The sequence below is a fragment of the Myotis yumanensis genome, unplaced genomic scaffold (genome assembly GCF_028538775.1).
Source record: "Myotis yumanensis isolate MYYU_CA2020_CCGP unplaced genomic scaffold, mMyoYum1.0.hap1 SCAF_5, whole genome shotgun sequence".
NCBI classification, from domain to species: Eukaryota; Metazoa; Chordata; class Mammalia; order Chiroptera; family Vespertilionidae; genus Myotis; species Myotis yumanensis.
The window spans coordinates 18,391,417-18,463,505 of NW_027223756.1; the positions used below are offsets into that span (position 1 = coordinate 18,391,417).

Below are 72,089 nucleotides of genomic sequence, written 5' to 3' on the forward strand. Positions count from 1 at the left end.
AATATTGAATCATAATTCTTTGTAGGTTTTCCTTTACCACCTGAAAAGGACTTCTCTGTTTCTGTTTCATTGGCTATTCCTCTTAAATAATTGGCTCAATAAAAATTTTAAAAAATATTAAAAACAAGAAAACATTGACTTTTAGCAGAATTTATATGGATCCACACAAGTTCAGGTTGATAACATGCTCTGAGCAGATAGACCAGGGATAGCAGAACTGAACACATTTATTTTTTAAAAAATATATTTTTACTGATATCAGAGAGGAAGGGAAAGCGGGAGAGAGATAGAAACATCAATGATGAGAGAGAATCAATGATCGGCTGCCTCCGCACACCCCTAACTGGGGATCAAGCCCATAACCCAGGCATGTGCCCTGACTGGGAATCGAACCGTGACCTCCTGGTTCATAGGTCAATGCTCAACCACTGAGCCACACCAGTTGGGCAGAACTGAACACATTTAAAACAGAGTTTGGCCAAGCTGTTAGAGGAAAGATATTCCAAAGCACAAATGTTGGACAGATGGATGATACAAGATGCTTCCCCAAATGTTACCAAGTCTCAAAAGGAGACAGAAAAATATAATATGTGGCATGACTTCTTAATTCATAAGGGGCCTCTTTTTTTCCTAAAGGAAACATTCATTTTCAAATTCTTGCTCCTGCTTTAGTGGATTAGTATGTGATCCATCAGCTAGTAAGCTATTCAATTAGAGTGATCTTAATATTGACTTATTTCTTTCTCTGTGCCAGGTGTTTTAGCCCTCACAATCACCTGATGAGTAGAGCTTTCACAAATAGGTAAACTGATGTTCAAAGAAGTTAAGTAACCTGCCCAAGGGCAGTTGGTGAGTAGGTGGTGGAGACCCCCCCCCCCCCCCCCTCCCGCTTAGAGCCTCCTGCCTGTGCATCTCAGCATTCCAGATAGGAGAGGGCCTTGGGTATCATCTTATTCTGAAGGAGAGGAAACTGAAGTCCATGGGGGAAGATGCTTGCTCAAGGCCTGCATACAGGTAGTGACCGAGGCAGGTCTGGAACTCAGGCATCTGTTTCCAGCGCATGTTCATCCACTCTAACACACTTCTTTAGGCCTCGGGTATATAGTGTGCTTCAGACAATGTTGAGCTGAATTAAACTGGTCTCTTACATGGACAATTCTGTAACAGGCCTCCGATAATGAGGTTCCTTTCTGAAACCAGCACTTCCCAAACCTGAATATCCACTTCTGGGTGTTTGCACTATCCTTGGGCCCCTGAGCACCACCTGTCAATTCCATAATTTGTGGGTGGAGGATTACTATGGTACCAGTTACTTTACCTTTGTCTCTAGACCAGGGGTCCTCAAACTTTTTAAACAGGGGGCCAGTTCACTGTCCCTCAGACTGTTGGAGGGCCGGACTATAGTTTAAAAAAAAACTATGAACAAATTCCTATGCACACTGCACATATCTTATTTTGAAGTAAAAAAACAAAACGGGAACAAATACAATATTTGTATTTGCATGTGGCCCGCGGGCCATAGTTTGAGGACCCCTGCTCTAGACCAACAATATCTATGAAATCACCAGATTTAGGGCTTATTCCATTTTCTTCTAACACATATTTTGAAGTGTAATGCTGCTTGCTCCCTTTGTTAAAAACATTTAATTTGTCTGCAGAATGAAGACTCGGATTCCTAGCCTGGGCCTGCGGGAGGAGGGGCCTGCAATCTGGCCCCAATGGCTCTGTAGCATCGTAGGAGCCGTGCTGTCTGCTCAAATGCACCCTGGCTCTCACAGTCACTTGCACATACTTTTCCATCTGCCTGGAACATTCTTGCCCTGAGCAACGCCTTTGCAGGAATCAGCTTAAAGGCCATTTCTGTGGGGAGGCCTCTCCTGAGGCCTAGGGTAGGCCTTTGAGGTTCTGGCCACACTTTACTTACTTGATCACTGTAGTCTTCCCCAGCACATCATGGGCTCCAAGAGGGCAGGGACCGCATTCTTCTTGTTTGTCACAATGGGTATTGTCCTCAGTAGCCAGCCTGCAGGTGCCAGGTGCCCTACTTGTTGACTAAATAAATGAGAGAAGAGAGAAGAACCTATGCAATACACATAAGAGCAAACATAACGGTTCTACACATCTGTGATTTCAGAGTTTATCACTATCTTATACCCAAATATAATAAGCCTATAACAATGTCCTCGAGTTATTGACAAAAGGCTCTGTTCAGTGTGCTGCCAGAGGAAGAGGCACTGAAATTCATTTGAAATCTATTTCCATTACAATGGTCAAACTTAAAAAATCTTCTTACAATGGGAGCATTAAATATATATATATATCTACACACACACACACACACACACACTTAGCAAAATATCTATCGATGCCAGATAAACAAAGTGTTATTCTACTTTGAATTAATGTAAGCTGGATTTATGAAATTTTACGTTACAAATGGGTACATTTCATCCCCCCCCCCCCCCCCCCCCCCCCCGCCTTACTCAGTCCCCAGGAGGTTCACGGGTAATAAAACAAATTATTTTCTTTCTCCATTAGCCTGTCATTGCCACTTTCAAATGGCTCCTTGCCCGTACACTCCAATATTTTTCTCACAATAAGTGGTAAAGCCTTTGGCCTTCCCATTTATCTTAACTGCCTTCTTTGTGTTCCAAAAGAGACAAGTAGTGTATTACCTGCCATCTACATCAGGGAAGGTGGTAAATTGAGGCAAAGATGCTAAATGGTTTCTTTAACTTCATATACTTAATCAGCATTCACCCATCCATCTATATCAACGATGCAACAAATATTTAGTGATTGCCAACTTGGTGCCAAACTTTGTTTTTGTGGCTGGGAGTATAATAGGAAATAAGATAGATAAGGTTCCTGTTTTCATGCGGCTGATGTTCTAGATAGGGGAAATAGATAACAAACCAGTAAATAAATAAATAAAAAATAATATCAAATAGTGTTACAGACCAAATGTTTGTGTCCCCCAAAATTCATGTGGAAACATAATCTCCAATGTGATGGTGCTAGGAGTGGGCCTTTGGGAGGTAGATAGGTCATGAGGGTGGATCCCTCATGAATAAGTTGAGAACCCTTATTAAAGAGCTTTCTGACCCTTTCCTACCATGTAAGGATACAGCGAGAAAGCAGCCAACTGGGAACAAGGAAGCAGGTTCTCATCAGACAGCTTGATCTTGGACTTCCCAGCCTCCAGAACCATGAGAAACAAATTTATATTGTTTAATCTACTCAATCTATGGTATTCAGTTATGGCAGCCCAAATGGACTAAGACAAATAGTGACAAACACTATGATAAAAATAAAAGAGAGTTATTATTAGAGAGTTATTATTTAACCCTGACTCTAGCCCCAACCCGGGGAGCACCTACTGGTGTGTGGTTAGGGAGGCCTCTCTAAAATGATGGCAAGTGAGTGGAGACCCGGATGCCAAGAAGCTAGTGAAGGGAACATTTGGAGGAAGGTTATTCTAGGCAAAGGGAAGAACAAAGCCAAAGGTTTTGAGGTGTGTTTGAGGAAAAGCAAGTCCAGGGTGGCTGGATGGCATGAATGAGGTGAAGAGAGGTGGGTGACGAGCTCAGACACACAGGAAGAAGCCGGCTCATGCCGGGTCTTGTAGGCCGTGAGGAGTATAGATTTTCTCTAGAATTGTCTTCTAGTGACAGGAAGTCCTGTAGAATATAAGTAGAGGATGACATAATGTGATTTATTCTTTTGAAAGTTCATTCCAGTTGCAGTGTGGAGAATGGATGACCTGGGGACAAGAGGAGAAGCAAAAAGCTCAGGGGGGCTATTAAATAGAACAGGTAAGAGATGATGCTGTCTTGGACTAAGACAGTGCCAATGGAAGTAGAGAGTAGAGATGAGTTATTTTTTGAAATGAGAAACCAGGACTGGCTGACCTTTTGCATATGGAAAGTGAGGCAAATAAATCAAGGATGATGCAGGTTTTTGGCTTGAGCAAATGAGAAATGGTAGTACCAGTTATTAAGAAGGGATTGATGGGGTAGACACTGATGTATCCTTTTGACATCAGGGCAAAGAATCAAAACTTGTTTTGGACATATTAATTATGAGATGCTTTTTAGAGATGCCTGGCCAAGCGGAGATGCCATGCAGGGAGGTGTTGGATCCACAAGTTGGAAAGAGGGCATTTAAGAGCTGTGGATATCCATTTGGGAGTCACCAGTGTGAAGATCATATTTAAAACTTTGAAAGTGGGTGAAGTCACCAAGGAAAAAAGTGCTGGTGGAGAAGAGGCAGCCAACCTTCATCCCTACGCCCACCACTGACCAGTGGTCATGGTCATATGCCATCACACAACAATTTCAGCCCTCCCATTCCACTAAACTAAACAAACATTCATGGTCTCTTTGATATGAAAAGTGTTACCCTAAAGAATAAGGGACTACAAAGATAGGAGACTAATATATAATGTCATCTCTCAAGTTGCTCACAAACTGATAAGGAAAGAGTAACAACAATGTAAAAGATAGAATATGTGAATGTATTTCCAAAGATGTGGAGGGGATCTTCAAAGGATACACTTGGGAGCACTTCATGAAGGGCCAAGAAAGTGGGTATTTTTTCCTGCTTAGATAACAGGACACCATTGAAGATTTGAGTTCCATGATCAGATTAACACCTTTTGCTGCCATCCTCCTGTGTCTAGCTGAAACCTCACCTCATCTACAAAGTGTTGTCCACCATCTGCTACCACTCACTTTCCATCTTTAAGTTTGTGTTTATCCTCTAGTGCTGATCCATTTAGCACATGATGACACACTGTCTCTTTCAATAGCTTACTGCAGGAACACCTTACTTTAACTGCTCTATAAATTCCTTCTAAGCAGGTCTTATAGACTTAAACCCATCGTCTCTGGCTCACGGATAGGAACGTAAGAGCCCCCAAGCAATGCCTGTTGCTTCAAAAGCCACTTCTTCATGGAATTCTTCTCTGACCTCTGATTAGATCAGGCTCCTTTGTTCCAGGCTCTCATATAATCATTTTTGAGCACACTTCTCTATTTTTAACTATGCACTCGACCTGTGACTATTTGAATAGGCTATGTATTCCCACGGGCTGTAAGTTCCCAGAGAGCAGGGACCACCCCTGATTTTGCTCATAGTTGTATCCCTAGTTTGTGTGCAAGAAACATTTGTTGAAAAATTGAATAGGTGTTCAAGGTTAAAAGACTTAAGCAAAGTAGCCTCTGGCATGGTCCAACCGTTAGCCTGAAGTTTCTGAAAGAGCAATGAGATTCACGCAGCGAAACTATCTCACAAAGGGAGTTGCTCCTGATGAACTCTTCGGCTTAGGAAGTTTCTCAGAGAGGCTCTTCGATGGGAAAGAGGCCCCTTGAAGCTAATTTATCATCACTTAGGGCCCTCGAGTCCTCCCTTTCACACAGCTGAGCAGGAGGCAAAGCAGAGTGTTTCCAACTGTCAGGAGGAATAAGCACGTTGGCAGCAGCTACCGATCTTCTAGGCAGATGGAGGGACATATGTATATTTACATATATATTTCCTAACCAATAGGTTCCAGAGAAAACATGAAAACTCAAGAACACGACTGGAAATCAAGGGGCTCTGAAGGAGTTTAATTCCTTAAAGGAAATTAGCACAACTGTTTTTTCTTTTTCTTTCTGTAGATGACTTCAGGAGAAAACAAATAGTATTATTTGAATGACCAAACTTTCTTCCCCAAATATGTAAATCTCCTCTTCCAAATTAGGTACTTCTAGGATTTCTCCTAAGAAATGCTTTTCTGGGGCCAGACAAAAAGAGCTTTGAAATGTATATTTTTGAAATGTATTTATTTCAGAGAAGGGAGAGGGAGAGAGAAATAGAAACATCAGTGATGGCAGAGAATCATCGATTGGCTGCCTCCTTCACTCTCCATTCTGGGAATTAAGCCCACAACCCGGGTCTGTGAACCCCTGGTTTATAGGTCCACACTCAACCACTGAGCCACACCAGCCAGGCTCTTTTTTATTTTAAATTTATCTTTATTATTGAAAGTATTACAAGTGTCCTCCCTTTTCCCCATAGACACCAGCCACATAGGCCTATTTCTTCTCTTTCTCCAACAAGCCAACCTTGTTCTCCTCTAAGAACTTTGTCATTGTGTTCTTGGCAGGTGACAGTAAATGTTAATGAATAAAAAGGCTAAGGTAAGCCAATGATGCCCAAGCAGAACCCCATAACTTGTGTCTGCTGTTTGAGCCACATGTATTGGAGACAATATAATGACAGCTTGAAGATTTATTGCTTCTGATTCTCACTTTGTTCATGCAAGTATCTTCAAGGACAATGGTTTGCAATTTTATCCACTACACACACTCATCTCTCCAGGCTTTCTTACAGCTGCAGCAGGTAACCATGCAACCCAGTTGTGGCAGCTGAGCAGCAGGAGTCTGGTGAGGCTTCAGGAAAGCTATTGCCTTCTTGATAAAAAGGTACAGACTCAGCAGTTATATATCTTTTGTCCTTTGACCTTCTACCCTTCTCCCTGCCTGGAACACAGACATGACGCTGGAGGTGAAGTGATCCTGTGTAGCAGGTGCTGCAGGTGCTCTGCCCATAACCTGTTGATACTCACCGTTCCTGTATTCACCACGGGGTTCCTAACAAAAGCTCCTGTGGCTCTGTACCTGAGGGGTTTTGGAGGCTACAGGATCATGCTTAGCTGGCATGTAGCAGGTTGGAAGTGCCAGAGTCAGTGACCCTGGGAGCAGCCCTCAATGAAAATGGGAATCCTATCTAATAATAGACAAACATGGTAATTAACCATACCTCTGCTATGCTTCCCATTGGCTAATCAGGGTGATATGCAAATTAACTGCCAACCAAGATGGCGGCCGGCAGCCACGCAGCTGAAGCGAACATGAGGCTTGGTTGCCCCGGCGATGGAGGAAGCCAAGGTTCCCCGCCTGCCAGCCCAGCTCTGAGCTCCGGATGCAACAATGTTGCAATTATAGAAGCTAAACAAACCCCAGATACCTGCTTTCAGCCAGCCGGCCTCTGAGCTGGAGCCGCAACAAAGTTTCAATTACAGAAGGTAAATAAATCCCAGAATGAAAAAAAAAAGAAAAAAAAAGGAGACTGGGAGCTTCAGTTGCAGGCTTGGTCTGCCTGAAAACAGCCCTCAGCCCCACATCCAGACTGGCCAGGCACCCCAGTGGGGACGCCCACCCTAAAGGGGGTGTGGCCAGCCTGAAAACAGCCCTCAGCCCCTCATCCAGGCTGGCCAGGCACCCCAGTGAGAACCCCCACCCTGAAGGGGGTGCGGGCAGCCTAAAAACAGCCATCAGCCCCTCATCTAGACTGGCCAGGCACCCCAGTGGAGACACCCACCCTAAAGGGGGTGTGGCCAGCCTGAAAACAGCCCTCAGCCCCTCATCCAGGCTGACCAGGCACCCCAGTGGGGGCCCCCACCCTAAAGGGGGTGTGAGCAGCCTGAAAAGAGCCCTCAGCCCTTCATCCAGGCTGGCCAGGCACCCCAGTGGGGACCCCCACCCTGAAGGGGGTGCAGGCAGCCTGAAAACAGCCATCAGTCCCTCATCCAGGCTGGCCAGGCACCCCAGTAGGGACCCCCACCCTGAAGGGGGTGCGGGCAGCCTGAAAACAGCCATCAGCCCCTCATGCAGGCTGGCTAGGCACCCCAGTGGGGACCCCCACCCTGAAGGGGGTGCGGGCAGCCTGAAAACAGCCCTCAGGCCCTCATCCAGGCTGGTCAGGCACCCCAATGGGGACTCCCACCCTGAAGGGGGTGCAGGCAGCCTGAAAACAGCCCTCAGCCCCTCATCCAGGCTGGCCAGGCACCCAAGCGGGACCCCCACCCTGATCCGGGACACCATTCAGGGCAAACCAGCCGTCCCCCACCCATGCACCAGGCCTCTATTGTATATAGTAAAAGGGTAATATGCAAACTGACCCTAACAGCAGAAAGACTGGGAATGACTGATCACTATGACACACACTGACCACCAGGAGGCAGACGCTCAATGCAGGAGCTGCCCTCTGGTGGTCAGTGAGCTCCCACATGGAGGAGCTCTGCTCAGCCACAACCCCAGCTGATGGCTGCCAGTACAGCGGTGGTGGTGGGAGCCTCTCCTGCCTCCTCAGCAGCGCTAAGGATGTCCGACTGCAGCTTAGGTCTGCTCCCCGCTGGCAAGTGGACATCCCCCGAGGGCTGCCGGCCTGCCAGAGGAATGTCTGATTGCCAGCTTAGGCCCAATCCCCCGGGGAGCAGGCCTAAGCCAGCAGGTGGTCATCCCCTGAGCGGTCCCAGACTGTGAGAGGGCACAGGCCAGGCTGAGGGCCCCCCCCCCCCACCCCCCGAGTGCATAAATTTTTGTGCACCGGGCCTCTAGTTGGTATATAAACATCCTAGCTTCTTGGCCTCCAGGTGGGACAGTTTTGAGGCATGAGCTACATTCACTGGCGGCAGAGCTCCCAGAGGTCCTGGGTAGGAATGAACATCAGCTACCCACAGCAGTAACTCACTCCTTAAGGCATCCCGTATTGACTCCTTCTTTTCTGCTTCACTTCCCCACTCCCCTATCTGCCTGGGCTCACTTTCCAGATAAACTACTTGCACATTAATCCTTCTCTCAGTTACACTTGGAAGAACCCAATTTAAGACATCTTGTGACCATGCAGATGAAAGTCAGTTACTAAGGCTGGAGAGGCATCTAGAAGGAGCCTGAGTCCTGAGACTTGGGCCCCTATACTGGCCTTGTTCTACATTCCTCTGGACTTTCTATTGGGAGAAAAACAAACCTCTTATTTGAGTAAGCTACTACAATTGGGTTTCTACAGCATGCAGTCAAATGCACTTGTAACTGAGAGAGCTCTGGAGGAATTTGGGGTTGAGGACATATGCAACCAGTCTTCAGCTGGACATGGCTGCTAGCAAAGCTGACACTGATGACTGGTCTTACACTGTGTGGCATGGTACAGCTAGCACCCTGTTTTGTTGCTATATTTAATCTTCATATTAATTTGTGAGGTAGGTGCTATCAACCCCATTTTACTAAAGTCCAGAGGCCAAGTCCTGTATTGGCTAGTGAAATCAAAACTCCAAAGCAGTGAACTTTTACCGCAGGGAGATATGGGCTGGGTTTTCATTCTAAGGAGTCTGTGGCATTTAAGTAATGAGTCACACCTCTATTTCCTTTGCTTGTCTTCTGAGATCCTGTGCTTTTCAATCCTCATCCTACACTCCTAATTGGGCTGCAGTTGCTTGCTTCTAACAGAGCTACCCCTTTCAACTGCCAAATCTCATCACAAACTTTATGAATCAGACCTATGTAGGTCTGTGCTCAAGCTCTGGCCTTTGCCAGGAATGCCTTACTTCAGAATGGGAAACTGCTGCATTTGGGCCCAGTGAGGATGGTCTGCTAACTGTCCTCATGGTAACTGTAGGTAGGACACCCATTAAGTATGAATCAAAGTACTGAAAACATAAATGCTTAGCAAATATTTGTAAAATTACAATGGGTAGCCACGGTGGCATCCAACTTGAATCCAAACTTACTCCTGCTTAAATGAAAATAATTAGCATCAAATTCCAAGACACATAAAAATGAATATATAAGCTACAGAAGATTTTAGACAAATAAAATATAATACATTAAATATTTAATATTTTACATTCACAGATGACTTTTTCTTAAAAAAGGACAAAATTATAATGTATTCACTGAAATGGTGACCATTTAAACATCATCTGAACCATCTATATATAAAAGCCTAAGCGACCATTACAACTGTATGACTGACCGGTTGCTATTATGCGCACTGACCACCAGGAGTCAGATGCTCAACACAGAAGCTGCCCCCTGGTGGTTAGTGCGCTTCCACAGCCAACCTTCTGTGGCCAGCCAACCTCCCATGGTCCCTCCCCTCAGCCAGCTGGCCAACCTCCTGCAGTCCCTCCCCTGGGCCGGCTGGCCCCAAGATTGGCCCCGATCGGGGTGGGAGGATGACCAGTCAGGCCGAGGGACCCCACCCATGCATAAATTTGTGCACCAGGCCTCTAGTACCAAATAATACTCATTTACTTTTATGGACTGTGTTGAGAATCGACAAATTTATGCATAAGGCTGAGCATTTTCAACCTTATTGGCCTAGATGAGAAGAGATTGTGTTCTCTTACTGGTGATTTGGGAAATATAATACACTTGTGTTGTAACTGCTGGTGTGTGGAGACAAGGCTGGCTGGACTCTGGAAAATGGGCATGCCGTGCTCCCATGCCACGCTGGGACACAGGAGACAAAGTCTGATCTAGGGTGAGACTATATGCAGGGCGTGGAGAGTACTGTACCAAGGGCTTCACGGAGGCTGGAGGACTGAAGGGAAAGCAGTGTACTTTGACTTTAAAATACATGATAAGTGAAGCCAAGAAGCCAGGGGCCTTCTCACAACCATTCCAGGTCAGCAACTCTCAAGATGTTTATATCAAGGTAGTTGGTAGGAAATACAGTTGCTCCCTGGGCCTGACTTAAGAATTAACCTATCATGACAGACACAGCTTATCAGCTCAAAAGATGCCTGTCTGGTTTCAGCTGGTAAAAAAAATCTATAAAAATGCTTACATGTCCATTTTTAGAGAATTTATTTCACAAAGCCACTATTTAATAAAGACAATAAAGTTCATTATATATAAGACAAAATTTATAAATGAGATAAATATTTCAAATACATTTTATTGAGTATAGGCATTTTCACCAACTATAAAATCCAATGAGGCAAAAGGATAATTACACCAGTTATTATCAAAAGACTTTTAGAGTATAGTTTAAGTTCAAAAGGTTAAAGATTTTACAAGATAACATGAGACTATTAATTATATATGGAGTCTTTTCATTAGATACAGAAAATATTAGTGTGATTTCCTTCTTCTTGAAAACTAGCTTTAAAAATATCAACTGATTAAATTTTGACCTAATTTAATTTCTTATCAATGACACCTGGAATATTCAAAGTAAACTAGTTACTTTGGCCACCAACTTAAGTCATCATTATGCTTTTAAAATAATTTATCCAGGATACACTGGAATAGCTGGACTTAATTATTTTATAGTATTGTCTAAACTTATAGTTTTTTTCAATATTTTCTGTATTTTTATGAAGTCCTGTTTTCCATGGCGTCGATCATTAAATATCTACCTTAGGGCTCCAAATACCATGTCCATTATGGGAACATCAGGGGTAAATTCATTCTCTTTAATGTGACAAGCTACATTCTAAGAAATGCCCCCAGAGATGCTACTTTGGGACAGAATTGGGGTACTATCTGAAGATGTGAGAAATGTTCAGGGGACAGATCTCAAACAAGGGATTTTGAAAAGTTTTAATTTTTCAAGAGAAACATTCTGGGAAGGGAAAAGTGCTCTACAATCTAGGGTATGTTCCAGAGCCCCTATTCTCATAGCCAAATATATGGAAGCAGTCTCCTTAAAGAAATACAGGTTGATGAGCCAAGGCAAGCTTTGGCTAAGTGACTGGTAGCTTTTGTTTGGCTTTGAAGGTTTCCATGGAAACAGTCAGAGAGACAGAAGAGGATGTATTATCATATTCATCCCTAAAGCCATCTGATACAACTGCGCATGGATTCATTCGTGCCCTCCAGAGCAGAGGTATTATTTCTGATAAGCCCGGACAAAGGGAGGCATGAATTCTATCTGGTCACACTTGGGATTTCCTACCTTTCTCCATTTGATACCTTAAATTAAAATCCAGATAAAACCTCCTCTGAACATTTCCCTCAGGACCCACTAGTTCAATAACGCTTCAATAATCAGAAGCCAAATGAAGAAATGTGAAGTACCAAATGGAGCTCCACTGCCAAGTTCTTAAAATTATGTGACACCAAGCTTCCTATAGCAAGTAAATTATTCTAAAGAATATTTACAACCCATTATATCAGATCTCAGCCAGACAAGAAATAGTGTCTTAAGTGTTTATTACACACAGTTGAATCAGGTGGCATCACCCATAATTTTTATCCTTCTTTATGTTTTGATTACTTGTATGTATGTGTATATACATCTGCCTATATATGCATATGTATTTAATATATTTAATATAGTAACATACATCACACACCATTATCTAATCTCATTTCAGGTTAGTACATCCCAGAGAGGCCACAAAAGCAGCCCTAGCTCAATTCTTTATCTGAAGTATACAAAAATAAAAAACTCAACAACAATAAAATATAAACAAAACAAACAAGATAAGGAGGCAGGCATGCGACTGTTAGCACCATATTTAAGACCAGAGAGGGCAAGAAGGTTGACAGAGATTTGAAGAGGAATCCAGCTCTGGGTTTCCCCTGGGAATGGGATCCCAAACACAGAACCCTCTTGTCGAGTCCAGCACTTTTAAAAAGGGAAAGCCTGAGAAATTCTCTTAACAGAAGTGTCAAAATCCATGATTTACCAGAGACAGATGATTTGACACTGTTTCTTATTCTAAAAGCACTGAAGACGGTATTCCTTAGAAACAAATCGCTCACTTTTGAGAAATCACTGCCAGCTCAATGACATCTCAGTAAGTTAGAAAGACGTGATATATCCCCCCAAAGGACCAATTTACTCATGGAAAGTAGTTTACTAAGGAGCAGTTAGCTCCCTGATATCTGTGTAACAATACAGACCTGAGCTACACTGAAAAGATTCAACCTAGCACATGCAATTGCATACTCCACAAGGCAAAATGTCCAAAAAACACCCATACCTTTTATGCACTGTGGCACTGGTAGTTTAGAAATCTAAACTACAGAATAAAGTCTCAACTTGGTCCTTTCCACAAAAAGGGACTAAAAGTCCAGAGACGGGCTTATTTAGAGATGTGCTAAAGATTTCAGTGGATTAAAGCGATAATGCTAGAAACACATTATTTAATGCAAATCCCTCATCTTATTGGTAGGAAAACTGAGGCTTCAAGATATATGTCGGCCCTAACCACTGGAAGAACTATGACCAGAAGAGAAGCCATGGAACTCTTAGTGTGGTACTTTCCCCATCACTTTTACCTCTCAGGTTCCTTTAAATCGTAATGTCTATCAGCTACTCAAGATTGAGGAAAATGACTGAGAAATATCAGACAGGAAAAATGCTGCATTTTTACAAAGATTTTGGCAATACTGTATGTTCTGATATGCTTAATTTGAACAAGGGGAAAACCCCAGTCATCTCTTGGTAAAAATGTTATGTCCTGCATGAAACAGGTTCCTTATTCCGAGAGCAGTTTTTGTAGGTACTGGGAGCTCACAGCTGGTTTTCATATGGCCCATCTTTGTAGTTAGAGTTGGCCTCTGCAGACCCCATATCGTCAGGTGGGCTGAAATGACTGCTGTCTTGAGAATCTGTACCAATACTTTTGGTTTCTGACTGAAGGTGAACAGAAACCTGAACTGCTATTTCCTGGCCTGGTTCATTCAGAGAACCATCATCTGAATCTCCTCCTGGTGAATTACTCCGTCCCATCTCTGGATTAATGACATAGATGGCACCTTGAGCGTTCAAGGCAGGTCTCTCTTTAATTCTTTCTCCCAAGTCATCAGGGTCATCCATTCGCACAGCCTCAAACATCTCTTCAACAAATGCCCTGCAGTTTAGAATAAGGGGTGGAAGAGGGACACTTCGTGCCAGTTCTTCTATGTAACGAGCAAACTCCATGGTCTTAAATTGTGTGACTTTGGCGAGCTCCAGAGTTTTAGCCGAGGTGATGATGGGGATGCGTTTTGCAATCTCAAAGGCCTTCTGAAGTTTCTCGGCCCCTTCGGTTCTGAAGAATTCATTAATAGCCTTTTCGGTCTTACGAAGATGGCTGCTCATCATGCAGAGCCGTGTGACATTCAAGATGAGAGTGATCGTAAAGGCAATCAGACAAACAATCATGTAGTAGATACTCATGTCTCCCGAGGTGAAGATAACGCGCAGGGTGACAGAGTAGGAGGCACGAATTGGAGACGTGACGAAACATGTATAGAGGCCACGGTCATCAAAGGCTACGTTGGTGATATTCAGGAAGTTATCAGAAACCAACCATTTTCCACCTGATAACCCAACAGAAATAAAAAACATTACAGCATAAAGAATATTACCACTAAATATGCCAACTGGATTATCAATATTCCTTTTTTTCATGAGAATATTTTTGCTCAACTCATCTATTAGGTTCTGCTATTTCTTCAAATCAATAAGAAAGGGCAGACTGTTACACCCAGGGTCAGAATTTAAATAGCCTAGAACTTAAAAGGGAATCAAGGTCTTCCTTCCAGACAGTAAAGATTATCATAGTTACCTTTTCACTGCTAAACGTCATAAGCCTTTCAGGGAGACAGGTCTATATAATAGTTAATGATTAATCTTTAAAAAATGTTTCTATGTGTACAGGTATACCTTGGAGATATTGCAGGTTCCGTTCCAGACCACCTAAATAAAGCGAGTACAGTGGGGCCTTGACTTATGAGTTTAATTCATTCTGTGACGGAGCTCGTAACTCAAATTACTCGTATGTCAAATCAAAAAGTGAACGAGTGAGACAGGTGATGCTGGGCTGATGTTGTGGTGTTCACTGTGACGTTCACTGCGCCAACTAGCGGTGGGGTATCTGAAGCTGGCTCGTAACCCGAATTTTAGCTCGCAACTCAAAGCAAAAAATCTGCCGAGAGACGGCTCATATCTTGAAAAACTTGTTAGTCGGAACACTCGTAAGTCAAGGCCCCACTGTATTGGAATAAAGAAAATATAATTATTTTGCTGGTAGTCTTACCTTTAATTTGTGAAAAAAGAAAAAGAAAAAAAAAAGCAACATATGTGAAGCACAATAAAGCAAAGTACAATGAAACGAGGTGTGCCTGTATGTATATCTACATCACGATTTCTACCTATACGTTTTCATATACTATAAGAATATGCCTCAGAAATATAAAACAATGGTCATTTCTGGGTGATGGGCTATGAATAATTTTGATTTTCTTCTTTTTATTTAACTGTGCTTATTTTCAATAATGAGTTTATATAACAATAGACAATTTAATGAATTTGTTCAATTACTAACTGGCTAATGTGGCATGCCTTCCACATGTGAATTTGTTTTTGTTAGAAAAGATGTGTTAATTATATCTTGACTTCCTGGCAAGAGTAACTGAAGCACAAGCCAAAAGATATGTCTCATAAGTCAGGGTAAATGAGCAGTTTGCAAAGAATAAAGTTGCCTTTAAGATGCCTGAGCTTCTGTTTTTCACCTAAAACATGTCACTTCTCTTCCATATATGAAGGTGTCTCCATTTAGCAAACACATATACAGAAAAGCAAAGCACACTGACCACCCACCTTGATTCAATGTCCTTTAATAACTTGGCTCTGCCTGCACAATTCTCACATTTACAGTAAATTCTCAGCGTACTCTGTGTACTTTAATTGTGACAGTCATTCAAAGATGAGATCAATGGGCTAACCTGGAGTGTAGGTGTGAGTCCCAATGACTACAGATGGTGTCCCAGAGGAGGCTGGATGACTGCTTAAGCCTCAACTGAATCCTAACCTTTATGATCTCTTTAATCCCTGAGATTCTATGGTTCTGGATTTTAGAGGCACATCAATTAATAAGCACTTTGGATTGTGCCCATGTTTTTTACCATCAAAATTTATCTAAATTCTACAGTTATATTTAAGAGCCATCACTTCACCAAAGTAAAAAGAGGAGGAAAGTATGTAGCTATAAATATAGTCATTATTCCTCAAGCTTCTGTCATATAAACTTGGGCTATGAAAAGGCTACCCCAGGAATCCAAGGTCTGATGAACTATATCAGTGATGGCAAACCTTTTGAGCTTGGCGTGTCAGCATTTTGAAAAACCCTAACTTAACTCTGGTGCTGTGTCACATATAGAAATTTTTTGATATTTGCAACCATAGTAAAACAAAGATGTATATTTTTGATATTTATTTTATATATTTAAATGCCATTTAACAAAGAAAAATCAACCAAAAAAATGAGTTCGCATGTCACCTCTGACATGTGCGTCATAGGTTCACCATCACTGAACTACAGACTCCAATAATCAACTACTGTGCTACGACCACAATCTAAATTCTCCAGCTCATTTGCTGATAATAGCTCAAGATTTATGAACCTTATACTAGACTGGCATGCTCTTTAAACTCCTCTCACTTGAGAGTCATAAAATTTAATTCAATTTTCTAGAGCTGTTGTTGAAAGTATCAATGATAGATGTTAGTTTAATGGTTTTTAAAGTAAAGGCAAAATAGGAAAATAAAACTGCATTTCAATTGGCTGGTCTCAACTTAACCTAAGCTTTGTTTATGCCGTCAGTCAGTACTAATTACATTAATTGAATAATGCAAATCTCAGATGCATTTGGTCAGGATCCAACAGACCAAAAGAGGTGAGTCTAGGCCAGTGAGTACAAATGTGGAACCCCGAATCATGTTCAAAATACACATTCTGGGCACCACCCTAGAGATTCTGATTAATAGGCCTATATTCTTAAGAAGCTAGTTAAAAATACACTCTTCTTCCTAATAATTCAAACACTTCAATTCCTTAGTGGCCAGTTACTCAGTTTGTAGATGGTTAAAATGATACTTTAGAAGGAAACATCACTGTCTACTTCTGTTTTCTACTCTAATGTGAATAACCAAATATCCTTTATAGTCCAAGGGATTAGACCATCTTTCTAGCAAGAAAGATAAGGGGGCTTTTCCAAAGTGTACCTTCTGAGGATCCTGGATTTAACCTTTATCCCAATGATTTTTCATGGTGATTTCTTTTTGAGGTGCTTTAACCCATGTGGTCATCAAAAACATCTTCCTAACAGAACACTAGTTCAGCAAACAGTATTCTGATTAAGATATGTTTACAGGTCTACAGACAGCAAAATCAAACAAAAACCTGTCAAAAGGTAGAGCTTGGTCACAGATACAAAAATTATAAGAGAAACTTTCTTGTTTTCAAGTAAATTAAGTGTACAGAATAGAAAAAAAATGAACTAGAAGGGTGTACAGAGCTCCTCCTCAATGCCCTTGTAATTATCAGAGGCACTTAAAGTTTTATGCACATATCTATCATCATTCAAAACCAACAACCTTGGATTTCCTCTAACATTTTTAGTAACTCATTTTTGAGCAAATTTAAAAAAAAAAATTTTGACAAATTTACTTAAGTCTAGTCAAAATCCTTCTTGCTATATTCACACAGGGCCACCAAACTGTACTATCACACTACAGTCTAGAATGGTCTCCCTGGACCTGTGCAGTGCATAGCCTGCACAGCTGTATGTAGCAGCCCTGATGAAGCTGACCTTCAACAAAAAAGGAAATCAACTCACCAAGAGGCAAGAAATGCGCTCACAGTCATATGAACACCTTTTAATTTATAACTATTCCTTATTTTTTTCTTCTTCTGGTTAAGTAATTATAATTAATTTATTTTTTCTGATAGGTATAATATTCCAGGTCTTTCAAAAGTTTTAATTATTCACCCTGGTACCTTACCTTTGAGATTTCTTGTTGAATATGCTATAAAACCAAGAAGAAAGAAGTAACAGGAAATGAGTAACCTTGATTAATTATACCCTGGCATAGTTACCTCTGCCTCTGTCATCCAGATGCTGTCCTTTTGAGTTGTACCAATGGATATCTTCATAGTGGTTGACTGTGAGAAGACACTCGATTGAAACACTAGCTCCCTCTTTGGCTATGATAACATTATCACCCGAGTGGGAGCCTGCTGAGAGTTCAAAGCTTGGGGGAAATGACACATTGAAAGAACTATGATTTGCTCCCAGTGGGTCCATTTGGTTGAAGCCTCCATCTTCCAAAACAAAAGCAGCCGGCACAGTAACACTCACTACTAAAGTGAATAAACAACAATGTGGCTTCATGGGAAAAAGGGGAGACAATCTTATTTAGATTTGGAGAACTGAAAAGCTTCTATACTATAACGAGAGTACAGTGGGTAATTTATTGCTTGGTATTGGAGTTTTCCAGAAAAGTAGTAGATCCAAATGTATTTTGAAGTCTTCAAGGTTAAACATGTGAATGAAGACCAACCTAAAAGAAAACCAGATATAAAGTTTAAACAACAAAGATGCATAGTGGGGTGAAACTCTATATTCTATAAATGAATAGATGAAAAATGGGTTAGAATAACTGGTGCCAACATCAGGGAATGCAATAGAGAGAACACCACCTAAAAATCTCACATAGGGATGGTAGAAAGAGCACCAAATTGGGAAATGGCAGACCTATATTCTGGTCCTAGTTTTGCTACCAACTAGCTGTCCGACCTTGGTAAGTAGCTGGGCTTGTTTTCTTATCTGCAAATAAGGGACAAAATAAGACAATTTTTAAGGACCCTCCTAGTTGTGAAATGTTACGGTTCTATTTCACTCTGACAAATTCTATGCAACAGGGAGCCAATGAAGGCTAAAATATTTAGCTTAATGGTCTTTCTTTCCAAATTGTACCATTACCATCTATCATTCTATTAATAATGTAAATAAACTGGTATATCATAATCATAACCATGGTGCTCAAAATTTGAGTAGTTCAAGTACATAGATATATATAAATAATGCAGAGACAGTTGAGATAGTTCTTTTAATATTAGAAAGAAAATTGTGCTACTGTATATACATAAATATACATATACTGACTTGGGAGGCTATAATACCCTTGGGCAAGAACATTAGACAAAATAATTCCCTTTAATAGTTTCTTCAATATCAAGAGACAAAATATAGTACACATTTAACAGTTTGTAAGCATACCAAATTTCTAGCTCAAAGTCTGTAAAATTAGCTAAGAGAGAAATTGACATTTTAAATGACTATTTGGTAGAAATGCAAATATAAGCTACAGGGAAAGCTTATCAAACAAATTTGAAAGAAAAGCATAATATCACAAATAATAAGCAAAATGGTATCCCAGTCTAAGAGTGTGTGTGATTACGATCATTGTCCTGGTAATGTGATTCCTCTTTTAAATCACTGACTCCCAAAGAAAAATTTCAGCTCTTATTTCTATAAAATATGAGATGAAACCCCTAGCTTTATTTTTTACAAAAGCCCAAAATAATTAGTTTTGGAAATGACATTTCCTCCCATTTTACACTTTCATGACGACTTCTTGATCATCTATACTAATAAAAGGGCAATATGCTAATTAGACCGGACATCTTCCAGATGTCCTTCTAGACGTCCTTCCTGACAAAGCCAGGGGTGTGGCCGGCCTGCAAACCGCCCACGGTCCCTCGCCCAGGCCGGCCCCGCCCCCCAGCGGGGATCCTCACCCCGATTAGGGGTGTGGCCAGCCTGCAAACCCCACGGCCCCTTACCCTGGCCGGCCCTGCCCTCCAATGGGGATCCCCCACCCTGATCCAGGGTCCCCCTCAGGGCAGGCCAGCTAGCCCCCACCTGTGCACCAGGTCTCTATCCTATATAACAAAAGGTAATATGCAAATTGACCCTAACGGCAGAATGACCAGAATGACCGCTGGACCAGTCGCTATTAGGCACACTGACTACCTCTTGGTCCCTTTCCCCAGCTGGCAGGCTCCGATTGCCTGATGGCCACCCATGGCAGGGGTGGGGCCAGCAAGCGGGCAGGAACAGCCAATCTCTCGGTCCCTTCCCCCGGGCGTCAGGCACCAATTGCCCAATGGCGAACGGGGAACCGGGGGTGGGTGGCGGCGGGGGGTGGGTCTGGCTGCAGGCAGCTGGGGAAGATGGCCCTGATCACGGGCCAGGCCTAAGGACTGTACCCACACACGAATTTTGTGCGCTGGGCCTCTAGTCTATAATAATAAAGGCATAATATGCTAATTAGACCAGATCTCCTTCAGGGCAACCTTTTGGACAAAGTCAGGGCTGCAAGGGAAGCCCGGGTCCCAGATGCCTGCCAGCAGTCAGAGGGAGGCCCGGGTCCTGGGTGTCTGCTGGCTGCCTGAGGGAAGCCTGGGTCCCAGGTGCCAGAGGGAAGCTGGTGCTGGCAGCCGGGGGAAGGAAGGCCTGCTTTTGCACGAATTTCATGCATCGGGCCTCTAGTTTAACATAAAAAGCAATGGATCATTGTATTTTGCCATTAAACTCCTCAAAGTCTGAATTATGACACACTGTAAATGTCATTTAATTTTCATTAGCCCTTGAAAGAATGGTTGAATAATGAAAATAATTTTCTGTATCTTTCAAATTTAAGAACATACTATTTAGAATAAAACAAAAAACTTCAGACTTTGTTATAAGAGATGGAACACATGTGCTTATTTTCATTTCCTCCCCAAACTCAACTAAAATGACACTAGAGGAAACAGAGCACTTGGGTGCAGGTGTCCCCCACGACTTTGATGAGGTGTTCCTGTGGCTTCATCCAAGCCGGCATTTTCCAAATTTCATGCATTCCTTCTACTGCCATAATTTTTATGCTACATCCGTGTACCAAGTTATTATTTATGCTTTTTCTTTAAATCAACTCATTATTTTACTTCCATACATTTATTTTAGAAGAAAAGTCTGTATCACATCTGTGGATAAAAGTAACTGTACACATAAACACAGTAAAAACAAGGCAATGTTATTAACTTTCGGAGATACTGCCATCTGCTGAAGGCTCTGAGCTAGAGGCCTGCTCTCTTTGTAGGGAAAACAAACACAAAAACAAACAAATCAAATAACCCCCCCATAACTCCACTTTATTCTAATACCACCGCATTTCTTATCCTGCCAATTCCTTCCTCCCCACCCTGCCCACCACTGAGTTTAGAACCTATTTTAGACTAGAGGTATACATTTTTCATGTATTTCAGTAGTACCTACTGTACTATAAACACGGTCTCTGCCTTCATGGAGCTCAGTCTGCTAGAGGACACAGACACTGACTAAATACACACAAAATATACTAAATGCTGCCCAAGGGAAAGTATAGGGTGCTACAGGAGCAGGCAACACAGGAAACTAACCTCATTGCAGAAAGCCTCGCTGCGAAAGTGAGATGTGCAACAGGTCCTGAGGGATAAACAGAATTCGAGAATGGAAGAGAAGTGTTCTAGGTAAAGGGGCAGGGACAGGGAAAAAGCAGATGGATCACTGGTTAGGCGGTGTTCAGGAATAAGAGCGCTGGGTTGGATTCCTGATTCTAGAGAGGAGCAGTCTGGGCCAACAGCAAAGTTGGAGGTGGACTTTGGGAACTGGAGTGTGAGGCCGAAGTGAGTGAAGAAGATAACTTGTTCAAGACGAAGAGGCCACAGAACTGAGAGTCTCAAGAGTAAGGTAGATCATCTGCAGGGATGGTATGTACCCCCCAAATCAAGGCAGCTAGGGCAGAAGACACTGGGAGTGGAAGAAATGGGCTCTCTCCTAGCTCTTGAGATGCAGGAGCTTCTGGGTGATAAACAGTCCCCCCAGAAGACGGGTGGGGCAGGCGGTGTCCTGGCCGTTACTGCTGTGGAGTCCCTTCTTCATGCAGCCTCCCTGAGCCTCCTCTCTAAGCCTGGCTCTTCCTCCCACATGGATCCAGTGTATACCTGGACCCCTGTGACCCTCACCACTATACTGCTCACCTGGCTCTAGCACATGCTGCTCCATACTGCTAGGCAGTCTACCCCATCTCACCTATGAACGCTGTAAGCAGAGAGACTATATTTTTTATTGCCATACTTCATAACTAGTACATGTTCAATAACTATTTACTGATGGAGATTAGTTTAAATTTGATGAAGTATGTGATGGATCTTGGTAAATTGAAGAATGTTATGTAACAGGGATCATAAATAGTCAAACTGACATGCATTTACTAGCACTTACTATATTCTCTGACACACAGAGACAATGCTAACAATCTTGAAAAAACTTAAAGGCATAATGCCTAAAGGTGTTCCTTGAACCAACCCAAAGTCTTCACTTACTATCTTGTTTTAGAAGATGATGGTGGAAATAAAAGATTACCAAGTCCAGAGTTTCCAAACCAGTTTGAATATCACAATCATCTAGAGAACTTGTTAAAAATATAGATTATTGGGTCTCAACCCAGAATAAGAACCCCTGGGTTCAGACCTTGGAACTTATGTTTTTAAATTAGCTCCTGAGTGATTTTGAGGCAGAGGGTCCATGGGCTGGCACCCAGAGATCACTAATATACATCCTTATTTCCTCTACAACAGCCCTGCCTAATTGTGCTCCAGACTGAACACTTCCAATACGAGACAACTACCACTCACATTCCATTTGAATTACGATTACCCTGAAATATCATCATTGCAGGCCTCTGATAAAGGCAGGGTAGCAGAGAAGTTCAAAGTACAGACTCTGGAGCCAGATTTCCTGGATTCCAATCCTGGCTCTAATTTTAACTAGCCTTGTAACTTTTGTTAATGACTTAACCTCTCTATGCCTCAGTCCCCTCATCTTTAAAATAGGGAAAATAAGAGTATGTTTTCTTATAGGACTATTGTGAGGTCTGCATGTGAGAGTCTGGCAATAGTAATCACTGAATAAGCTCCAGTTATTATTACTGTTAATAGTCTTTTCAGATATTGTGCTAAAATCTACACCTTGAAGCAAAACCATTAGTTAAGATAAATAAAACATTTGTACTCAGAATACCACCAACCATTTAAAAATCTTGGGGGAAGGGGATTCTAGAATTCCATATGTAATTTTAATCTTTAATTTTAAATTTCACATTTTTTTCTCACTGCAAATAAGTATTTCACAAAAATATGGATCAAACAGGCATTGCAAACTAACCTTAGACTCCAACCGTAGTATGCTAACATTGTTTTTATGTGTCCTGAGTCTGTGTTAGAGAACCTTTGCTGTAATCTACCTAGCCTATGTTGTTTTCCTTTCTTGAATCCTGCCCTCTCATGCCCAGGAAGAAGCCAACCCATTGGCTGACTAATCTAATTAGAATCTGTTCTTGGAATTGAGACATCATGGGTTAGGGCTATTTGAGGAAGAGAAGGAGTATAGGGGGCTAAGGCAGCTAGGTTTGGACCACATACAAAGAGAAGCAGAGAGAAAGGACAATAGGGGTGGAGAAGGGAAAGAGAGGTGGCAGAGAGGAGCAGAGAGGAAGAGAAAGAGAGCCTCACACCCGCTGTTCTGGCTGCTGACAGAGTTCTACTTCCTGGTTCCAATAAGACTGTTTATCTCTCCCCTAAAAAACAAGCATCTTTATTCAACTTTATTCAAAATTAAAACCACAAAAATATAGACTGAATGTGCAAACAAGAAAAGAAAATGGAGAAATAGCTAGAAAGGAGAAAAAAGATTAAGTTCAGCAAGAGTGACTAAACTGTGCTATAGCTCCAGGAAGTCCTCATTATGGATCTGCACCCCCTCTCCTCCTTAGACACTGGTACGCATACAGATGGCCCATGCAGTCAAGACTTCAGGTTCCCTGTTCTGTATGGACATAGCCAATTGCCCCTACTAGAAATTTAGAGAAACCTATAAGACAGGATCTATAAAATACTATGAACACCCTTAAACTGCTCTTAGGTTAAAGGTGGCAGAAATAACCTGGTACACTAATTTATGACAGGAGAGTAACAATAGGTTGCACAATATCCTTATAGTCTAGTCAATAAAGACAGGCTCATTCTGGGTACTTCATCCTCATACCATAGGCATCCTGAACACAAAGGACTCCTAGTATGAGCTACTAGAGACACAACTCATTTGGAGATAAGAGGCTATTAAGCAGTTGAGGGCGAAAACACTGGCAAAGATATATGTTCAAGGTAACAGAAGCAGACAAGAAAGTAAGGGAACAAATCAAGCTTGGAATCAGGACTTATCTCTTCAAATTAAGTTTCCTTTTACTTAAGTCAGTGTGAATTGGTTTCTGCTACTTGGAACAAAAACAACATTGACTAAAACCATTCTACTCATTCTGGATTGATTTTAAAACAGCTTAGCTAAATCGGGGGCTGCAAAGGATGCTCAGTTGAACTAGGATACTGTCCCAGGCCCTCAGGAATTTACAAACTAGCCTGGAGGCAGAAACAGCTGAAAACACACACACACACACACACACACACACACACACACACACAGTGAGATGTACTGAAGTATAATTGTGCTATGAATGCAAATGAGAAAGAACTTCATGAACTTTGGGAATACAATTCACTTGTAAGTTTGGGACTTCCCATAATATCATGCCTGCTATTCTCAATGCAGCAGCTAACATTTGCAGGAAAGAAGAAAGAGTTCAAAAAGGGAAATCAGAGTGCCATCTTCCTGTAAAAAGTTAAAAAGGGATAAGTTATGCATGTGGATGAAGTTTTTTTACTACCTTGCTTCTACATGAATAAGAAAAACAGAAAAGTGTAATACTCAAGTTTATTCCAATGCATTTTTCATGTTTTAGGTGTAGTAAAATGTAAGCTTTTCTAAGCTCATGAATAATCAGAAATGCAGATCATTTTACCCTACAGAACCATTCTGAATATTGATTATATCATTAAAAAAGAAAAGAAAAGAAAAGTGCCTAAACTGTCATCCCTAACAGATTGCCTTGTTGCTGTTCCTGCCAACTTCTATGAAATATTTGCATTCGGTTCCAGTTCTCAACAGAAGTAAATAAGGAAGTAATGTGGCTGATTTCCGTTCTCATGGCTCAATAGTAAGTTGGCTGAGGAAACTGCTGTTTGCAGAAGTAGTTCTGAGATAACTCAAAGGGAGGAAAACACTGATGCCCAGATGGTATTGGCTTTTGCTCCAAATACACTGGGATAGTAATGCTTCTTTCTCCATAATGAAATGTGTTCTAGGCTGTATTTACAGCTCATTCACTCTTCTCTGCCCAAACTGTTACACTTGAAAAATAAAGAAGTCCCTAACCTTGGCACACAGATGGTCAAAGTGGCATTCTGAATTGGCAAAGAGGAGAAAAAGCAAATGAAGATCCAATTTTGTTAGCATATTGTCAGCACTCCTCTATCCTTTGCAAAGAACAAACATAAAGCGGTTTTGCTTATAGTGAAGCATTATTATAATAATCTTTATAAAAAAGAAATCACCATTTTGAGGGACATTTTCTAAAAAAAAGCCCCTATGCTCCCAAGAGTATCTTGGAGCCATCACATACCTCCTAACTGGCATTTGGGCACTCAGCTCAAACTTCAACATATTTTCTGGCACACTGAGAAATACCTTCTGCATTTATTGGAGTTTTGTTTTAGACCCAGGATTATTTGTTAAACTTAAGACTCTTACCCTTTTAGCCACAAGCACCAGCTGAAGCTACTGGATGCTAATGGAAAAAACACTGATGTAATAAGTTTGATTTATGATCTCCTTATTCATTTCTTTTCCTCTACAGTCTGACCCCACCTCCCCCACCTCCCACTTCAGTATCTCAAACTCAGCATAACTAAAACAGAACTCCTCACTCTCACCCACAGATCTACCTGTTCAACATATACATAGCTTGAATGATAGCTAAACAATACAATTCTTCCAGTTTTGCAAGATCAAAGTTACAGGATCATCATGGCTTGGTGGTTAGGAGCACTGGAGTTAAGGGTGCCTGATCCTACTCCTGGACGAAGCTGTGTGTTTGAGAGGCCTTAATGTTCACATCTATTGAATCAGGTTATCAACAGTAACCACCTCATAGGGTAATTGTGAGCTACCCTATGAGGTGAACTAATGTGGGTACATTACAAATACATGCTATTGTTATCATTATTCCACCTCCAAGGTGTTTTCAATTAAGACCTGTGTCCCTAACCTAGGTCATAGTCCTTTTACCTTACCTGGATAACACATTATACCAACTATACCCCTTTGATACCTCAAACACTGTTCCTCTCAGAATTGGTCATCAACACAAAACTAAAAAAATCAAGGCAATCTCAAAATCCATTGGTGATTTCCTATTACCCATGAGATAAGCTTCAAATTCTAGTGTAGCACCCATAATTCTCCAGAAATAGTCAGGTGGCAGAACAGAAGTAGCTAGACAGAACCCAGCAGTGCCTGCATGTGCAGTAATTGATTGCCAAAAGAATAAATGGATGTAGAAGTCAAGGCAGGTCTTTAGTTACATCTGTCACTAATTAGCTATGATTTCTAGTGGTCTTAGTTTTCTTATCTAGAGGTTATCATTATCATTCCTTTCTTTGCTTACGTCCTAAAATCTCCCCAGTTTTCCTGTCATGGCTTAGCCTTAACTACACTTGTTTTACTCTCTGTCACTGCCAAATAACTTGTCTAAAGTTCTGGTCCCAGTTGTTTCTTTTGTTTGAAACTTCCTGCCCCTCCGCACCAATATCTTGTTGTAGAAATATGACCCTTCTTACAATAGCCAGCTAAAATTTTACCTTATTCAAGAAGCCTTTTAACCTAAACTCTCACTTCTACTCTCTTAATTTTAGATGGATTTCTTTCAGTGTCAGTCCCCTAGCTCACTGAGAGTACAGTACCTGATCCGAAGACTTATCACTTTCCTTCTGTCAGTTATCTGTCCAGAAAACTGTAAGCTTACAGATGACAGTTAAAAACCTCAGTCATTGGCATAGGATTGGATTCAACATTTTGAATTTAGACACTCATCAACTTGCTGGTCAGAAAGGTACTTGCTACAAATTTCTCACTGACTTTTCAGTATCAGGCTCTGAAAACTGTTAATGGAGAAACTTGAAGAAATGAATACACAGGTGTTGCTTTTAAAAAAATTTTAGTGGGCAGAACACCCTAGAATTGGACCTTTAACTGTTTTTCTCCAACTGAAATTCTTGGACCACTTACATAAAGTTAATCTGTAGTACTTGTTAAAGATGCAGATGTTTTAGCTCCACTCAGACTTACTAATTTAACATCTATAAAGGTGAGGACTGAGCATCAGCATTTTAATGACTTTCAAATCAAGTTCATATTTCTTTTGATTGTCATAACAAAATTATAATTTGGTGATTTTCAAAGTGTGGTACAGAAACCTGCAAAGTGTGTGTGTGTGTGTGTGTGTGTGGGGGGGGGGGGGGGGTTGTCCCTAAGACTTTTTAAACATGATTTTTCAAAATAATTTTCATAATAATACTAGGACATTACTTGCCTTTTTCACTTTCATTCTCACATAATATGGTACAATTTTTCAGAGGCCACACAATTAGTGATAATATAAGACAATGAATACAGGAGATATGAGAATCTAGCTGTCTTCTATTAAGCCAGATATTAAAAAGACTTGTAGAAATGTGAAACAATGCCATTCTTTTCAAATATTTTGGAAAATATTTTTCATAGAAATGCTATTTAAATTAAAATATGAGTTTGTAATTTTAAATAACTTTTTTGAAAGTTGTTTTGATATTAAAAAATGGTAGATATTGCTAGCTATAACCCACACAAACAAAAACTCTTTGACGTTCTCAGTAAGTTTTAAAAGTATAAAGGGAGCCCAAAACCAAACAGTTTGACACCTTTTTGCTATATTTACTACCAATAGCATTTTAAAGTTTACAACACAGTTAAGGAGCTTACTGAGATTCCATAGTTAAATCCCAAATTCTATGCATTTTCCAGTACAACAGAAAAATCAGAGGAAATAACCTATTTTATACTTATACAGGGTTTTTTTTTAAAAGAGGAATTTTTAACAAGCTCCCATATGATATTGATGCACCTAAATTTAGAGAACCATCATGAAAAGCAAAGGAAACTATCTAAAGGGTTTTAGGAAGCGATATATATATATATATATATATATATATATATATATGATTCTTAAGGCATTAAATGGAGTGAAAGACTTGGGTTCTGAAAAGGCCAAGTCCCTTCACCAGCTGGGACTAGTTTTTCACGGCTGCACAATGAGGCTGTCTCTAATGCCTTTCTTTCTGCTGTCCATCTGGGTTTCATGCATTCACACTGCTAGGAGATGCATCTTTCTGCTGAGAGGTCAGTTGTAAACTTAAAGTCAGAAATTTGAGCATTTCATTTCTTTGCATAGAAACCTTCAATTGTTTTCCATTGCTTTCCAAATAAAAGTCAAAATGCCTGTCCTACAAGATTTGGCCTGTTTAAATCTCTGGCTGCATCTTCCTCTTTTCTGCTTCAGGCACAGCGGCCCCCCCCCCCCCCCCCCCCTTTTCTGGACCTTTCGAAGTTTGCTCCCACCAGAAGGCCTCTGCACTTGCTCTTTCTTCTGCCTCTAATGCTGTTCTCCAGATCTTTATAAGGCTTATTCCTCACTCCTTGCCGTCACGTTATCCTGCTCAATTTTCTTGAAAGCACTCACTACCCACTTAAAGAGGTGTGGTTTTTGAATTTTTATTTAAAAACCTTTTCCAATTACAGTTTACATTTGCTATTATTTTGTATTAGTTTCAGGTGTACAGCACAGTGATTAGACAATCACACACTTTACAACGTGTGCTGTCCCTTGCCCCCCATATTTCCAGTACCACCTGCCACCACACATAGTTATTACAATATTACTATGTTCCCTATGCCGTACTTCACATCCGCATGACTATTCTGTAACTACCAATCTGTCCCTCTTAAACCTTTTTTCACCCAGTCCCTCAAAGCCCCCTCCCGTTTCCTGTTCGGCTTCCACACTAAAATGTCAACTGCTTGAGGGCGGGTGTGTCTGTCCCTAGCGCCTGGGCAGTGCCTGGCGTGTTGTTGTCGTTCAGCAAACGTACGGCGACCGAACTCCTGCAGCTCAGGCCACGCCTTTAAAACAAACCCGGCGGATACAGTCTACCCCAACCCTCAGGCTCGAACCCAAGCCTAGGTTACCCCAGCAGCGCCCCCCTATTCCTCCCCGCAGCGACCCCCAACGAGACCTCACTCACCGGGGCTGCACCGAGCCTTTTTCCGGCTGGAACGGCTTGACCCGGAAGTGTTCTCGGGTAGGCGAGGCTGCCTCCGGGCTGAAGGAGTACTTCCGGGTTGGTAGGAGCGGCTCGTCGGCATCTGTGGCGGCGGTGAGGGTGGCAGCCGGCCGGGTACGGGGCTTCCCGGGAGGAGGCTGGTCGGGTGCGGGGTCCCGGAGCCGGACCACGCGGCCCTTGTCCCTGGGGTCGTGGGGGGAAGGCGGTCTGCGGCTGGGCGGCGGCCACGTCGCGGCTGGACGCGGAAGTGCTGTGGTCATTGAAGCAATACGTTTGTGGGAGGAAAATTCGTCGTGGACGAATTGGTCAACTTAGCGCTTGCGTTTCCACTAGATCGCCCTTTCGGAGATCTTGTTTGTGGGAGGAAGTGCGAGCGCACGTCTGTCCGTCTAGACAGCCTGTTAGTAACGATGGCAGTGGTGTAAACAACCAGCACAAGTACTAGCAGCAGATGTTACCCACGACCGGTTATGGGCCCGTCTCTGTTCCGAGCCCCTCGCACACACCGTGTCATTTAATCTTTATGGGCTCCCTGTCCAGTAGGTATTCCCGGCCGCATTTGCAGACGAGGAAACGAGACACGGACGGGTGAACTCCCGTTCTCACAATCGCTGCAGTACGGAGCTGGAAGAAAGTGCTCCAACTCCAGAGCCCGTGCTCTTAGTTACTAAGCCAAACCTTCCATTTTGGTAACTGTGTGGCTGGAAGTTCTCCAAGATAATGCTGAGAAGTGTGTATATATATATATATACACACACACATATATATATATATATATGCTGTATACATTTTTACTTTCAAAATATATGACTCAGCCATTTAGTTTTGCTTGTAATGTCCCAGTCCTTTGAGTATTTCTCCTCCAATTATGCAAATAGAACACTTACTACAGAATATTTGGATAACTGACAAAAACATGAACAGCCAGCACCACAAAAACTTCTCTTCCCACCTAGCTCAAATACCAGAATCTTTGATATACAGTAGAACGAGTAGCGATAACCAGTGTTTAGTATTTTAGAGTATGTCCTTCCAGTCTTTTGCAAAATTATATAGATTATGTAGTACGTATGCTGTGTGTAGTGTGTATACTATATGTACTATGCATAGTACGCTGTGTTTGAAATATATATTACTGTTACTATGCGTTGTAATTTGGAGAGAGCATAAGGAGAGTTAAAAGATAGTTTAAAAAGTACATACTCAACTACATGGAACATTAATTGAATTTTATGCAAGAACTGTGTAGTCATTCCATTTGACCCTTGGAGTAAGTGGGGTGCAGAAATTGTATCCTTATTTCTCAATGTCCAGAGCTTGGTAACTAGTAGGTACTTAACAAGTGTTTGCAAGTAAATGAATGAATGAATATTTCAAACTTGGTTTGTATGTCTGTGGGTAGTTGTATCTAGATTGGCTTTTTTTCCCTATGTGTTTTGGGAATGCATAATGTATGTATCTATAATAATAAAAGCATAATATGCTAATTAAGACTGGACGGCCTTCTGGACGAAGCCAGGGCTGCAAGGGAAGCCTGGTTCCCAGGTGCCAGAGGGAAGCGGGTCTGACAGCTGGGGGAAGGAAGGCCTACTCTTGCACGAATTTCGTGCATTGGACCTTTAGTATAATATAACCATATTATCTAGGCTCCATGGTGTATAAATCTACCTTTCTAGCCTATGTTTTCCTACCTTCTCCCTGCTATATGTACTACTGCATATTTCATACTGTCACACCTCGGGCCTTTGAGCTTTCCCATGTTTTGTTTCCATACCCTTGAATTCGCTCATTGGCATCTTCATCTGTCAAAATGCTAAGTGCCCTTTGAAGCAGGTGTTGCAAGCTCAGATACCTATAGGGCAGGGGTGGGCAACCTTTTTGTGAGTGCATGCCAAAACCAGCAAAATCTGACTCACAATTCTTCTGCGTGCCAACCCTAATTTTTTGAGAACATGTTACGCCTACTTGATATCTCTTAAGGTGTACATATGTGAAGAACCTTGAAGAAATAATAAAATTCATTCAAGCGACACAGTATATGATGATGAAAAATACATTTATTTTTTAATGTATACATGTACACTGATAGTCCGACAGAAAACTTTATGAATGCATTTGATATTATCAGTGGGACTTTTGCTGCTGCATCACTGATGACAGAGATTTTACATCAGGTTTATATTTCGTGACCTTCAGAGATATGCACGAGCTACTACTTTCATCCATCAGGCTACTCCTATTATGAAACTTAACAAAATTCATCACTGAGAACAAAGATTCACAAGCATATGTGGATGAAAACATGGAGAGTAACACTGTTGCAAAGTTTTCTAAACAGAAAAAATTTTCTGAAATGGCATTCCTAGTCCTCAATAGTTCGTTTTCAACACTTCTCTCTGGTACTCCTGTCTCTAATTGCTTTTTTTCAATGGTTTCCAAGTCAACTCTAAGGTCAATAAATTTCTGCTTCCAAATTGAGCTACTCTGAAATTCAATCAACTGCATTTCAAAGTCAGCCATGTCTATCCATGAAAACATTTGTAAGTTTAGTTCCTACAGTTTCATGCTGTCTAGAAACCTCATGAATTTTGCTGTCTCTTCCAGTTCTCTGAATTTTGCAAATCTTGAGAAGAACTGCTCAGTAGTTGACTCGATGATGTTTAAAAACAGCTTTTGAAGGCTTTGACAGTCTGTTCTGTCATCTTTTGGGAGGTCTTTGATGTGCCTCTTGAGGTTTGGGAAATACCTAAATCTCTCACCGTCCACATCCCTCTTAAAGACTTCCAGTTTCTTTTCAAAAGCTTTTATGTAACCAAACATAACATCAAGTGTCTTGCCAGTTCCTTGTAATTTAACATTTAAGTCATTCAAATGTTCACAAAAATTGTAAATGGAAGATTATAAGAGAGGGTTTCGCGTGCCAGCAAGTTACTGGCGTGCCATGTTTGGCACATGTGCCACGGGTTGCCTTCCCCTGCTATAGGGGTTAATCAGGTCACATAAACAGTCAAATTGAATTGAGTGAAGATTGTGGAGAACTAGAGAACAGGACCCTGTCTAAAATATCCCAGCAACTGTTTGCTGTAAGCTAGTTATTACCAGGTGGAATGTGGGCCCAGTGTTGCAAGATCTTTCGATTTGACAAGGGAAGTTAGAAATCTATTTGTATACAAACTTTGAGTTTTAAATGTTAGCAGTTAATACTAACAATTGTTTAAACACTCTGCAAGCCAAGTAAAAACATTTGTAGGCTGTATTTGGCAATCAAAAATCCCAGTTTGTGGCCAGTATTCTATGTCTATTTCATATGTTGTCCATGAATGTTATTCTCCGTTTCTAGCAGACTTTCTCTCTGTTCTTTTAATATAGTGCTCTTTTCAAGCTGTCTTTTTAAAAAATATATATATTTTTATTGATTTCAGAGAGAGGAAGGGAGAGGGAGAGATAGACTGAAACATGAATGATGAGAGAAAATCATTGATTGGCTGCCTCCTGCACACCCACTACTGGGGATCGAGCCCTCAACCCTGGCATGTTCCCTTGACTGGAATCGGACCTGGGACCCCTCAGTCCGCAGGCCAACGCTCTATACATTGAGCCAAATTTGCTAGAGCAGCGGTGGGCGACCCCTGGCACGCGTGCCAAATAAGGCACGCCAATAACTTTTGCTGGCACGCGAAACCCTCTCTTATAATCTTCCATTTACAGTTTTTTTCTTAATATTGACTTCTTTATTTTTCAGATAAATTCAGTGTAGGTGCATCTTAGATAAATAAATAATTTTACATAACAAGTTATCTTAAAGACCATAGACATGGATTGACGAGAGAGGGGAAGAGCAATTTCTATACCTCTGCCTTAACTCTCCCTGCCTTCCTAGATCTGACCAGTGTTTTGGTTTCAGCCTCAGACGCAACAGGTTTTCGTTGACAAGACAACCGCCTCACCTACTTATTCAAAATTTCACTCTATAAAAATGAAACCTCTCTCGCTTTGCCCACCGGTACTAACGAAAGGGGAATAAATTTCTATGTTTCTCTCGATGCACGCTACAGCAGTAACCCGGTGATGTCATCATCAAACCGTATCCGTCTGCGCTGAAAAGTAAGTTACATAATTACCATATTCCTATTACATTATGCTGTATTTGTCTATGTTTTCTTCTTTATTCTGTTATTTTCCTTAGGAAATATTTTTAGTTTGTCACATTTTTGTTGTTATCCATAAACCAATCTTATAAATAAAAATAATAATAACTGATATGCATACAATGTATTATGATTTAGAAATAAAGGTTCTACATTTTGTGATTTTTTTACATGCTTTATCTTTACTGTTCCCTGCGTTGCGCCCATCTTACCATTTTGTAGGGATAGCAAACTATTTTTCTTTCTATTTACTTTAATTAAAAAAAGTAATAGCAGTACAGTAGTTTGATCAAGCTAATTAATCACTTACTGACATTTTACTTTTCTTCTTTCACCTTTTTCACGTATACTATCATCTCATGTATTTTTTCTGTCCTTCTGGATTGTGCAGAATGTCAGGACCACCAGCTAAGAAACGATGTCGTTCAGCTGAAGAGGATGTTAGAGAATTTAAAAAATACTGGACAGAAAAGTTTGGTGTGATTAAGAAAGACAACAAAGCCTTATGTGTTTTCTGTTCTGAAACTATTGTTTGCAGAACATCTTCTGTTAAAAGGCATTTTGAAAGTGTTCATAAGAACATAAGCAATAAAACCGAAGAGGAACAAAGAGAATTAATTTCTCGTGAACTCAGCAAAACAAAAAAACAGGCTGATAATTTTATGAACTTCATCTCAGGCAGGTCCAGTTTCAACTTAGTTGCTGCTAGTTTTGAAGTTTCAAAAGTCATTGCCCAACATGGAAAACCACTCAGTGATGGAGAGTATATTAAAGAAGCTTGGCTAGAATGTGCACCTTTCCTTTTTGACGATTTCTCAGAAAAAGAAAAGATTATTCAGCGCATTAAAGATTTGTCCATGAGCAAGAAAACAGGTAAGGACAGGATACTTAGGTTGGCGAGTAATACTGCTGAACAATTAACAAAAGATTTGTCTTCATGTCAGTTTTTTTCTATTTGTATTGATGAAAGTACAGACATTACATCGTCATCTAGGCTGGCCATTTTTTCTCGACTTTGTAAAGGTGATGAAATATGTGAAGAGATGGTTGCCCTTCTAACTCTACCTGAGCATACTACCGGGGCTGAAATATGTAAAGCAGTTATGAACGAATTCTCTTCGTGACAAATTGACATTTCAAAAGTAGTGTCTGTCACCACTGATGGTGCTCCTTGCATGACTGGTGAGAAGGCAGGTTTTGTAAATCTGTTTGCGAAAGAAGTTGGTCATACACTGATAGGTTTTCATTGCATCACACATGAGGAGGCTTTATGTGCAAGAGCTGGTCTGAGGGAACTGCAGGAAGTGATGCAAACAGTTACCAAAGTTGTTAATTACATTTCTGCTCGGGCTTTAAATAAAAGACAATTTCAAGTTTTACTGAATGAGGTAGAATCTGTGTATAAAGGACTGAAAATGTACAACAATGTTTGATGGCTTAGCCAAGGTTTGGTTCTGAAACGATTCGTTGAATGCTTAAATGAGATAACGCTCTTCTTGAATAACCAACATGTTTCTTACCAAGAATTGTCTGACACCACGTGGGTTTCTAAACTGATGTTCTTTGCAGATTTTTGTGAACATTTGAATGACTTAAATGTTAAATTACAAGGAACTGGCAAGACACTTGATGTTATGATTGGTTACATAAAGGCTTTTGAAAAGAAACTGGAAGTCTTTAAGAGGGAAGTGGACGGGGAGAGATTTAGGTATTTCCCAAACTCAAGAGGCACATCAAAAGACCTCCCAAAAGATGACAGAACAGACTGTCAAAGCCTTCAAAAGCTGTTTTTAAACATCATCGAGTCAACTATTGAGCAGTTCTTCTCAAGATTTGCGAAATTCAGAGAACTGGAAGAGACAGCAAAATTCATGAGGTTTCCAGACAGCATGAAACTGTAGGAACTAAACTTACAAATGTCTTCATGGATAGACATGGCTGACTTTGAAATGCAGTTGATTGAATTTCAGAGTAGCTCAATTTGGAAGCAGAAATTTATTGACCTTAGAGTTGACTTGGAAAACATTGAAAAAAAGCGATTAGAGAAAGGAGTATCAGAGAGAAGTGTCGAAAACTAACTATTGAGGACTAGGAATGCCATTTCAGAAAATTTTTTCTGTTTAAAAAACTTTGCAACAGTGTTACTCTCCATGTTTTCATCCACATATGCTTGTGAATCTTTGTTCTCAGTGATGAATTTTGTTAAGTCTCATAATAGGAGTAGCCTGATGGATGAAAGTAGTAGCTCGTGCATATCTCTGAAGGTCACGAAATATAAACCTGATGTAAAATCTCTGTCATCAGTGATGCAGCAGCAAAAGTCCCACTGATAATATCAAACGAAGTCATAAAGTTTTCTGTCGGACTACCAGTGTACATGTATACATTAAAAAATAAATGTATTTTTCATCATTATATACTGTGTTTTTGTCGCTCGAGTGAATTTTATTATTTCTTCAAGGTTCTTCACATACGTACATCTTAAGAGATATCAAGTAGGCGTAACATGTTCTCAAAAAATTGGGGTTGGCACGCAGAAGAATTTTGAGTCAGAGATTTTGCTGGTTTTGGCACGCATGCACAAAAAGGTTGCCCATGCCTGGGCTAGGGCCTTCCAAGCTGTCTTAATTGTTAACATGGGCTCTCTTTTCTAGTACATTAGGAACATTTTTATGGTATGGATTGGGTCTGTACTTAGTATATATTGGTACAAAATCTGTGCTTGTACATACCTAAGGTGTGTGTGTGTGTGTGTGTATGTGTGTGTATGTGTATGTTAGTATGTATGTATATATTGGATACATTTGTATCTCATTGTGTGTGTGTGTGTGTGTGTGTTAGTATGTATGTATATATTGGATACATTTGTATCTTTCCTGGTGATACTTGGCTATCCTGTAAACTAGCAGCATCTGCTTGTTGTGAAAACACTAATATCTTGGTTTTAATTGCCAAAGAGCTATACTTTTGGAAGGAATTTAATTGGTTAACATTGCCATTCAGTAGTTGGTCTGATGTAAATACTACCTGATGGCTTGGATTTCATAATCTCTCTGAAAATGTACGGTATGAATGATTAATGACTAACATTTTTAAAAATTACAGTCAGTAAAAGGAAAAGTTGATAAATTGGCCCTCATTGAAATGAAAAAGTTTTGCTTTTAAAGAGGATGAAGAGATAAGCTACAAATGGGATAAAATAGTTGCATACCACATATCTGACAAAAGACTTGACTCTAGAATATAAAAGCAGCTCTCAAAACTCAACAGTAAAAGAAAAAACATCCAATTAGAAAATGAGCAAAAAATACAAATGGGTATTTCACTGAAGAGGATATATAGATGGCAAATGAGCACATGCAAAGATGTTCAATACTATTGATTGCAGTGGTTCTCAACCTTCTGGCCCTTTAAATACAGTTCCTCGTATTGTGACCCAACCATAAAATTATTTTCGTTGCTACTTCATAACTGTAATGTTGCTGTTATGAATCATAATGTAAATATCTGATATGCAGGATGGTCTTAGGCGACCCCTGTGAAAGGGTCGTGCAACTGCCAAAGGAGTCACGACCCACAGGTTGAGAACTGCTGGATTAGAGGAATGCAACTTAAAGTATCACACACCTATCAGAATGGCTCAAATAAAAAAATAATACCAGCAAATGCTGGTAAGAGTGCAGAGAAACATGATCACTCATACATTGCTGGTGGGAATGCTATTTTAGAAAAGAGTATGACAGTTTTTCTTTTTAAAAAAATATATTTTTATTTCAGAGAGGAAGGAAGAGGGAGAGAGAGATAGAAACATCAATGATGAGAGAGAATCATCAATTGGCTGCCTCCCGCACGCCCCCCACTGGGGACCGAGCCTGCAACCCCAGCATGTGCCCTTGACTGGAATCGAAGCAGGGACCTTTTAGTCCGCAGGCTGACGCCCTATTCACTGAGCCAAACCAGCTAAGGCGACAGTTTCTTATAAAATGAAATAAGTACCAATGGTTGTACTTTTGGACATTTATTCTAGAGAAATGAAAGCTTATGTTCCCATAAAAAATTGCACATGACTGCTCATAGCTGTTTTATTTGTAATAGCCTCAAACTGCAAACAACAGGTAAATGGTGAAACAAACTGAGATACTTCCTTACTAGTGAATACTACTTGGCAATAAAAATGAGAAATTATTGATACACACAACAACTTGGATGAATCTTGAGGGTGTTATGCTAGTGAAAAAAGTTTATCTCAAAAGCTTACATAGTCTGTGATTGCATTTAAATCACATCTTGAAATGACAAAATTATGGAGATGAACAAATCATTGGTTGCTATGAGATGGGAAGAGGATAAGATGTGGCTAAAAAAGAATAACCCGAGTGATCCTTGTGATCGAACGTTTCTGTATCCTGACTTGGTGATGGTCACAGAAATCTATACATGTGATAAATTTTTATAGAACTAATTACACATGCACAAATGAGTGCATATAAAACTGGTGAATTCTGAGTAAAGTCAGTTGATTGTTTCTATCAATATCCTGGTTGTGATATTATACTATAGTTATACTAATTGTTACCATTGGAGGAAACTGAATGAGGTTTCTTTGTATTATTTCTTACCTGCATGTGAGTCTATGATAATCTCAAAATAAAAGGTTGAAACAAATAACTTACACCTGAAAAACCTGTATAATTAATTTGTTCTTGGGCTTTTATTTTACCAGGCAATGATCTAATCATGTCAGATAAAGATGATATTGAGACTCCAGTGATAACTGAAGCAACCCCCATCCCTGAAGATGAGAACTCCGAGCCAGCCAAGAATTCTGAGTCTGTTGACCAAAGTATCAAGCCAGAGAGTAAACCAGAACCTGTAGTTTCTACTCGGAAAAGACCAGAGTCCAAACCTTCCAGTGACCATGAGACTTCAGAAGTTCTTCCTGTTCAGGCATCACAGGCTGCAGGCAAAGTAGAGTATCTATTAAAAATTGAGGTTAAAAATTGTTAGGGTTAAAAATAATTTAGAATCATTGCCAGTTTAGAATTGCACCTATTTCCTTTTAGAAGCATAAAACATCATTTTCTCAGGTTTATAAATGCCTTTATGAGTAGTTGTCTTTGCCCTGTGGCACTTACATGCAGGTTACGTAAATCTCTGTCAGTCAAACAATACATTTCTTTAGCCAAATAATGTGTATTCCTTTGCCCATACTTGTGGCTACAAATTAGATGCCTTGTCTATACACGCTTATTTTCCTCTAATTTTTAAAATTTTCTTTTGCTTTTTGTTTTTCTGGCTACTGGGAAAATTAGGAGACTGTTTCCAAAGATGAACCCCAGACTGGATGGGGCTATTGGGGCAGCTGGGGCAAGTCCTTACTTTCTTCAGCCTCAGCTACAGTGGCCACAGTAGGTAAGGCCATCAGTTATTTTTATGTGTATTTTGCTGAAGATCTGGGTTAAAAGTGATTTGTTAGTAAATTTTATGTTTACTTTATAGTTTGGGGATGCATTAATAATGATGGGCTGATTTAGACAGCCACTAGAGTTTACAGCATTTCCTGCTTAGAAGGTTGATGTTTAGGATTTGTTAATATAAAACTATTCTTTGGTGATAATGAATCATTTTTTTCTATTTCGATAAGGATGCATTCCCAAAGATTATGTAAGATCCAAATAGCATGTTCTGTAGCTGTATGAAATTAAAAATGTATGGATTTAATTCTTGGTTTGTTCAGTTTTGGTGACTAATAGCAAGTAATATTTAAAAATAAAAATGTTATCATTTTTCTCATTAGGACAAGGTATTTCAAATGTCATTGAGAAGGCAGAGACTTCCCTTGGAATCCCTAGTCCCAGTGATATTTCAAATGAGGTCCAGTATGCAGCAGGTCAGTATGTGGAAACAGTAAGACATAGAATTATGTATCAACATGGAATGGTTGAGCTCATTTTTCAGTAGAAAATTATTGAGCCTCTGATATTCAGGGTATGATGGGACTGGTGAGAATGGCAATTTGGAGTCTTTGGCTGACAGAGGTCTGTGTCTTTTCAGCACTCATGTGTCTCTTCACTTCACTTCATCTATGCAATGGGATGGTGTTTTATATCTCAGGACTTTTATAAACCTTAAATAAATAAGTTCTTGAACGTAGAATGTGAAAATTGCCCATCATATTGCACAATTAATAAAAGTCCAATAAGAGTTAGCTGATTTTGAAACTATCATGGAATGAAAAAATATTTTAATGTGTTGCTTTTGGGGGTGTATATTTTTGTGCTTGGATTTTTAAAATGTGGGAGTCTTTTTTTTTTTAAAAGTATTGATTTCAGAGATAGGAAGGGAGAGGGAGAGAGGGATAGAAACTTCAATGAGAGAGAATTATTGATCGGATGCCTCCTGTATGCGCCTAATGGGGATTGAGCCTGCAACCTGGGCATGTGCCCTGACCAGGAATCAAACCGTGACCTGGTTCATGGGTCGACACTCAACCACTGAGCAACACCAGCCAGGCAAGTTTACTCTTTTTAGGTAGATAGTTTTATATGTTTTGACAAACATGCAATGTTGTTTACACTGTTTACACAGTCCATTGTGATTATACAGATAGAGGATATGTTCTATATATAGGAAATCAAGATAAAATAATATTTTCATCATTTCCCCCAAAGTCCCCTAATACGTACACCTACTCTCAGCTCTTGACAACCACTGATCTCTTTCTAACTCTATAGTTTATTTTGTCCAGAAGATCCCGTAAATGGGATCATATAGTAGTAGATTGGATTTTATTTTTGGAATTAAATGAAAATAAAAAAGCTATTTTACCTTTCATTTTAAAATAGGCAAATAGTTTAATAAAACAAAAAGACTAATACCTTTCATGTGGGAAGTAGGGTCTAATTTTTAAAAAATTCACATAGATGCTAACAAAGCAAAACCATTTATGGACCACTTCTCTACCTCCTGTAGGAGAGACAAATGCCAAAGAGGATGAAAACTCCTCCCCGGTGACTGGAGCGTTTGGTGTATTCTCGACTATCTCTACTGCTGTTCAGAGCACAGTGAGTATAAGGTGGCCTGCTTCCTTCCAAGATTACAATGGATTCTTGTCTCTTTCTCCCTCATCCTTGAAAAGCCATGGGAACTAATTGGCATTCCAAATTACTTTGATCTTAAGGATAGAATGACAGGTACTTGAAAACTCGCTTTAGAGGAGTAAAGGAGGGAGCAGGAGGTTAAATGTAACAGAGAGGAAGTATATGTAACATTTTATGGAATAGGAATTCTTAGTTTGGTAGCCCTAGAAAACTCTGCTTTACAAAAATATTTGCTCATAATTGCATCTTTTAGGCAAAGGAGAAATATATTTATGATGGATACTTGTAAAACTGTATGATTAGAAACACTTTTAAAAAAGATTTTTTTTATTGATTCTTAGAGGAGAGAAAGGAAAAGGGAGAGACAGAGAAACATCTATGTGAGAGGGATACATCAATAGGCTCTGTCCTGCATGCCCCCTATCAGGGATCAGACCCTTAACCTGGACATGTGCCCTGACTGGGAATCGAACCAGTAACCTTTTGGTTTACGGGATGACACCCAACCAACTGACCACACTGGCCAGGAATAGAAACATTAGAGCTTAATATCTTTTCTATGTGAATATGGATAGCTAATACTTTTTAATTTTAACTTTTATTGAAGTATAACACATATACCGAAAAATGAAGGCCTAAGTGTTCAGTTTGAATTTTCACAGCGTGAACACATTCAGACTAAGAAACAACATGATGGTTCATCACATGTCCTCCCTGTGCTGTTTCCCAGTCATCTGTGCCTCCTGCTCTTGCCTACCAAGATAATCACAATCCTGACTTCTACCATCCTAGATAAATTTTGCTTGCTCTTAAACTTTATATAAGTGGAATCATACAGAATGTACTCTGTTGTATCTGGCTTTTTCACTCAACATTATGTTTGTATGAGTTATCCATGGTGAAGTGTGTGTAGAGTATTATATTTTCTTTGCTGTGTTTCATTGTGTGACTCTGTCCCATTTATTCATTCCACAGGTTGGTGAATATAGGGGTAGTTTCTAGTTTTTAGCTTTTACAAAAAGGCTGCTGTGAGCATTGTTGTATGTCTTTTGATGAACCTCTGTACAAATTTCTGTTAAGTATGTGACCATATGTGGAATTGCTGGATCATAGGGTAGTCATATTCATAGGTTCAGCTGTAGTAGATAATTACAGTTTCCCAAAGTGGTTATACCAGTTTATATTCGCACAAGCAGTGTGTGATTGTTTCCATTGCTCTGCATTCTTGCCAGTGCTTGGTATACGCCACTATTTTATATAGTCAAAACAGGCAGGTGTCTTTTTCAGTATTATTATAATGAGGTTGCATGTGTTTCCTAGGGAAAGACGGTTATCAGTGGGGGTTTGGATGCCTTAGAATTCATTGGGAAAAAGACAATGGATGTAATAGCAGAAGGGGATCCTGGATTTAAAAGAACCAAGGGTCTGATGCACCGGAATTCTACACTGTCTCAGGTACTGCCTTTACCTCTTTGTTTCCTGTTTCTTTGTTGATCTGTATATTTTTTCCTGTAGTAACTTGGGACATTGCTAGCATTTCCTTTTGAAGAATTTTTAATGATTTGTAAAATTAAGGCATTTTTGTGTGTGTATGGTGGGGGCTGGGGAGTGGGGAGGGGGAGGTTAAGAGGGAAGGGAGAGTTCTAATGCTTAGAAAACTTCCCAGTTCTTTTTTTCTTCTCTTTCCTTTCTGCAGGGGCCTCCTGTCAGTGCAGTGTAAGATGCCAAGTCCTTTCAGAGTTGTTTATTAGATTAATGTTTAAACTACTTTCAGAGAAACACCTGGTTCCTTGGGTGTTATTTACCCTGTTTGGAATCAAATTATGTGTGATCATTTTCCCCTGCTGCTGCTGAGCCTGTCAGAGTTGAATCACAGTGCCAAGAAAGAAAGAGCAGTGCTCTATACTGTTACCCATCTCACCCTTGAGCTCTCATTACTTGCAATGTAATGCCTCTATCTCTTCAGGTTTTACGAGAGGCGAAGGAGAAGGAAGAACAGTGGACCACAAATGAGGTTACCATAGAAACAGACAGGAAAACTCATTACGGGGTACTCTTTGATGAATTTCAAGGCCTTTCACATCTAGAAGCTCTGGAGATGCTTTCCCGAGAAAGTGAAGTAAAGGTAATTCTAAGCCAAAAATTTCAGCTGGAATAGTCGCCAAGCAAAGGAATGCTGCATAGTTCCTTTTATTTTTGTACAGTTGGAGGATGAAATGTGTTTCAGATGGAGGTTTGAGACTCTGAGAATACCAGGCCAAAACAGACTAAAAACTAATGTTTGAACTAATTGCTGGAAATAGAATAAGCCAAGTGTTATTTTTCTAAATTTAAACAAAAAAGGAGAGATTAACAAAGAAGTCTTAATAGCGCATTTGCTATTTTTCTTCACCTTGGTCTTTTTTTTAAATTTCTTTGGCTTAAACTGCCAATTTGGATACAATTACCTGTTAGCCTTTAATTCAAGACTGCTTCATTTTCAGATATTTCTGTCTTATATTATTTTTGGAAGTATTCATTCTACTTTTCTGTAATGACCAGTCTGTTGTGTTAAGGTTCTTAAGGAATAGATTGTGTTGGCTGGTGAGCTCATAATTTTGATTTTAATTAGGTCTATAGACTCTTCTCCATTTGAGAATGTTTTTCTTTTCCTTTTATACTTCCACAACTTACTATATTATATTGATTCAGGTGAAATCTATTCTTAATTCTCTAAGTGGAGAAGAATTAGAGACTCTAAAATTTGAATTGGAGCAGCTGAAAGAAGCATTTTCCCTACCAGAGTTCTCTGAGGAAGAGGAAGAAGATAAAAAAGGTAATATGAAAACCTAGCATCTGAGTGGGAAGGATATAGTGTGTTATTTTTTTCTTCTACCTGTTTGCCACAGATCAGGACTCCGAAAAGATAGCAGTGGAGTGCTGCATGCCCTTCCTAACAGCTCTCCCCATTTGGTTGAGATTGCAGCACTGATCTTGGTATTTAATTATATCTCAATGAAGTTGGTAAAAAACACACATACAAAAAAAAAACGTGGTGGTAGCAGAGGGGAGAGAAAACCACAGAACCTGGTTCTGGTGATATTGGTCATTTTTGTTTTCTATCAACATCCTTAGCCCTCTCCTCTACCTTACACAACTGATCCTTCCGCTTTGGAAGGAGACTTCCTGCTTGGGGAATGTTGCCCTTTCTCCTGAGTCCCTCCAAAGCACTAGCTGTCTCCTTCCCATCCTTACACACGTTTATTCTAATGCAACAACTCCTTTTTATACTCAGGTCTGTGGGGAGTACATGACAGTGATCTCCAAACACTTTTTTGATCAACTCTTAGTAATAAGTTTTTTGAGCACTTAGACCTAATATATCCATATTTGAATATTTGTAAATTATGCTTAGGTACTACTATAATAATATATTATTTACATTCTAAAGTATACCCTAAAATAGAATTTTAAAAATGAATGAGATAAATGTGTATAAGTTAAAAGTTCCACCTTTTCTATTGGATTATTTTGTGAACCGCTTGGGGTGCATGCACCCAATATGGATCCACCTACATAAATTTGAGCTTTAACTGAAAAAAACGAAATACCTGTGTAAGAGTCAGGTTTTAGATTTTTAGACAGTAAGATATGATTAGGAGTTGTTTTTATGAGTTATATTATTTACAGTTGTATCATTTAATGAGAGCAGCTTTTCCTAAAACCATATTATACCTGGGATCACTAAAGCATTTGAATTCTCTTTCTTGAATGATAAGAAAAGGACAAAAGAATAGCAGATGGAGAGAGAAAAGCCAAGATAGAAATTTTTTCCTAAGAATTTTGGAGAAAAAGCTGCTATGAAGCAATAATAATTTGCTCTGATGAAACATGAAATGCTGTCTAAGAAAGACTCATACAGATTGTTGGTGCCAGAAGACTTCTGTGTACAAGAGTTGTCTCTGCATTCTGTGGTACAGAGAGGCCTTGTGGTGGGCTTCCAAGGGGATAGTGGGTAGGATTTAGATGAGTAGAGAGGAAAAGAGCATTTTCTGCCATTGTTTATATGTGTTGATTGCTTTTTGATCTTTGCCCACCTGTTTGCATGTATGTTTCTCAAGTATGAGTATTTCATGTTCCTTATCATCTCCTGCCAGGCTCTTCCCATAGCTTCCTTACCATCCTTGTAGCATTCTGGAATCCCTTTTCCTCTTCCTTTCTTTTTGTCCACCATTAATTTTTACCCAGATCCTGGGTTATTGCCTTAGCCTTCCTGCCTCCCTTCCTGTTCTCCTTTCAATTCACGCTGCCCTTCCTCAGGAGCCAAAGTGATTTTTCTAAAATTCAAATTGGACATATCTGTCTCTGTTTAAGTTTGAACACCTCACCATGGTTTATTAGGCCCTGTATTACCTGAATCCTGCTTACCTTCCTAGCTTCATTTTATCCCTCTTCTTTTATATACACACACACACACACACACACACACACACACACACACACATATTCATTTCAGAGAGGGAGACAGAGATAAAAACATCAGTGATGAGAGAAAATCATTGATCGGCTGCCTCCTGCACGTCCCCACTGGGGATCGAGCCCACAACCTGGTCATGTGTCCTGTCCAGGAATGGAACTGTGACCTCCTGGTTCATAGGTCAATGCTCAACCACTGAACCACGCTGGCGGGGCTTTTTCCCCTTATATTAAGACACTCTCAACATATTAAACTTCTTACTATGCTTTCTTCACCCTGGATCTTTGTACTTGTTTTCTCTGCCTGAAACTCTTCCCATTCTTCTGACTAACTTGCACTCATTTTTTTTGGTCCCAACTTAAAAATTCCACTTCCTTGGAGACGCATGCATAGTACCTGCTTAGGATTCTTCCTTCACTGGTTCTCCATTTATACTTCCGGGATGTAATAAAAAGAGCACAGGATTTGGACTGGGAGTAGAAAAGCCAAGGTTTGACTCCTAATTTGTTATTTAATTTATGGGAAATAAATTAACCTCTTCAAGCCCTAGTTTTTTCATTTCTAAAATAGGATAATGACACTATTTTTATAAACCCATTGAAATAATTCATTGATATACTTAACAGGATTCTGTAAGCACAAAGCACCATGCTCATTATTACTGCTACGGTGACTACTGTGCTGCTGCTGCTGTTACCATTCCTTTTCTTGTCCTCCTCGTGCCCGCCCCCCCCCCCCCCCCCCCCCCGCCCCCATCCCTGTGATCCTCACTCGTCTTTCTGCAGTGTTTTACATGGGACTTTTCTTTTTAGGGGATGAAGAGTTTACCAAAGAGATAACAGAGCTATTTTCCCAGCTGCATGTCTCCTCCAAACCAGAGAAACTTGCCAAAGTAAGTGACTACTTCTTGGTGATTTTTTTTTTTAACTTATTTGGATTTAGTGGATAAAGAGGGTAAGATTGTAAGTTCCTGGCAAGGATGCCACCAAAATTGAGGGTATATTCCGAGTTCCACACCTTTTGCCTGCCTCTTGCTTTCACAGGTTAACATGCTGGACTCACATTTGCATCCCCTCCCCTTCCCCTGGAACACACACATCTGCCATCCTTACCTGTTGTCATTTGGAATGCTTTGATTGTCTGAAAACTTAAATTAGGTCACAGAGTTGATCAGCCAAAGTTGGCGGTGCTCACCAGCCTTCATGACACCAAGGGGCTAGCCTCTAGTGAGGTTTTAACTGTCCACAGGGCTCTGAATGTTTCAGAGGTAGTGGGATGTGGCCTCTGCCCTTAGGAAGCTGGAGGTTGCCATTTCCTAGAACCCAGTGACTAAGATAAAGACCATTTAGCTTGTGTAAATGTGAGAGTCCATGGCCTAGGCAGAGATACTTGAGCTGTCTTTACATATCTGGAACATGGAGAGACTAGTCAAAGTTCCGAGTGGGTAGGGAGGGCCGGTTTCCATAGTAGTACCCACACAGCATATATGTCAGAGTCAGCTCATGGGACACTATTCACTGGGTCTTGGGCTGCTTGCTGCTTCTTCACCCTCCTTTCCCAACCTCCAGAAACATTTCAGGACCAGTTAGCAGCAGGTACACATTGCTTCCAGGTCAGGGAGAGCTAATAGCCCCTTGTATTGATCCTTAAAGGGACTTCTTAAAATCATTTGAAAGAGCGTGAACTTGATGGGGAACCAGTGAAGAGAAGAGGAATGGTCATCTCTGGCCTCAGGTAGATCACTGGTAGCATTATGGAAGATGGATTTAAGATGAGCCAGGTCAGAAGCAGGGAGACCAATCAGAGTGCTATAGCCACAAAGTGGATCTGAAATCAAGAGGTGGTAATAAAAAGAGGAGGGACTGATTGGAGAAATAGTTAGGGTAGAATCAGACCATCTTGGTGATTGATTGGGAAGGGAAGATTCTAAGATGGTTCACATATTTTGGCTTGGGTGACTGATATATCGTTGTTCCTCTAAAGCTCTGGGGAGTAAAAGGATTACAATTTTTGGGAGAGAAAGACAATTCAAATTTTGTACCTGTTGTATGTGATATGCCTGTAAAATATCCTGATTCAAATGTCCAGCAGGCAGTTGGAATATGTTGTTTTCAAGAGCAGTCAGTGCTGGAAAATAAGGATTTAGGAGTCAGCAGCAGGTAGGGAGTAGTTAAAAATCACTGCAATAGGGTGAGCGGAGATGAGAGGGAGGGGAGTAAGACAATAGAGCCAAGGTCAGGTAATGATGTTTGAGGGGCTGCCAAAGGAGGTCAAGGAGACATGCTGATAAGGTGGGGGGGCGGGGGCAGGGAACCAGAAGATAGTGTATTACAAAAGTTAAAGAAAATTAGAAACATCCCAAATGGCCACTATCAGAATTGGTAAATTGTGGTATATGTATAAAATGAAATACTACACAGCAATAAATAAGAATGAACTGTTGATACACACAGCAACTATGTGGATAAATCGAGTAACAGGCAGTATGTTTTGCATAAGAAACTGGACACAAATTAGAACATACTTATGATCCCATTTATATGCATTTTAAGAGCACGTAAAATTAAGTTATAGTGAGGCAGAAGAGTGGTTACTTTTGGGTAGGGGTAGGGGGCCTCCTTTTGAGCAGTACTGACTAGGAAAGGGTATGGGGGACCAGCTAGGGTGATGGGAATGTCCTTTTTTGTTTTTCAAATATTTTTTATTTTTAAAAATTATTATTTTTTAAAAATACATATTTTTATTGATTTCAGAGGAAGGGAGAAGGAGAGAAATATCAATGATGAGAGAATCATTGATCAGCTGCCTCCTGCACGCCCCCTTCTGGGGATGGAGCCCACAATCCAGGCATGTGCCCTTGACCGGAATCGAACCCAACACCCTTCAGTCTGCAGGCCAATGCTCTATCCACTGAGCCAAACTGGCTAGGGCTGATGGGAATGTTCTTTATCTTGACCTGGGTCCCAGATACATAGGCATATGTACATGTAAACATTTCTTGAGCTGTGCTCTGAAGATTTGTGCACTTTGCTGTGTGTAAGTTATCTCATTTTTTAAAAAGCCCAAGGATGAGAGAATTCGAGAAGGCATAAGTGGACAGCAGTGTTAAGTGGTGTAGAGAGTCCTAGTAAGTTAGGTACTGGAAAACTAGGTGTTATGTTCGGATGAGAACAAAAGCATCAACTTCCATGATGCTAACATGTTCTTGGTCAGTGCTCAATAATCTTGGTAAGCTGAATTAAATTGTTCAATTCTTATTTAGGCAAGAAATTCAGCCTATGAATGGATCAGGACATCTCTGGAGAAGCCATTAGAAGAGAAGGAAGGAGAAAAACAGTTGGAAGGAGAAAAAACTGAGCAAATAAATAAAAATTCAATAGAGGTAACCAAAGCAAATAAAGTTTTCTTTGTTTGTTTTGTTTTTTTAAGTATTTAAGATGTGGGGGTATTACAGTCAGGGACCTAAGCTCTTTGTATTTTGTTGCACTCTTTTTAAAAAATATGTATTTTATTGATTTTTTACAGAGAGGAGGGTAGAGGGATAGAGTTAGAAACATCAATGAGAGAGAAACATCTATCAGCAGCCTCCTGCACACTCCCTACTGGGGATGTGCTCGCAACCAAGATACATGCCCTTGACCGGAATCGAACCTGGGACGCTTCAGTTCACGGGCCGGCGCTCTATGTACTGAGCCAAACCGGTTAGGGCTTTTGTTGCACTCTTATCCATAATTTCTACCTTGTGTTTCAAGATTGTAACATCTTAGTTCCAGACTATAGGACAGAAAAGAGTGAAGAAAGAGATAAAGGGTACGTGTGTGGTGTCATGAGGGTTTCCAGAAGCTGCCACAAGACGCATTATCTAAATCTTTTGTTGAAAACTTAGTCACATGGTCACGTCTAACTTCAGGGCAGCCTCTGTTTTTGCAACAGTGAGTCCAGCTGTAAGGTTATATTACTGCTATGTAAGAAGAGGTTTCAAGGTATTGAATCCTCCTTCAGTGTGAGAAGTAAGGTGATGTCATTTCCTCTGAGATTAAAAACACACCTGTGCTTTGTTTTGTTTTGTTTTTTTTCATCCAGGATATCCATGCATTTGCAATCCGGAGCCTCGCCGAAATGACTGCCTGCTCAATTGAATTGTTTCACAAAACAGCAGCTCTGGTTCTACATGGCCGGAAGCAGGAAGTGACAGCTATAGAAAGAAGCAGAACCCTTTCCCAGTAAGTGTAATAAGTATCCTTGTAAGTGATACATATTACTGAAAGAGTTTTCTGGGCTTATTTCCAAAGTTTTAAAAGCTTTCAGCAAGATACTATTCACACTGTACCATTCACATATTTCAGGTTTTGTTCATTTTGGGTTTTAGTTAGTTGTATAGCTAAGTGTGATGTTTCTTTTTCACTGCCATAAAACTACATTATAATTCTGCCCTTTTATTAACTACTTTATACTCTGAAAACTAGTTCTCAGATTATTAGTCCTACTAGGAATAGAATTTTACATATGTAAAAATAGAAAATAGTTCTAAGAATCTCAATTCTGGATAATTAAGTTATTGAGTGCTAATTGTACGCCAGGCATCATGCTAATGGATTTACATGTGTCATTTTTAATTTTTACAGTAACCCTAAATAATTGTGAAGAAATGCAGACTCAAGAGATGTTAAATAATCTACCCAGGTTATTTTTGTTGTTTTGTTTTGTTAATCCTCTCCTGAGGATATTTTTTCCCATTGATTTTTAGAGAGAGTGAGAGGGAGGAATGGATCAAGGCCGGGAGAGAGAGAGAAACATTGATATGAGAGAGACACACATTGACTGGTTGCCTCCTGCATTTGCCCTTTTTTCACTGATCTTGAACAAAAATTTCAAAAATAATAGAATGTAGATAGTCACAGGAGGAAAAAAATGACCTATTTGTAAATATGAAAATCTCTTAATTAAACAATGAGAATTTTCATTGGAAAAAAATGTGTGTGAGACTGTGCAGTGTGCTAGGATTGGGAGGGGCCCTTGATACTCTCCAGACCTCTTCTTCACCTATGGTTTTGATGCCCCTCTGTAATAGGGGGGGCCTGGATTTATCTTGCACATTCTTAGGATGGGGGACTCAGAATCCCACGCCAGCCTGTTCTGTGGAAAAATGGCTATTTCTACTGCTTGGAATGCTCTTTCAGTCGTGACTCACTCCCTCACAGAATTCAGGTTTCCACTCAAATGCTGTTTTCTTTACCACCCAATCTAAAATAGTATCTTCTCCTATTTTCTAATCCTTTACTTGCTTTATTTTCTTAGCTCATATCACCATTTAGTGTATATGGTGTTTGTATGTATACATATGTTTATATATATATACACTAGAGGCCCAGTGCATGAAATTCGTGCACTGGGGGTGGAGGTGGGGGGTCCTCAGCCCAGCCTGCACCCTCTCACAGTCCAGGACCCCTCGGTGGACATCCCTCTTGCAGTCTGGGACCCCTTGCTCCTTAATGCCCGCCTGCTCGCTGCTCCTTACTGCTCGGCTCGCTGCTCCTTAGGGCTTCCAGGGAGGCAGGAGAGACTCCCGCCATCGCTGCTGCACCTGTGACTTCTGGCTGAGTGGTGCTCCCTCTGTGGGAGTGCACTGACCACCAGGGGGCAGCTCCCGCATTGAACATCTGCCTTCTGGTGGTCAGTGCACATCATAGCAATTGGTTGTTTTGCTGTTCCATCAGTTTGCATGTTAGGGTTTTATTTTATAGGACGAAAATGAATATATGGATGTGTTTATATATACATATATACCTACATATACACACATCTGTCCATCTATATATCATATATAGTCTCCCCCCTTAATAAGCAAGTAAGTTAGAGAATCCATGAAAACTGTGACTTTGCTTGTTTACTGATATGTCCCCAGGGCTTAGAACCTGGAACAAAAAAGACTTTAAAAAATATTTGTTGAATAAATGAATGTGTATGAATTTTAACTATATTTCTAAATGGAATGTAGGATCTTATAAGTATTGTTGCCTTAAAATGTATTTTTCATTATTTCCTTTGATTTTCCTAGAAAGTATATTGCTTTCTAGAGGATTTTGTAAAAAATGTTTTTCCAAGGAGTGAACCTTCTCTTCCTGTAGCATGGATGCCTATTCAAATGGGTCCCCAAATGCATAGGGTAGCTGACAGGCATACTTTCTCCCTTTAAAAGCTTCCTTCTTTCACATTTAGTACCAGGAGTAATTTGTTCTCTTCTGACAGTTGTTAAATATAGCTTATTAAAAGAAAGAGTGAAAGAAAAACAAAAGAAGGAACCATCCTGACTTTTCTCCCTTCTTCTCTAGGATGACGGTTGTGTTGTGTAAAGAGTTGTCCTCTTTGTCTAAAGAATTTACCACCTGCCTAACAACTGCTGGGGTAAGAACTCATGCCTCTTGTTGGGCTGATGTCTGTTTTGTTTTGTTTTGAAAATAGCTTTAGCCGAAACCGGTTTGGCTCAGTGGATAGAGCGTCAGCCTGCGGACTGAAAGGTCCCAGGTTCGATTCCGGTCAAGGGCATGTACCTGGGTTGCGGGCACATCCCCAGTAGGAGATGTGCAGGAGGCAGCTGGTCGATGTTTCTCTCTCATCGATGTTTCTGACTCTCTATCTCTCTCTCCCTTCCTCTCTGTAAAAAATCAATAAAATATATTTAAAAAAAAAAAAAAAAAAAAAAAAAGAAAATAGCTTTATTTAAGTATAGTTTACATACCATAACATTTGGTTTCATAGTATATTGTAGAGTTGTGCAACCATCGCCATAATCTAATTTTTGACCATTTTCATTATGTCCCAGAAAACCTCATACTATTAACAGTCATTTCTTTTCCTCTATACTCTTATATCCCTGAGCAACACTAATCTACTTTCTGTCTATAGATTTGCCCATTATGGAAATTTAATACAAATGGGATCATACAGTCTGTAGTATTTTGTGTCTGGTTTCTTTCACTTAACATAATGTTTTTGAGGTTCATCCACATTGTAGGAGTAGACTGTGGCTAGCCAGTAGGAGAGTTGTAATTAAAGCTAAAGTTTAAAGCACTTCCAAATATGACATTTTGCTCTCTCTCAGTCCAGATTTTTTCTATGCTTACATTTATGTTTGGGTGTTTGTGTATGTTGTATGTTTTAAAGTGGGATCATACTATGTTTATTGTTTGTTTTTTTTAAATCTGCTGTATTTAACTCTGTATCCTTTATTCTAGGTCAAAGAAAAGGCAGATGTCATTAATCCATTAATTACTGCAGTATTTCTAGAGGTTAGTAGTAATTCTTTTTAAGTCTCTACCTTTTAGGCATTTTGTATTAATTAACTCTTCTTAAGTTTTTATTTTTTGGCCTTTTTTTTCCCCCACAAGGTTGGTAGTTTAGCTATATCGATGCATATATGACCCCACAGGTGTGTATCTGATGCATATTCCCTGTTTATTAATTACAAAATATAAAAAAGCTACTGGGTAAAGTGCACAGGAAGTTGGAAGCTGTCATTACTTAGTACTACCCTTTGGCAGTTAATGGACAATTTTCAGTAACAAAATATCCCTGGAAACCAGCAGATAAACAGGAAGGTTTGGAAATTAAAAGCAGGCAAGCAACTGCTTCTTAAAGGACTAATACTTAAGCAGAGATTTGTTAAAAACAACACACAACATTTTGTCATTTCCTTGTCAGGAAATTTGCTTTGTTTTGTCATGTTTACATAATTCTTAGTCCATTAGATTTAAGGAGGTGGGTTGTTTAAATCTATGAAAAAGGGAGGTAGAAGAGGATCTCATCATGGAATATTGCTCCCATGAGTGATGCTTTCTGGATTCCATATTTTAAGAACTCTATCTTGTAAATTTTGTGAACAATTAGACATTTGATAATCTGTTTAAAACGTTTATGAAAATCTGGAGAGGAGAAAATATATTTGATAATTGGTTAGGTTTTTAATATGAATTGAAAAAGATTTTTTGTTTTTTGCTTCTGGACTGTTAGTTACTGCTTTAGTTTTGAATTCTTTAAAGTCAACACCATTGAAATGCCTTTAATTCCTTAACTGCACAATTTTCCTTGAAAAGTCAGGGAAATTATTCTGATCTCTTAAACAGTTGTTTTTAAAAAAGTAAGTTTGTGATTTAGTAGATGGCAATGATGTTTAGGTGAGGTAAGTTTGTATGCTAGGAGCCCAGTCCTGTCCTGGATCTTCCCTGATTTGCTGATGACCCTATCTATACCCGGCAATCTCATGGCAATCTCATCTATATTTACAAAATGAGAGATTTCACTAGATAGTCACTGAGGTGTCTTTTGGCTGGAAAATTCAGTATCAGATGTCACACTGAAGTTTAAATAGGAGTACTTGCCATTGGTAAATCCAAAATAGGTAAGTGCACTTGATACAGGTTCCCTGTTGCTATTTTAAGTTGGTTGCTTACAGGTTTGAAACACTTGTCCTGGAAATTATACATTTTATCTTAATGTAACGAACTCTCTGTTGTTATTCTTCTGGAAGGTTAGAACGTGTCAGATAGAAATTTATCTATACAATAATCATCTTTAAAAGCAGTACCCCTTGTTTACTTTTGTGAGTACCTATCTCGTGTTCACTGATTGTGTTGAGTTCATGGAAAAGTTATCACAATGGACTGGAAATCTTATTGGTGTAAGATTCATAGCCTTCTGAAATCCTCTTTGAGTAATTGACCAAAATGCTTTGAATGCCAAATTTGAGCGGGATGCCAAAGAATGCCTATTATTTTTGCTGTACAAGTTGGGCAGAAGATGCTGACATTCTTTGTTGCTGCTTTCATATCTTCTTAAGAGCTAGATCAGTCTTTCCCCTGTAACTTTACCAAAATGGTCAAGTCTGCCCTTATTTGTCAGGCTACAGATTCAATTAGATTTATATAAATTATAGTCTGTTGTTGTCTTATGGCATATTTTCTCTTTTAAGTTACTGTGATATTTTTCTTTTCCTTTTTTTCAATCCTGACAGGCATCAAATAGTGCTTCCTATATTCAGGATGCCTTTCAGCTACTCTTACCTGTGCTGGAGATCTCGCTCATTGAAAACAAGACCGAATTACCAGAGGCATGAATTGCAGGGCCAGAGGCCTTTGTCAGAACATTGAAGAACAGAGAAGATTGACCTGAGCCTTGTGATGGCCAAGAAATGCCACTCTATTCTGGGTACCCTTGCAGAAGTGAAGGAGAAGGGCTATTTTAGTATATAAACATTCAGGCAGGATAGCAGTTTTATAGGAAGTTTGTTGCCTTCACTGCTTGGCTGAAGTATTCAGGTTCTCACACTGCTCTTCCCAGTTGTTATAATTAATAAATTATTTGAAAAGGAACTTTTAAAAGAAAGTTCAAAAATAATAGCTCTAGATAAAGGTTAGTGGGATACTCAGGTAAAAATATTGGTATTTTCTTTGATGGTGCAAAACACTAATAGTTTTTTCATGGATATAATTGGCTGTTAAGAGGAAAAGTACTTAATTTCGTATTCTAGGATTAATGTGCTTGATCTATGAATGCCATGCACTTTCTTCTTTCTTTAATAAAATCTATGGCTTTAAGAAGCTGCGTATATATGAACTCTTATAATGATTACCCTTTATTACATAAGTTCTTGGAATTGGTTAGAAACTTTTATCTGCTTTTTAATTCTCAGCAGATAGTTGGCATTGAGGAGAAACTTACAGAATATACTTGTAGCCACACGAGTTAACTAGCAATGTGTCGTTTGGCTTCAAATTGCTCTCCCACAATTGCTCTCTCACTCCAAGATGACAAGTTTTAAGTTGTTGACCTCTACTCAACTGGATTCAAGATCAATAAGTGCCATTTAGAGAAACAGTTCCATGTTTGCAGATATTCTGAATCTCTCCAGATGTTTTTCATGCATATCCCATGTGCAGGATAAATTTGGTAATAGCCAGCTCCAAAGGAGTGTGAAGTGCTTATAGTAATGGGTTTTTTGTTGATTGACTATTGTTGAAGTGGATTGTGGAGTCCCATAGTAATGATGTTCATTATCACAGGATTTAACCTGTTAGTCATGGTATATTTTTCCTATCCTTTTTGTTTTAATGTATTCTTTAGCATGTTTATAAATACAACTTTATCCTTTAGATCTTGAGCCTTATTTTTGTTCTCTTTGACTGTTTAAGAGACTGAAAGGCTATTGTCTTCCTAAAAGTTATTTTGGTATTCTCTCTTTTATAAAAAGTTCTTCAACCTTATGGTTTTTAATGATTTAGGTAGCTTTTGTGAGTTCTGCCACTCTTCTTCTAAAACCTTTAAATAGAATGTAATAATTTTTTTCAATTGATCCTTTTGTCTAAATGTGAGAACCAATAGCTTTCTCAGACCCCCAAAATAGCGAAGTCATAACATAGATCAGTGTCAAGTCTGTTTCTATATAATTGCCTTATTTGAAGTAAGGGGCTATTTCTAAGCAAGGAGGAAAATAAATAGATTTGGCTAAATAGGTAAACCAATAACACTAGGATGTAGCTCTGCTTATATTCTGTTCTAAAGTGATCAGAAAAAAATTTTAAATATTACTTTTTATAGACAAATTTTATCTTTCCCAAAGTGACAAATTTTGAATTTTCAGAAACAGTTTTCTTGTGATTAATAAAGTTGGTGTTCCAGTTCTGATTTATTGCCTCAAGTTCCGTTGCTGTGTCTGAACCTGGATCCCTTGAGCAAGGTACTCCTTGAGGAGGGTTTAGAACTGGTTACAGTGCCTACTACCTGTCAGACTTTTGTAAATTGAAGTTTGTAGCTTTTACTCTTTGATCTAGAAACATGTCTAAGGTTTTTCTTTCAAGAAGAGGGTTATAGATCTGGAGGGCAGAACAGTAACTCTCTGTATGTATCTATTCAGATTGGAGTCCTGAATTTGACCAGTTTTAGATTGGACCAAATGTGACACACTGCCTCTTTTCTTTCTCCCTCATTTCTCTCATCAGCTTCCCCCCATCCACCAGAAATGACAAAAGGACCAATTCTGAATAACACCTAAAATATAATGAAGAAAAAGTTATTTGATTCAGTAGAGAGAGAGAAGTAAGAGCATAAACATTCATTCATAGGTGAATAGGTAAATTTAGGGGGCATCTTGGAACCTATTGGATTATGGTGATGGTTTTGGATGGTACATGCTTCATTATTCTGTTTGAGGTTGGTACATGGTGTAGTTTCTTGATGATACCTACTCTTTTGGTGCTCTTCCCTTTAAATTTTCTGGGGTTTAAGATTTACCATTATATCCTAATATGTGCTACTCCCTTTCTAGTTAACAACTCGATAGGTAATATGTTCAGTTATTATTGGAGTAAATGTTTCTCTTCCTACTATTGAGATCTTTAAAGGCTATGATTAAAAGAGGCTTCATTAATTTGATCTAAAAGAAATAAAAACTTCCATGAACTAATTCCTGGCTTTTCCTTTATACAATACATTGGAAACAGATTGGACAAGCTATTTTTTCCTTACTTTTTTTTTTAGACATAGATACCCAGATTGACAGGACTCTGAAATGTACAATAATAATTCATATGGGTGTTTCCACAAATCCAAAATTAGTGCTAATGCACAAATGTGAAGATTTTAGTCCTACAGTCAGGACACAAGACCTTGTGGTTCCTCCACCTGAATGAAGACCTCCTTTTTGTACTTGTTTTTTTTTATCTAAAGACCTGTTTGAGGGAGAGATGTTTTATAAGTAGTTGCTATTGATGTCATCATTTGAGAAAGACATTTTTCTATATTTTTTAGATGCATTCTGAATTTTAAAGGTGAGAATATTCTTCATGTTGGAAAAACCCAGAATAAAATTATACCCACAGTGGGCACTCAGTAGGCATGGATATTTCACAAATGTCAAAGATTGGAATCCCTTATTATGCCTTAACAACATAATATGGTACTTATTTTCATAAAAAACTTGAAGCATTTGAGAAATGAAGTTCTAAAAATAGACCTGTTAATTATCATGTCATCAGATCTCTGGCTAATATATGAGGAGAATTTTGAAAACTTCCTCACTAGTGCTACTTTCCAACTGCACCCTGATATTCCTCAAGCACTGGTCCACTGGTCCCTCCCTCTTTTACTTGTGGCCCTTGTTATTACATTCTTTCTTGTTATTTCATCATTTGGCCAAATCCCAAAGTCCCTTCATGTCTACCAGTAATTATTGCTTCCCCAATCAACTCTTCAGGAAAAAAAAAATCAGAATATTCTCTGAAACTCATTTGTCCTGTAAGCTAAAGACAGAGGAAGACTATAGTGATTGATCATTCACCCTTGCACATCAGTGTTGCCTTTTCTAGACCTTTAAGTTTCTGACTGGCCTGCTTTTGTAAAGGGCATATCCAGAGGCTTCATATTGCATGAAATTATCTGTTTCTACTTGACAGCCCCACATGTATCTCTGTCTGTACACACTGGCCATTGTTGTGCTCTTAAGCTGGTTCTAAAGAGGAAGTCATTGTCCCAACTTGATTGTGATTGCACCAGCATGCTTAGTTTTTTAAAGCACATTTTTAAGTTGGAATGGGAGTAGTTTGTGGCAGAGTTTCACCTGGGTAACTGGTGCACTGACCTTGGCGATTTCAGCCAGACCTGCTTAGGCCTGAATTATCTACATAATGATTGTATTTGTTTATGTCAGAATTGAAGGATTTCTCTTAACTATTTAGTCCAACTGGACCTTCCTTGACCTTTTCCACATGTATCATTGAGAGTAATAAGAACTGCATAGTTAGCGTGTATGTTGAAGCAAAAGTTTCCAAATTAGAACAATATTCTTACACATTGACAGCATCAGTAAATCAGCAAACACATAAGTCCTCTTTTTTGTTCTTTTCTTTTTTTTTTTTTTTTTGCTTGCCCTGAGTTTCCAGCTTCTGGCATAGAGACTGGCACATGGTAAGAAATATGTGTTGGCCAGTTGAAAGAAGGAAGAAAGAGAGAGGGAAGAGTAGGGGGAAGGGTGGCTTAGTGCTTTCCTACTAGTAGAGAATATAGAGCTGGAAGGGATCCTCAGGCATATAAGGTTGAAACCCTCATTTCACAGCTAGGGACATAGACCTCATGAGAGCAAGTGACTCTCCTGAAGTCACATAGCTGATAGGAGGCTCTGCGGGGACGTGATCGCAAATCTGGATTCCTGGTCCAGTCTCTCTTTGTTACACCAGAGCCTGTTACACCAGGATTCTGCACACATTGAGAGGCTGCTTCCAGACATGGGCTGGGGGACAAAGTGCAGAACGTGTGACCTCTGTCCTGTGAGCCCTCGCGGGTGCCACTCTGAGCAATTCCTGCCCTGTAGACACAAAGCCCCCTGGAAAAGGAAGTGAGGCAGCTTCTCTGTTGTAATGAATTGTGGCTGAGTTGCATGGGCTTGTCCCCAAAATGAATGCTCACAGATGCATCCAACAAAACCCACAAATTGTTACTTTTGCTTTGGTGGCTTGTGTCTTAAGTGGCCAATTTCTGCTGTATATAGAACCACAGAATGATCTATCGCGCATCAACCATCAGTTGTTAAGAGGGCACTGACGTGTGGAACAGCTTTAATACTAGGCACCATGGAATCCACCTTTCTTTGTAAATCTTCTCAACTGCTCTGTGATGCAGGACAGTGACACCCCAGTTTAGGGACCTGAACGATGGTGTAGATGTTACGAGCAAAGACAGACTCAAAATTGAACTCAGTTCCCTCATTTTCCAGCCCAATGATCATGAGCAAGTGACTTAATCCCTTAAGTTGCAGTTTCGTCATCTGTAAAATCGACCTCATAACACTATATTATGAAGTCATTGATAGGATTAAAAAGACTAACCTGTGTAAACTGTTTACAATAACAGCAAAATCAGGTAATGTTTAGTGAACACTGTTCCAGGCACGGTTTTGAATAATTTGATCCTCATCATGAGATAGAAACTATGAGCATGCCCATTTATAGATGGAAAAACTGAGGGATAGGGAGGTTAAATAATGTGCCTGAGGTCACATACCCAACAAGGGGTAGAGTCAGGATCCAAACCCAGGCAGTTTGGTGCCAGAGTTTCTGTTTTTTACCATTACATTACACTGCTGCTATAAGCTATCAGTAAAGAAATTGAAATGACTTAGCTACTTTATTATGATGATTATGAAACAGATTTAGAGAGTTAAGTGACTTGCTGAGATTTCACAACTATAAATGGCAGAGCCCCTGCAATGTGAGCCCAGGTTGTCTGACTCCCAAGCTTATGTTTGTTATATTTTATTTCTTTTAGGGGAAGCTTGGAGGTGCTTGTCTGGTGATAAATAACTGTAGGGGAACATCTGGGCAGACTATCCAAAGTCATTAGGAGTTGGCATATAAAGGACGTGTGGTGACAAGTCACGTTTGCAACAGCAAGAACAAAGAGCTCAGTGAAGTAAGAGCATCTGCATTACTCAGTGATCAATAGGAGAGGAATACCTGAATGTTTATAGCTTTAGTTGTAAAGGCCCCAAACTGGAAACTGTGCAGATGTCCTTCAAATGTGAATGATCAAACAAACTGTGCTACATACATGCCATGCATTACTCAGCAATTAGAAGGAGAAAACTATTGATACAAGAACTTGGATGAATCTCAAGGGAATTATGCTGAGTGAAAAAGATCCAGTTCCTAAATATATATAGTTCCATTTATATAAGAGTGAAATGACAAAATCATAGAAATATCATAGAAATGCAGTACTGATTAATAGTTGCCAGAGGTTAGGAATGGGGCTGGTGGAGGAGGTAGGTAGGTGTGGTTTTAAAAGGGCAATTGGAGAGATCTTTGTGGTGATGGAGTACCTTGGCTGTGGTGGTGGCTACACAGACCTACTTATGATAAAGTGTATAGCACTGAATGTGTACGTGCACACATACATACACACACGCGAGTGCAAGGAAAACTGCGCACCCTGATTGAGATAGTGGATTGTATTGCTGTCACTATTCTGGTTGTGAAATTTTACTTTAGTTGTGTAGCATGTTACATTGGGGGAAATTGGGTAAAGGGTACATAGGATCTCTCCGTTTCTTATATTGCATGTGAATCTACAAAGATCTCAATAATGATTTCTATTTTTAAAAAAGGTAGGAGGGGGACGTTGGGATAAGGGAGCCAAAGAGTCAAGAAACTGCCCACTTTCTGGACTTAACAAACATCTAGGGGTCCTGTGATTGTCCCTAGGCAGGCACTCGGAAGCAGGAAAGGTGGCAAGTGTAGCTCTATCTGGCTCCTCTTACTAAGGTACTTTGGTAGCAGGTTCCAAAGTAGGGTGGAGTTTGAGAAGGTTTCCTGGGTGACTCTGATTCATCATTCTTCATTGAAATCCATCAATTTAGTGGAAATTTCTGTTTCTAGCACCACTAAAGCCACAGGGGAAGGAAGCGTTAGAAATCGCATAAATGGGTTTTGACGACAGCTACCCAGGACAGCTGGGTTCTAGTTCTGGCTCAGCCACTAACTTACAGGATTGATACAGAGCCACTTTCAATCTATTAATCTTAGTAATGATAATAGCTATTATTACCTGAGCAGTTATTTTGTGCTGAAGGTATTTAATACATTATTCCGTTTATCTTCACAACAGCCCCCCAAAGTTGGAACTGTCCTTATCTCTAGCTGTAGATGAGGACACTTGCTGCTGGTTAAGGCATGAGCCTGAGGTCATAGAGTGTGAGGCAGTGGAACAGATTCTCTGCTTGTTTTCACAACCACGGCACTGACTTCTTGATTCTCAGCCATGAAAAGAGGAGATTGGGCCAAGGGGTTTGGATTCTCCATGGCTCCAATGGATGCTGAGCCAATTAGCTAATTCTGAGCTGAACTTAACAGGGAGCGGTAAAGAAATAATTCAAGAACTGCCAATCTTGCCCTACAGGGAAAAAGATAAGCCTGGGCAGATTAATGATTTTCCACCCTTCACAGGGACATGGCTGAACTTAGAACTTTCTGTTATAGCCTGATTGAATGTGAAAACTAAGCCCTTTCTCTCCAACAGAGTGGCTCTCTGAAGAGTCCTGTTGGTTGAATGCATATTATAACCTGTCTCTTTTGATTACCTAAAATGCAGGCAGTGGGAAGATAACATGTCTGTGTGCCCACTGGGAAAAACGCTTGGTGCCGTTAAGAAACTAGGAAGAAACCAGGATAGGATGCACTAAAGGCCAAAGTAGAAGGGAGATCCCGAGATCCAATGTGAGAGGAGAGAATACAAATAGCACCCCCACGGTGGGCTCTGCCTTCTCCAACCAGGTGAGAGGCTGGCCCTGCTGTGAGTCACAACGGCCTTGCCTGTGGTTGAAGGGTGCCAGGTCTACAGCTCTGGCGGGGCTCCCCTCATGCAGTTACCTCCCTGCCTGCAGTGCAGTAAGACCACAGGCTCTGGGGTCACATTGAACAGGGTTTAAATTCTGCGTAAGCAATTTCCAGCTGTTACCTTGGGCAGTGTCCCTTCTAAGCCCAACTTCCTCGCCTGTGAAATGGAATAATATGAGCACATTCCTTATAGGGATGTTTTGGGCTTAACTCAGGGTTGGCTACTAATTTTCAGGCTTCAGTGCAAAATGAGAATGTGGGGTCCTTGTTCAAAAAGCCAGAATAAAGTTCTGTATCTTGCTCTGTGGTCCCTTTCTTCGCCTGTCCTGGTGGGTTTTATTCCTATTGAAAGCTGTGCTACCTCAGGCACAGGGACCCTCACAGGTGCCTGGGGCCCCACCTGAGACAAAGTGAACAGAGCCATGGGTGAGCTGAGGCTTCAAGCCCCAGCACATGTTTCATTGTCACATCTGACTTTGCTTATAGGGACTAAATTCAAAGATAAAATTATTAAGCATTTCAAGTTGGTGACTACAGAACAGTAAACCCCCAAGTTTAGGCCCTTCCAAGTATGCACCTTGTGTGATTGTAACGCTCACGGACCCATGAAGCTGGCCTGGAATATGCTTTTGGCCACTAGCATTGACTCCGGCCTATGGCCAGGACTCAGTAATGGTCAGTGGAGAGGCCCACTTTACTCACTGATAACCTTAGGAACCCCATAGCTCAAGCCTCATTTGAGCTTTGCATCTCCAGCCTGGCTCATAGGAGAGTCAGGGAAGGTGTTGTTAATACCTAAGTACAAATGGGGAAACTAAGGCCCAGAGAGGGGATAGGACTTGGCTATGTGCACCCTGTAGTTAGTGATAGAAGTGAACAGTGATCTCTAGACTCTCTGTGCCAAGCGTCTCAAGTTCAGTGTCCCCTCTGGGCTTCATAATCTGAGGATTATGAGTGACATCATCTCACGCAACTTCCACTGGGGACCAGCCTGCCCCTACATAGGTTTCCAAACCCTGGCTCAATGCCAGAAAGCTTTTCCTACCAAGGACCTCCCCACAGTATTTTTTTCTTTCATATGCATATTCATCCAAAATTTAATCATAGGCAATGTAGTTTTATCTTTGCTTTTTACATTGCCAAACATTATAAGAATTTTTGTGGCTCATTAAATATTTTTAACTCTATTTATAAGAGTTTCATAATACCCTATTTTAGGGAAGCTCCATAATTTATTTGACGGATCCCATATCATTAGACACTTAGGCTTTTTCCAATTATCTTTCAATTACTGAAAACTACATGTTCTAAATGGGATAAATGTATACCTGGCTCATGGGTCATTGAGAGGATTTAATTAATTAATGCAAGAAGAGTATTTAGGAAATGAAATAAGTACTATGTATGTGTTAGCAAATATTCTGTTGGCTCTGTTATTTTGATAATGCGATAGTGGATACCGTTTTATACACATCTTTGAGTATATAAGTGATTATTTCTGGAAGCTGCATCACTGGGTCTGCGGGGAGAGCATTGTTCAGGCTGGCACAAAGTGTGTCCACAGTTTATGGAAGATGTGCCCTGCAGCTGACAGGGAGACCAAGGAGGTTGAAGGGTGTGGGGTGAGGGCTGGATTGAACCCTAGGCTCTGGCTAAAAACATTTGTCATAATCTGACTGTGATATTTGAGGACTTTTAGACAACAGTTTTCCCATTCTAGGGCTGAAAACCAGAAGGGGCGAGAGTAATAAATCTGTGGAGAGAGCCCCAGAAAGCATCTGCTAGCCCAGTACAGATGGCAGTTTGCCCTCAGCTCCAGATTGGTTCTCTTCCTTGGTTCCTGCTATGACTAAGGAATTGGGCCTTGGATGCAAGGGAGTTGAGATGAAACTGGATGGGACCACCGAGTCTTACGTGGCCAGGGACTTATGATAATAGGCTGTGACTTCAGGTGAGCATTGGCTAGAGGAGCAGGGGGAGCTAATAGGACTAATAGCTGCCTTTGTGGTCTGTCTGCCCCCAAGTATCTCCTCTGTCAACTGTCTTTCATCATGGAGTAACTAAAAGTAATTTGTCTTTAGGATGCCCCTAATATACCCAAATACCCAAATACGTTTTTTATAGCATGATAGAACCAAAGAATTACAGAGATGGCAGGGAATAAAAGTCCATACAGTATTCTTCTAGAGCCGAAATCTCAAACATTTATTTGTGAGTCAGAATCCTACCTCAGAATCACCTGGGGCTTTTTGAAAAGGTTAACTCCTGTGCACACCCTCAGAGTTTGATTCAATGGATCCTGAGTGGACCCCAGGAATCTGTCTCTTTAAGAACACTCTCCCCCCTACCCTCATGTCATTCATGCTGATTCAGGCTACACATTGAAGAAGTCTGTTCTATTATATCCCTAGCAGGTTGCCTCTAGTGTCACCTCTGGTGTTGGGAAGCCCACCACTCCAGGAGACTGCCTATTCCATTTTAGAAGAGCTCTGACTACAACAGCGGTTCTCAACCTGTGGGTCGCGACCCCTTTGGTGGTCTAATGACCCTTTCACAGGGGTCGCCTAAGACCATCCTGCATATCAGATATTTACATTACGATTCATAACAGTAGCAACATTACAGTTATGAAGTAGCAACGAAAATAATTTTATGGTTGGGTCACAACATGAGGAACTGTATTTAAAGGGCCAGAAGGTTGAGAACCACTGGACTACAAGAAAGTTCTGCTTTATGTGGAGCTGGGACCTGGCACTTTATAAATTTCACCTGTTCCTAAATCTATCCACTGAGGCCGTGCAGAGAAAGTCCAATCCCTCTAGGATTCGATGGGTAGGAGGGATCATGAAGAAAGGAAGGGGAGGCGCCAGTGGCTTTTGCTCTTGCTCAGAAAGTGTTCAGGGCTCTGGGTCCCTGGAGCCTGTGCTTCCTGGACTGGAAGGACCCTCCCTTTAGGATTCTGGGCTCTTTGAGGCCAAGGCCTTGCTGAGGGAGACAGAATAGGAAACAAGGAGGGTCTGCAACTGGGTCTCTCTCTCTCCTTTTGTTCGGAGATAAATGATGTTTTAGGGCCTAAGGAAACTCTGTGAGCACTGACTTCCTATGGGTTCTTCAGAAAGTCACCTGTCTGGGCCTCTGTTTCTTCCTCTGTCCAAGGGGTTAACAATATGGACCTCACATGCCTAATGAGAGGTTCACAAGCTGGCGTTGTAAACTGTAACGTGCCCGGATGCCAGCTGCTGTTCTTCTGTTTGTTCTCAGATTGGTGTGCACAGAAGATAACTGAGTCAAGCTGGATTCTGTCCTAAAGTGTGAGTTACTACTTAGATGGAAATTTTTTCTTCAGGCCATGCCCTTCAGGGGGCTGTAACTTGGGGCATGGTGGGAGAAGGAGCCAGCTCAGCAGGAAACTCTCCCCCAGAGTCACCAGAGGTCTGATTAGGATTTACAGGCAAGAAAATGTTTATCCGGAAGTTTGGGGCCACAGACTAACAATACTGGGGTCAGAGGCCATGCCAGCTGTGAGCAGAAATGGCCACTCACATCTGTGAGTTGTTCAAGTTAACATGGACGAGCTTATGCGTGTCATGTGCACATACATCACATTGGTCACTCAATATATACACCAGGCACCCCACATCCCTTCCTGCAGCCCACCATGTGCAGTGCTTAGCAGCCTCCAGGTCTTTTCTGGGGGGAAGTGCTTAACTGTAGGGCCACCACTCAATGTTGATGGGGGAGCAGGAAGGTTTCCTCAACCATAGTCATGCCCTACTTGATTGGGGAAGGACCATGGATGACAGAAAGCAATCCAAGATACCACTCCTACCGTGGCATCAATGTCCTTGTGTATTTTTGGAGATGTCACTTTCCTTCTCTGGACCTCAGTTTCTCTTTCTGTAAAATAGGTCCATAGTTCCTTCCAAAATTATGCCTGAAAATGGCAGTGTGGCTGAAATGGAATAATAGATGTGAAAGTGCTTTGAGAAAGCTGAAAAACTGCATATTCAATAGGAGGAGGGGAAAAGAGAGAGGTGGACATGAGACGAAGCAGACTCTGACAACTTCAGGTCACACCATCAAACCATCTTCTCACCTGAGCCTGTTTTTTCTCCACCACTGCCTCCAGGGTTTGGCAAAGATAATGACAAAGAGAAGGAGCAGCAGAAAGAGAAAGGATGCTGAAGAGTAGGCCGTGTGAGCATGAGGAGCAGCAGAAGAAAAGTAGAGCAGATGGTGAGGCTCCTGTATCCCGGCTGGGTCAGAACAGTCGGGAAACGAGGTGGCCACCAGCCCATGTGGAGCCTCTCTGGGGTAACCGTGCTGTCCAGGTTTGAGCTGCTTCTGGCAGGTGGATGTCCTGGGATGAAGAGGAGGCGGCTCTGCTCAGAGTTAAGAGGATAAAGCTGTTAGCTAAACTATGAAGCAACCATAAAGCTGTTGGCTAACTGTAAAGTAATTCATTACTTTATGAATGGATGCATCAGTGTTAAATGGCCACATGAATGGATTCAAACCCCACCTACATAAATTACTGAATGGGGCTCCGAGGCCTGGGAAAAGGGACTGTGGGACTCTCAGGGCAATGGTGAGTTAGAGGAGCAGAGCTCCTGCGCAGCCTCACCTTAGCTGATTAGGGGAGGAGCCAGCTCCATCTAAGGGTCCTTTGTCCAATCAACCTTCTCCTTTACCCCTGGAAACTCACCTTCCAAACAGACTTGTCTTTGAAGCTTGTGAAGCAGCAGATGGATCGATACAGCTGCCTCCTGCCTTGGGCAGCTCTTGAAGTTGTCAAGTAAGAACACTTAGATGCCACCCCTCATTGTTCTCTGGTTGCTTCTTCTTCCCCTTGTAGCCTCTCGGTGCCCAGAGGCTTTCTCCCTCCTACCTTCTGCAGGCTCTCTGGAAAGAATCTGATATCCACCATTTATAGTTCAAAGTTATGGCCTTTGAGAAACTAGAGTCAGAATTTGGACTAAAACCTGTGTCTGTCCACTAGTCTGCTGCCCCAGGTTGTGTTTCTTACCCATCCCTGCTGCTCAGCACACCTACCGGTAACGGCTCATCTTCTCGTTTGGCACCCTCGGCATATTCCACACCTAGCTGAGGCTCTGAAAGAGAAGGGAGGCCCTCTGAGGGCAGTGAGGGCACCAGACGCCGTGGGAGAACCTGGCCGAGCACCCGGACCCCCACATTCGTGTTGTGTCTTCCTAGCAGGAGGACAAAGGCAGTGCGAATGGCAGCAGCAGCAGTGATGAGGAGACTGCACAAGTGCTAGTAGGAGGCTCCAGCCTGTGGGCTTGGACTCCCAGCACACCAAAATGCCAGGGAAACTGAGTCCTGAGGGGAAGAGACTTGCCAGAGGTCACCCCAAGAGTCAGAGCAGAGTTGATCCCAGGGCTACTAAATCCCAGTGAAGAAATGATCTCTTGCCCTAACCGGTTTGGCTCAGTGGATAGAGCGTCGGCCTGCGGACTTGAGGGTCCCGGGTTGATTCCGGTCAAGGGCATGTACCTTGGTTGCGGGCACATCCCCAGTGGGGAGTGTACAGGAGGCAGCTGATCGATGTTTCTCTCTCATCGATGTTTCTAACTCTTTATCCCTCTCCCTTCCTCTCTGTAAAAAATCTAATAAAATATATATTTTTTAAAAAGAAATGATCTCTTAGGGGAGGCTCTGGCTGAAGGGCTGCTGTCACCCCAGGGTGTCTGGAGGGAGTGCCCAGTGTCAGACACATGTCAGAGCAGAGCCAGACCTCAGACCAGAGTCTCCTCCACTGCCCCCAGCAGGCCGAGCTCCTGGCCTCGAGCTGGAGGAGAAAGTGCCATCTCTGTCTGCAGAAGGAAGCTCTGGGTCTCTGGAGAAACGGGTACTTGCGAAGCAGACACCACAGAGCCTGTGCTGGAAGCCAGGGATTGGAGTGGCTGTGGAAGGCTGAGTCCTCGGCTGGAACCTGAGAAATCTGCAGGCGAGAGAGGCATGGAGGGATGAGGGTGTTTCGCCTGGAGTGGAGAGGGCATTGGAAACAGCAGGGAGGGGCAACTGAATTCTGGAGGAATTCCAGGTGTGAGGGAGTAGAGTCTGAGGTCAGAAGCTGAGACCACCATGACCTCCGTGGGGTAACCCAGGTGCTTTGGCCCTGCAGCCCCTGCCACTTCTCTTCTGCCTTGTCTCCTTGGCAAGGTTTGAGGTTTCTTCTTGTCACACAGAACCAGATGATCACCAAGAAAAAGAAGAAATGCTTCAGTTAATTGCAGGAATCAGCTGACATGGGAGCCCAGGAGAAAGGGCAGTCAGGGGAGGGGGAGTGGAGGAGGGATGTCAGAGTGAAATTACTACTTATACTCGTCAAACTTACCGTGTTCATCTTTGCTTATCATTTCATTTAGGTCATTTTGACATAGTGTCCTAGCTACAGCAAAACCTTAATATTTATCCAGCCCGTTATACCACAGTCACAGTGCTCAGAGCTGTTATCAATTGTTCATTGTAACCCCCAAACAACCGTATAGGTCTGTAGTATCATCATGCTAAACTGCAGGTGAGGAACCGGTCTGAAGAGTATAAGAGGCTTGCCCAAAGTCATCATGGCTGTGGGGTGGTGGGTGGGTATATGTTTGACCAATATTGCCTGTCCACAGGGGAAACACATGGGAGCTATAACTAGGTCAGGGCATCTTGGAACTAATTCAGCTTGACCAGAATCCCGAGGCATAGCAAGTGGAGAGTGGGGCAGGATACTTGCTGGCTCTAGGGGCAGGAGATGGGGGCTGGGTCCAAGCCTTGCCACTGAGCAAAGAGAGACCTTGAGCATATCTCTCACTGCCTTTGTGGTTCATGTTCTGCGCCTGTAGCTCTGGAAATGAAAACCCACAAAGTAAAACTGTCTCGTTTCCAAGGTGTTTGGTTCCATCTTCTGGTCAGTTCTGTTTACTGCACTGAGCACTTGAGACCCCAGTAGGGAATTATTTCAGTCTCTTCCTCAAGCTGCTTCTCTGGGCCTCACGCATTGAAACCAGAGGCCGCGGATGTAATGTTCAGAGAAGGGAAGGGGACACTATGGCAAACTACAGCTCCCCTGCCCCTCCCATTATGTCCCTGGGATTTAATGGCTGGATTCTAGGTCAACAGGAGTGATTCCAACATCCTCTCTTGAACTTGTCCTCACTCACCTTCCATAAATAAGTAGGTTCTGGACCAGAGAAGTGAGTTCCACCTTAGACTCTGCTAGGAGGCCCCAGAATCTGAAGCCAGAAGGCTAGGTTAATGGCCACCTTGGGTCCTCTCAGCGCTGGGAGATAAAGTGCTGCCTCCTCATTGATGCTTTTCTAATTAGTACTCCAGTTCTCCATGTCTGTCTGTATGTCTGTCATACTGAGGAGCAGGCAGAGAAAGATGGCCTGCAGAAAGAAACAGAGCAGATGTGGGAGTCTTCGAAAGAGAGACAGAGATAATGAAAGAGAAGAAGAGACAGAGACAACTGCTGCCCTGGCACTCAGTATTTTTCCAATTTCTCCCAAGGTTCACCTGGCCTCCCTGCCCTTGCCTTCCCTGAAATACCCATGAATCTGCCCCCAACCGCCTTTACACCTGAGCAAGCTTCGTGGTGGATTTCTGCCTCTTGCAAAGATGTGATTTCCAACCAACCCTGCCTGGGAGGGGTATGGGGAGGGGCTGGGGCACTCACAGATCCATCCTGTAAGCACATGTTGCAAGCTGGGAAAGCAAATGCTCCATTCTGCTCGACAGACCCTCCGTCACTTCTCATTACCTCCAGGACCTGGAGATGACTCTGTTCCTCGGAAAAACATCAACAGGGCCGCCAGCTCCCAGTGGTTGGCTGGTCTCTTGTAAGTGGCAGTCTTCCCTGGGAGCAGACTTCCTGCCCATCCAGAGCAGAGGTAATGAGGCTCAGCCTGAGCTCACTGGCACCCCAGGCTGCTGGTCAACTGATGCTCTTCCCTTCCTGGGACTGACCCTGCTGTCCTCCCTGCTCAGGCCAAGTCCCCTCCACCAGGGAGCCTTCCCAATAACCCTGCAGCATACATGAGCCCTTCCCTTTCTAAACTTTCTTAGTGCCTATCGTCTTTGTCCGTTAGTGCATCTTGCTCCGTAATGATGTCAAAGAACTGTTATAAGCCCATCACACCTTGTGAGTGGAAAAGGAAATCACTAACTTCCTATTATTTCAAATAATAAGAGCTATTCATAATATAGAACGTTATTTGGATGCTGTGAATTTTCCAGGTGCTGTTCTAAGCACTTGTTATCTAGTAACTCATTAGATTCTTATGACCATTTACAGAACAGAAACCTGGGGCACAGAAAAGTCACTTGCTCAAGGTCACATCTATAGTCAGTGACGGAGGATAAAGGAGATTTCATGGCAGATTCCTTCCCTTTCCCACTTCGCTGCCCAGTACCTAAAGGTCCACTATTGGAACTTTCTCCTTTTATCTTAAGGCTACAATTCCTATAATACAGAGTTTACTGGGAGAGGAGAGCTGAGGAAGAGTAAAAGGAAGGCCTCCCAGACCTTCATAAGTGGCCTACTTGAGAGCCAGAACATTCCCATTTTCTAAGTGCTATTCAGTGGAATGCTGCTTCCTTGGGACTTTAAATAGGTTTTACTTAAAAAAAAAATTAAATGTGGGAGGTACTAGGTGGAACTGCTGTCTTGTGGCATGACTCTCAGAGCCTTACCATGCTGGGAGAAATGTGTCCTAGTCGCTAAAACAAATTAACCAGGGGGTCAATTCTTACAGGTCACCTCTCAACTTAGACTTTTACGGAAACCTCCTTGAGAAAAGCTGCCTGAACCCACTGGATCACCAAGCCACTGCTGCCCACAATGACTGTGTTTGCGTACTTCCTGTGGACACATACTAGCTGCCCGTTGTTTGCACTTGGTGGCTTGCCTGTCAAGTGGTTTCTCAGGTAAACAAGATGGATTGACCCAGACTACCTGCATTTTCCTTTCTCCGGGACTTCAGGATGCCCTGTCACTAACCAGTTGCCTCTACAGCCTCAGGACCATGGAGCAGGGGGCTCTTCTTGCCCTAGGTCAGTGGTTCTCAACCTTCCTAATGCCGCAACCCTTTAATACAGTTCCTCATGTTGTGGTGACCCCCAACCATAAAATTATTTTCGTTGCTACTTCATAACTGTAATTTTGCTACTGTTATGTATCATAATATAAATATCTTATATGCAGGATGTATTTTCATTGTTACAAATTGAACATAATTAAAGCATAGTGATTAATCACAAAAGCAATATGTAATTATATATGTGTTTTCCGATGGTCTTAGGTGACCCCTGTGAAAGGGTCGTTCGACCCCCAAAGGGGTAGCGACCCACCGGTTGAGACTGCTCTAGGTCCTTGCTTGAATTTGCTGGCTAACTCACTCATGCATTGCTTTAGAAAATGTTTTTAGCATCTCCAAAGTGCTAGGCCCTGGAGGGGTCCCCGAGGCAATCAGAACCTGCCCTTGGCCTGCAGTCTGTTTGGGAGAACACACCGGAGGGCGAGACAATGGGTTGTGAGACAGGAGAGAAGGGAGAGCACTTCCAGGTGGGGGTGGTGGGGTGGGATTCTGGGAGACCATCCAGGGAAGGTGCCCCCAGAGCTGGGTCTGGAAGGTGGTAAGAAGTGACAGGTAGAGCTTGTTGTCAGGAGGACAGAATTCTTGGGGGCGGCAGCAGCAGCAGCAGCAGCAGCAGCAGCAGCAGCAGGTTAGCCCCTGATAGGTGTCCTGACTCCCTTCCCACCTTCCGGACTATGGAAAGTGGTAGAACCCAAAGCAGCTGCTGAGATGGGACTCTTGGGCCAGGGTGTGCCCACCCCTTTGATCCTAGGGTGAGAAGTGCTGGCCTGTGGTCTGTCCTTCATGCCTAACCCTCAGCAAGCTTGGGCGGGAGGAAGCATTTATGTCTGGGACTCCAGGGAGCAGGGGCCGCGTTTGTCTTTTCACTGTGCCCCCAACACCTGCAGAGGGTCCCACAGACCTTCCCTGAGTAGGGGGACAGACATCCACTCCCTCCTCTGAGTCCTTTCTCCCCACTCTGCCCTGTTTATCAGGAGCCTGGTTTCAGCACCTTCCCCTGAATCTGCTGAAGTGAGCCACTCCAGAAACAGCCTCATTTCCCCATGGAGCTCTGGAAGAGCAAAAAGACTGGAAGGTTCACAAGCGGATTTTCACAGAAGCAAGAGTCCTGGGACGTCAGAGTCCAATGAGCATCTAGAAGATGTGTTGATATTCAGAGTAGTGGCCCAGCCGGCTGTGAGAGTGGGCGGGGCCAGGAGCCCAGGGAGCCTTCTGTATAAATATATAAATAAATATATTTCTAGGTAACATCATAAATAATATATCAACCGTGTACGTATGAGGAAGCACACAGAAATCCAGCTTCAGGTCCCAGTCCCACCACAGACACTGATCCTTTCCGCATAGACTAGTAATCCTATCTAATGAAAAAGATCATTGTATTAAGTGTGACAAGTCTTGTCAAAATCCCGTACAAGTTAACTAGCTGTTGCCACACAAGGAAGATGACCACGCCATGGCCTTCTGGACCCTGGGCCCCTGGACCACAGACTCTTGGGGTTTTAGTTCCCTTGCTGCTTCCACATCCTTTTCTATGTTCCTTTGAAACCTGCTGCCCTATAACACGTGCCCCTTTTCACACTGCATTCCAGCATTCCCCCTGAGCCTTTCTCTTCAGTATGGCAGCCTTTCCAATAACCTCAAGGGTATGGTGGCTGTGATCTGAGACTTGGTTTTCACATCGGCAAGTTGGGGGTACTATTGGTTTTTGCCCCAAAGGGAGGGTTGGAGGATAAATGAGAGGATGTATATGCATGTATATAATGTATATGCGCACAATACATGTAATAGAGGTAATGCATTTCACAGCACAGTGCCCGGCACTATACAGAATGACTGGCGTTTCTGACCCCAGTGCCCTGCTCCACACCCAGCAGATGTTATTTCTCCCTGGGTGGATTAGTGCAGGCTTCTGGGAGCTGGTGCGAATTGAGCTGTCGTTGAAGGACTGGAGCATTTTCACCAATATGCAGGTGTGGGTATGAGATGGGATGGAGAG

The 72,089-nt window shown here is 41.3% G+C and overlaps 2 protein-coding genes across 7 annotated transcripts; one reads left to right on the forward strand and one right to left on the reverse strand.

Annotated features, from left to right (window-relative positions):
- Nucleotides 1-9,732: 9,732 nt before the first annotated feature.
- On the reverse strand, nt 9,733-28,898 carry MFAP3 (microfibril associated protein 3). Its single transcript, XM_070414553.1, has 3 exons — nt 28,862-28,898; nt 17,642-18,105; nt 9,733-14,081 (listed from the first exon to the last, which is right to left on the reverse strand). Exons 2-3 carry the CDS (start codon nt 17,934-17,936, stop codon nt 13,291-13,293), a joined length of 1,086 nt encoding a protein of 361 aa, XP_070270654.1. The 5' UTR covers nt 17,937-18,105; nt 28,862-28,898; the 3' UTR covers nt 9,733-13,290.
- A 49-nt stretch (nt 28,899-28,947) lies between these two features.
- Nucleotides 28,948-55,284, forward strand: FAM114A2 (family with sequence similarity 114 member A2). 6 transcript variants are annotated; one of them, XM_070414547.1, is made up of 16 exons: nt 28,957-29,014; nt 32,805-33,004; nt 33,440-33,921; nt 37,772-38,016; nt 38,361-38,460; nt 38,846-38,938; nt 40,021-40,112; nt 41,469-41,603; nt 42,115-42,273; nt 42,840-42,963; nt 45,417-45,496; nt 47,867-47,986; nt 48,688-48,827; nt 50,937-51,009; nt 51,840-51,893; nt 53,615-55,284. In XM_070414547.1, the coding sequence occupies exons 3-16, from the start codon at nt 33,441-33,443 to the stop codon at nt 53,714-53,716; spliced, it is 1,998 nt and encodes a 665-aa protein (XP_070270648.1). In that variant the 5' UTR covers nt 28,957-29,014; nt 32,805-33,004; nt 33,440; the 3' UTR covers nt 53,717-55,284. The 6 variants fall into 6 exon arrangements, with proteins under 6 accessions (XP_070270652.1, XP_070270653.1, XP_070270648.1 ...); XM_070414548.1 differs by having other exon boundaries at nt 28,999-29,014; nt 32,956-33,004; XM_070414549.1 differs by lacking the exon at nt 28,957-29,014 and having other exon boundaries at nt 32,634-33,004; nt 33,727-33,921.
- Nucleotides 55,285-72,089: the final 16,805 nt, after the last annotated feature.

Bases quoted from the DNA above. Each gene is read 5' to 3' on its own strand.
- MFAP3 (XM_070414553.1), bottom strand. From the start codon at position 17,936: ATGAAGCCACATTGTTGTTTATTCACTTTAGTAGTGAGTGTTACTGTG. The intron at 14,082-17,641 runs GTAACTATGCCA...TTGGGTTATCAG, and splicing joins TCTGGATGACAGAGGCAGAG to GTGGAAAATGGTTGGTTTCT.
- FAM114A2 (XM_070414547.1), top strand. From the start codon at position 33,441: ATGTCAGGACCACCAGCTAAGAAACGATGTCGTTCAGCTGAAGAGGAT. The intron at 38,017-38,360 runs GTAGAGTATCTA...TGGGAAAATTAG, and splicing joins CATCACAGGCTGCAGGCAAA to GAGACTGTTTCCAAAGATGA. The intron at 41,604-42,114 runs GTACTGCCTTTA...CTATCTCTTCAG, and splicing joins GGAATTCTACACTGTCTCAG to GTTTTACGAGAGGCGAAGGA.